Source organism: Dasypus novemcinctus, chromosome 25 (assembly GCF_030445035.2).
Source record: "Dasypus novemcinctus isolate mDasNov1 chromosome 25, mDasNov1.1.hap2, whole genome shotgun sequence".
Classification (NCBI taxonomy): Eukaryota; Metazoa; Chordata; class Mammalia; order Cingulata; family Dasypodidae; genus Dasypus; species Dasypus novemcinctus.
Genome location: NC_080697.1, coordinates 56,834,731 through 56,906,819, shown reverse-complemented (window position 1 = coordinate 56,906,819; position 72,089 = coordinate 56,834,731). Strand labels below are relative to the sequence as shown.

The 72,089-nt window shown below is 40.6% G+C and overlaps 2 long non-coding RNA genes across 2 annotated transcripts; one reads left to right on the top strand and one right to left on the bottom strand.

Moving 5' to 3' along the window:
* Positions 1-18,854: 18,854 nt before the first annotated feature.
* Positions 18,855-25,769, bottom strand: LOC139437577 (uncharacterized). The gene is made up of 2 exons (XR_011647411.1): positions 25,507-25,769; positions 18,855-21,426 (listed from the first exon to the last, which is right to left on the bottom strand). It is a non-coding gene; the product is annotated as an uncharacterized lncRNA (long non-coding RNA).
* Positions 21,347-46,193, top strand: LOC131276017 (uncharacterized). Its single transcript, XR_009183493.1, has 4 exons — positions 21,347-21,458; positions 28,792-28,921; positions 44,409-44,447; positions 45,575-46,193. It is a non-coding gene; the product is annotated as an uncharacterized lncRNA (long non-coding RNA).
* The last annotated feature ends 25,896 nt before the right edge of the window (positions 46,194-72,089 follow it).

Sequence of the window (72,089 nt, the reverse complement as noted above, 5' to 3'; positions counted from 1 at the left end):
TAGACATGTTAAAATCCTGGTAAACTTCATTTTCTAAATAGTTAATAAACATGTCTATACAATAGAATAGCCATCTTAGCTAAAAACAATGGGGCCTACAACACTTTTAATCTAAAGTCCACCAAACAAACTTAAGGGCAATTTCTCACAATCTTCACCCCAAATTGGGTAAAGAATGTGCTTAGGCCAGGGGCCACTAGAGGCTTGCAGGTAACTGGTTAATTACTACCAGACTCAGCCACCATACTAACCTACTATACTCTACTGTGTAGCAAAACAAGGCTTACTTACTAGCAGTGCGCCACCTATTAAACAGGCAAAATTACCAGGAATTATTCAACTAAAACCAAAACATGAAAAAAAAAACCCACTCTATTATGTAGTTCTGATTACTCCCACAGCTAAAAGATATTCCAACTTTGTGCACTAATTCTGAATGAAACCAACTGCCCAAGAAGGTGCCAGTTCACCAGAAGCACCTGATGAAGCATATGAGTGCCAATCATTGAACAGTCTGAAATGTGTCTTCAAAACAAAGCTAATATCTAATAATGTCATCTATTACAATATCTCTCAGCATAAAATAACTTAAAAAATATATACATATATACACACATATATATGTATGTATGTATGTACTGTTCCCCACCAACTTTTAAAAGAAGTACCATCTTTGCAGGCATGTGTCTCTATAATCCAGTGTCCTCTTTTAAAAAACAGGTATTCCAAAATTCTAATTAAATTTGTTTCTTTCAGAATGGACATCTTATTAGCCATATGAAAACTTCATCCAACGTCATACAGAATACCAGATCCATCTTCCTCCAGTCAAAATAAAATAACAAGGAGATGGGGCAAGATGGCATCTGAATGAGTGCACTTCATAATCATTCCCACAAAGGACTGGCTGAGTAGAGTTGGAAACATGCTGGAGTGGGCTGTTTTGGGGGCTTGCAAGGCAAGAGGTGTTTGGACAGTGATTTGGAGAGGCTGTTACAGAAATAGTGCTTGCTAAAGGTAGAATTGTGGATTTCTAGCACAGAGATAAGAAGTTGTGGGGAGGCAGGACCCTCTCCCCTAGCCTGGCAGCCTCAGCATCCCCTGAACCATTGGTAGTGCAGTCATGTTCCCAAGCCTTGTGTTGCTCAGAAGCATGGTCCCCAGGAACATGATCCCTAAGCTCCTGTAGCCCACGTCCCACAGGCCCACAAACCCCAAGTCCACAATATCCCTGACTTCCCTGTCCCAAATCCAGCCCTCCCTGAGGTATGGGATTACCCTATCCCTCCAGTTTTGAACTGAATCTGTAAGTTGGAGGGTTTTGGTGGGAGGTGCAGAGGGACCAGACAAGTGCAGGTTCAATTTTCTGCCCCCCCTTATTATTATTATTTTTTTACTTGGAGGAACATACCAGCTGGCTTGGGGAGAGCCTGGGAAGAAAGGAGAGGCAAACCTGCTGAGAAAGCCCAATTACCTAAATGTCCTGGGATAGGAAAATTGGTCTGGGAGACACTGAAGTCAGAAAATCAACTAGCCCTCCTGTAGCACACCTGAGGGAGAGGGACTGTAGGACATGTTTTCAAGGCTTCCAATAGCATATTTGGGGTTCCTGGTGAGGTGTGGGTGCTCTGTCTTTGGAAATTAAGAGTCATTGCTTTCTCTGGTGATTTGGTCCACCAAGGACCCACTTGAATCTCCTACTGGACACCTCACACAGCTTTTCTGCTGCCCTGGGAGAGAGAGAAGTAAGAAATGTAAAAAGGGGGAAGGTCAAACTCCTAAACATTTTATTTAACTGCAAAGAGGATTACTTATTTGAAATGTTTATGGTCTTTTTGTTGGTTTGTTTTCTTGTTTTTCCTACCTCTTTATCCCTCCATGGCCCTTTCTTATTTTTTTTTTCTTTTTCTTGCTAACTTTCCACCCTCCCACCCTTTTTATCCTTTTTTCTTTCTTTCTTTCTCTTCTTTATATTTTTTGTATTAGGTGATGCAGGGAGCACTTCACATTGACTGTGTTTCCTCAACCTCAATTTCCTCTTCTCTGTGTGTACTGATTTAAGCTACCAATGCTATCCCCTTTCCTCTACATCTTTCTATCCTCCATCATTTATTGTTTTGCTTACATGCCACCTCTCTTTGTTGCCCCCCAATTTTTCTGATTTTTTATTTCTAATACCTTTGTACTGTATTATGTCTTTTATTCACTTTCTATATTACTGTCCTTTCTTTTCTCTTTCCTTCTATCCTGATCACATTGTCTTTTAATTCATACTATATTCCTCTTCATATTCAGTTTACTATCTCATTATAGTTACTCCACTTTACTTACTGTTATAACTCTACACAATTCACATGAGATTAATATCCATTCTCCTAGATCTCACATGGTTCTTCTGTTAACATTTACTATCAAAACAACTATTATCCTTTTTCATTTCTGACTTCTTTTGCTTTCTCATGCCCTAATATTTCTTTCAAGTGAACTTAGCGAACAAGGATATAGAATAAGAAGAACAAAGTGACAAAGAGAAGATTTAACACACACACACAAAAACATCAAATAATTAAACCTCGAGAATAGACAGAGAAATTAATCAACTGAATAAACCAATCAAGATAAAATGATGATGAGACAGCAATAAAAAAAAAAAATACAAACCAAAACAATAATCAAGAAAACATCACTGAATCCAATGAAGAAACTGAAAACCAGGAAGAAGAGCAGAATATGGAACAAGTAATTAAAGCTCACAAATCATATATTAGGGACCAATTTAATGAAGTGAAAGAAGAGATTAAGAATAGGAAGAAAATACGTGGAGAGAATACAGAAGAAGTTTCAAGCATGCACAAAAAGATAATAGATATAATGGGGATGAATAGCACAACCCAAGAAATCAAAAATAGACTCTCAGCTAATAACAACATATTTGAAGAAGGAAAGAATTAGTGATGTGGAAGACAATACATCTGAAATCAAACATATACTAGAGCTGTTAGATAAAAAGATAGAAAAAATCTGGCAGGGACTTAGAGACCTGAATGACAATGCAAAGCATGCAAACATATGCATTATAGGGATCCCAGAAGGAGAAGAGTAGGGAAAGGGAACAGAAGGGGTGTTGGAGGAAATAATGGTTGAAAATTTCTGAAACCTATTGAAGGAGATGGATGTCCTTGTCCTGGAAGCACAAAAACCCCAAATAGCATAAATCCCAACAGATCCACCCCAAGACATATACTTGTCAAATTATCCAAAGCTCAAGACAAAGAGAAAATACTAAAAGCAGCAAGAGAAAAGAGAACCATCACATACAAAGGAGACTCAATAAGATTGATTGATGATATCTCATCTGAAACTATGGAGGCAAGAAGGCAGTGGTATGACATAGTCAAGGTACTAAAAGAAATGTTTCAAACCAAGAATACTTTATCCAGCTAAACTAGCATTCAAAAATGATGGAGAGTTCAAAATATTCACAGATAAACAGAAACTAAGAGAGTATGCCAACAAGAATCCTGCCATTCAAGAAATACTAAAGGGAGTTTTGCAGGAAAAAAGAAAAAAAACAGGAGAGACAGAGTTAGAGGAGAGTGTAAGAACAACTAAAAACAAAAAAGAAAAAAAAATTAAACAAAATATGACAAACACAAATCCAAAGAAAATATGAGTAATATAAGTAATTCCTTGAAAGTAGTAACACTGAATGTCAATTGATTAAACTTGCCTATCAAGAGACTCAGACTGGAAGATTGGATAAGGAAATATGATCCATCTATATGCTGTCTATAAGAAACACATCTTAGATCCAGGGATTCAAGGAGGTTGAAAGTGAATGGCTGGAAAACAATCTTATAGGCAAATAACCAAAAAAAGGACAGGAGTAGCTATGTTAATATCAGAAAAAATAGACTTTAAATGCAAAACAATTGTGAGAGACAAACATGGAAACTACATATTAGTGAAAGGGATAATCCTTCAAGAAGAAAGAACAATCATAAACATTTATGCTCCTAACAAAGGCTCCTATAAATACATGAGGCAAACATTGGAAAAACTAATTGAAGTTATAGATGACTCTACAATTATAGTGAGGGACTGTATAGTGACACCACTGTCAACTTTGGACAGAACATCTTAAAAGAGAATCAATAAAGAAACAAAGACTCTGAACAATATATTAGAGGAACTGAACCTAATAGAAATATACAGAACATTACACCCAAATACAGCAGAATATGCATTCTTCTCAAGTGCACATGGATTACTCTCCAAGATAGACCACATGCTAGGCCACAGATAAAGTCTCAATGAATTCAGAAAGATAAAAATCATACCAAATAATTTCTCTGACCACAGTGGAATGAAGCTGGAAATCTGCAAGGGCCAGAGACCCAGATTTAGCCACAAGATATGGAGGTTAAATAACACGCTCTTAGAAAAATGTTGAATCAGTGAGGAAATCTTGAAAGAAATCAATAACTACCTTGAAATGAATGCAAACATATTTCAAAAATATCAAAATTTATGGGGTACAAATCAGTACTGAGAGGGACATTTATAGCCATAAATGCATACATCAAAAAAGAAGAGATAAAATTGAAGAAATAATGGCACACTTGGAGGAATTAGTAAAAAAACAACAAAATAAACCCAAAGGAAGAAGTAAAGAAATAACAAAGATCAGAGCAGAACTAAATGAAATAGAAAATAAGAAAGCACTTGAAAAAAAACAAAGCAAGCACTGGTTCTTTGAGAAGATCAATAAAATTGACCAACCCTTAGGTAGACTAACAAAGAAAAAAAGAGAGAAGATACACATACACAAAATAATAAATGAGAAAGGTAATATCACCACTCACTCCACAGAAATAAAGACTATCATAAGAGGAAACTTTGAAAAACTATATTCCAACAAGAAGGACAATTTAGAGGCAATGGACAAATTCCTAGAAACACATAAGCAACCTATATTGACAAAAGAAGAAACTGACAACCTCAACAAACCAATCACAAGTAAAGAGATAGAATCGTTCATTAACAACCTCGCAACTAAGAAGAGCCCTGGGCCAGATGGCTTCACAGGTGAATTCCACAAAATATTCTGGGAAGGACAAATGTCAATCTTGCTGAAACTCTTCCAAAAATTTGAAACAGAAGTAATATTGCTAACTAATTCTATGATGCCAACATTACCCTAATACCAAATCCAAACAAAGACACCACAAGAAAGGAAAATTAAAGACCAATCTCTCCAATGGACCTAGACGTGAAAATCTCAACAAAATACTTGCTAATTGTATTCAACAACACACTAAATGAATTATACACCATGACCAAGTGGGAATCATTCCTGTTATGCAAGGATGGTTCAACATAAGAAAATCAATTAATGTAATACACCACATAAAGAGATTGAAGGAAAAAAATTACATGATCATATCTATAGATGCAGAAAAAGCATTTGACAAAATACAGCACCCTTTCTTGATAAAAACACTGCAAAAGATAGGAATAAAAGGAAACTTTCTGAATTTGATAAGAGTATATATGAAAAACCCACAGCTAACATCATTTACAATGGTGAAATTCTAAATTCTTTCCCTCTAAGATCAGGAACAAGACAAGGATGCTCACTATCACTCCTTCTATTTAACATAGTGTAAGAAGTACTTGCTTGAACACTGAGACAAGAACCAGTAATAAAATGCATCCAAACTGGAAAGGAAGAAGTCAAAATTTCACTATTTGCAGATGATATGATCCTATACATAGAAAACCCTGAGAAGTCTACAATAAAGCTTCTAGAACTTATAAATCTGTTCAGTAAAGTCGCAGGTTATAAGATCAATGTACAAAAATCAGTAAAGTTTCTGTACACCAATAATGAGCAATCTGAGGAGGAAATCAAGAAACAAATACCATTTACAATAGTAAATTAAAAAATCAAATACTTAGGAATAAATTTAACTGAAGCTATAAAATTTTATACATAGAAAACTACACATCACTGTTCAAGGAAATCAAAGAAGACTGAATAAACGGAAGAATATTCTCTGTTCATGGAAAGGAAGACTAAATATTATTAAGATGTCTATCCTATGAAAAATGATCTACAGATTCAATGCAATCCCAATAAAAGTCAACACAGCATTCTTTAATGAACTAGAAAAACTAACTATGAATTTTATTTGGAAAGGAAAGAGGCCCAGAATAGCCAAAGACATTTTTAAAAATAAAAATGTAATTGGAGAAATCACACTACCTGACTTCAAAACATACTACAAAGGAACTGTAGTGAAAAGGACATGGTATTGGCACAAGGACAGACACACTGACCAATGGAAACAAATTGAAAGTTTGGATATAAATCCTCATATATACCATCATGTGATATTTGACAAGGCCACCAAACCCACTCAACTGAGAGAACGGCTTCTTCAACAATGGTGCCTGTGGAATTGGATATCCATATGTAAAAGAATGAAAGGATTACCAGCTCACACCTTACAGAAGAATCAACTCATGATGGATAAAAGACCTAAATATAAGAGCCAAGACCATAAAGACCTTAGAAAGCAATGTAGGGAAACATCTACAGGACCTTATAATAGGAAATGACTTAATTTCACACCCAAAGCACAAGCAACAAAAGGACAAATAGGTACATGGGGCTTCTTCAGAATTAAAGCCTTTTGCACCTCAAAGGAGTTTGTCAAGAAAGTGAAAAGAGAACCTACCCAATGGAAGAAAATATTTGGTAACCATAGATCTGACAGGAAACTTATGTCCTGAATATATAAAGAACTCCTATATTTTGAAAATAAAAAGACAACCCATTTAAAAATGGGCAAGAGACTTAAACAGACATTTCTCCAAAGAAGGAATACAAGTGGCTGAAAAGTACATGAAAAAAGGCTCCAAATCACTAGCTATTAGGGAAATGTAAATCAAAACTACAATGAGATACCATCTTACTCCCACGAGAATGACAGCTATCAAAAAAAGCAGAAGACTACATGTGCTGGATAGGATGTGAAGGAATGGGAGCACTCATTCACTGCAGGTGGGATTGCAGAAGGATCCAGTCATTTTGGAGGTCAGTTTGTTGTTTTCTCAAAAAACTAGCTATAGATTTGCCATATAACCCAGTAATTCAAAAATTCTGTGTATACACCCAGTAGAACTGGAAACAAGGACACAAGCAGCATAATTCACTATTGCCAAAACTTGGAAACAACCCAAATACCCATCAAAAGATGAATGGCTAAATAAAATGTGGTATATACGTACAATGGAATATTACTCAACTATAAGAAGGAATACATTACAAACACATGTGATAACATGGATGAATCTTGAGAACCTTATATTGAGTGAAGCAAGCCAGGTATTGAAGGACAAACACTGCATGATGTCTCTGATATGGAATAAGTAAACCAAGCTGTCTCAGAGAGCTAGAGACTGGATAATAGGCTTAAAGGAAGTTGGGGGAAGAGGAAGAATGTGAGCTGACACATGCGTGAATTCTATGATCAGCTGGGAGTAAGTATTTGTAGAGAATAGATAAAATGGGGGCATAGGGATAACTTTGGTTGGAGCTTTGAGAGCTTGAGGGGAGCTAGGGATGGGAGGATAAGTCAGATGGCCCAAGAAATTGGAGGGAGGGTAGGGGTATATTTGAACATAGGAGATTGTCAGGTTTATGGTTGAAATTACAATGTTGAGAAAACTCATTAGAAAATATAATAAGGATTTTTACCTGTTTAAGATGCTTAAGTGGGGACATCTGACACAGGGCAGGCTTCAAAGGTATGTGTGAGTGCTCATTTTTTCATAGTGGGTTATATCACTGGGTGGAGACACATACAATGAGTATGAAGGTATACCCCCATTCTGGGGATGACTGATGTTCACAAACAGAAGGAATTGTGTCTCTCCAGAGAATTTGTGGCTCCCAATGGGTTAGGGCAGTTGAGTATGTCAAGGCCTCAACATTGTTGCAAGTATCTGTGAATATGATCCTTCAGTTATTGAAGATCGACTGTCACAGTGGGTGCTGTGGGGAGGGGGAGAGAAGTATTGAATAGATGGAATCAGGGTAACTGTGGGGCAATGGAAGTGTTCCACAAGATCATGCAATGAAGGATATAGGATAGGTTAAATTACATAGAAAATGTATAAAGTTCTATAGGCTAAAATGTAAACCATAATGTAAAACAGAAGATAACTAAAAATTTAGAAAACTGTATAGTCTAAAATATAAACCATAATGTAAACCAAAATGGAGCTCTGGTTGAAAACTATGTTTAAATATCTGAACATCAGCTGCAGCAAATATAATATGAACATGTAAAAATGTCATTGCTGGGGAAGGGACAAAGTATTTGATGCTAGATATATGGGAGTACCCTATATTAAATATGTGAATTACTGTGATCTAAAACTTTTTTGAAGACATAACTAATAATCAGAAAAAAAAAGAAAAGATGCACTGAGGAAGAAATGAAAGAAATTGCCTTGTCACTGTACATTCATGGCAACACCTAATGCAGTGATAAAAAGCAAAATGTCAAAAGGAAAGATTTTTCACATTTTCATTTTTTCATACCCCAGTTTATTTTTACATTATTTAATTTTTCTAAATTAGTATGTATTCTATATCTAACCTTTAAACCCATCACTATATTCCATTTTACTATTAACAGAACCTGGCAATACATTAGGCTTCATTTTTGAAGAAGTTTTAGACTACAAAGAGGTTGAACAATGGCAGGGGAGGTACACTGGTGTAGGGTGTTATTGATGGGGGCCACATGGTTGGTAGGGAGTTCTCCAGGGCATGTATATAGGGGACATAAAAATGTTTGGATATTTTCACAGTGGTTAAACTTAAAAATAATAACTAAGGGATTGCTGAGTTCCTAAACAGGGGAGCTCTATCACATTCCCAAGTGGAACAGCAACAATCCCCCAAGTGCAAAGGCAAAAATCAATAAAGAAGGATGGTCCAACAATGAGCCTGTGATACTGATGACTATGCTTATGGGCCTGTGTGCCTGAAATATGAACTAGGCCTAGAGCTGCAGGGTGCCCAAGAGCTATATCCTGAGAGACTCCATGTTGCTCAAATGTGTCCATTCTCTAAGCCAAACTCAGCATGTAAATGCATTACCTTTCCCCCAGCATGTGGCATGAATCCTGGGGATGAGCCTCCCTGGCACTGAGGGATTACTAACAAGCACTGGCTGATGATGTAACTAGAAAAAGACCTTGAATAAAAGGGTCAACTCAGACCAGCTGAATATCTCAGCCTACATGTAATATCAGGTGTTAAAAATTTTTACCTTGAATAAAAGGGGAAAACTGAAAGGACAAATGAGTTTATATAGCTATGAGTCTCCAAAAAAGAGTCAGGAGGTCATCAGAGGGGTCACACTTATCCATGTCTCAGCAGGGTCCCAGAGACAGCCAAAGTAGATAGAAGCCAAGGTACTGGTTCTCCTGAGGGCTACAGAGACCCACAGGTTCTATGATCATGGCAGATGTCTCTGGAGTTCAGTGCCATGTCAGTTGGTCCTCTTTGGAGTTTGTGTTTCTGAGTGGAATGGATTTGGACTCAGATGTGACCTTTCTACACATGCCTCTTCTGTCCCTTTCACTGGACCTGTGGTTGGTGCTGGGGTTGGTGTATACACAGGAGACCTGAATCTCTGGACTGTTCAAGTGACAGCCAGGCCCTGGGCCTCCGCAGACTTGCCATTCCAACCCTCTGTTTTATTGGACTTACCTTAGCCAGTGAACAGGGAGTTGAAGAAGTTCAACCACCACACCAGAGAGCAGTGAGTACCTACAACTGCAAGTAGGAGAATTGCATCCAGCATCCTTGTGGAATCTAAGCCCCCTTTGATGTAGAGGTGGAGTGGTCATAACCATCCCAGGGTCCATGGGATGGAGGAATAGAGCATGGGTTAGAGTGAGCTTACTGATATTCTACTATGGAACTATTGTGATTAATAATGGAAGAAATAATAGCATTTATGTGGAGAAAGTGACCATATTCACTGCTGAGGTAAGGGAGAGGGAAGAAGAGATATGATGTGGGGCATTTTCAGGGCTTGGAGTTGTCCTGGGTGGTGCTGCAGGGACAGATGCTGGACTTTGTATATTCTGCCATAGCCCATTGGATGGACTGGGGGAGAGTGTAAACTGCAATGTAAACCATTATCCATGTGGTGAAGCAGTGCTCCAAAATGTATTCACCAAGTGCAATGCATGTCCCATGATGATGAAAGAAGTTGTTTGTTTGGGAGGATTGGGGTGAGAGGGGTGGGATATATGTGGACCTCATATTTTTTGAATGTAACATTTTTAAAAAAGAGAGGGGAAAGAAAGAAAGAAAGAAAGAAAGAAAGAAAGAAAGAAAGAAAGAAAGAAAGAAAGAAAGAAAGAAAGAAAGAAAGAAAGAAAGAAAGAAAGAAAGAAAGAAAGAAAGAACATAAGAATAAATAAAATAAAACAACATAGTTTTATACCTTGATAGGTAGGGACTACAACGCATGGCCAGCAGGAAGTAGCTACAGAAAAAAGATCACCCCCCTTCAGCACCATTTTAATATTAAAGGTTTAAACTCTCTAAGGGTAAAATAAAATTAGTAGATGGATTTGGAGCCTGGCAAGAAATCCACATAAACACAAGTAAACACCAGGATGACTGTGTGGGGTCCCCACTCCTAGGATTCTGATGTCCAAAATGAGAACTTCTTCTGGGAACAGGAAAAGTCCTGGATGTTACCAAGAGACTTTGTCTTTAGGCCTTCACTGAGAAATTGATAAGTGGAGTAATCAATCCAAACAACAAACAACCACCCACCTCATAACTCCAACAATAATTATGCCAAAGTTTATCAAGTTAAGCTTGCCTAAAGGGGGGAAATGATGTAGGATATGGGTGAGAGGCTGTGCATCTCTTCATAGATAACCTAAGCTGTGTGTATCTGTCAGTGGGAGCTACAGCTCAGTCCTGCTCTTCATAACCATGGCAACTACTCCAGTCCTGAATGGGAAAAAAAAAAAAAAACAATTAAATAATGTAAGCTCTATAAACTTTAAGTATTCAGGGAAGATGCAAAGCAAATATGTTAAAAGTTTACTTGGAATGTATAAGGTTCATGTTAAAAGCTTACTGAGAATGTGGGGGATAAGTGTTAATTTAAAATTATTGAGCAGTGAAACAAAGAACAATTTAACTCTTCCTCTGTATAAAAAGAACTAGAATATCTTATTCAGGGCTCAGATTTTGGACAGAAAGCTCCTAAGCCTGGCTGGTCATAAATAAATTCTTTTTTTTTTTCCTTCCCAAAATTATTACTGGGTCCAAACTTTTCCATACACAATAATTGTACCTCTCTTGACATCTACAACAAATACTCAACATTCATGATTCTCAACTTCTCAGCCATTCTGGGTCTACTTGATCATTATGTACTTCCTGGCTTCTGTTCCAAAACAAATGATGACGTTCTTTGGGTTTATTGAGGCAAACTACCCCCAAAAGATGCTTTTTTTCCCTCAACTCAGTGCTACCTGATATAATTACTACCATCTGGCAAAATTTTGTGTTTTATCAGCTCAAATATAAATAACCAGTCAACCAATAGATGCCGTTAGGAAAAGGCTTTTCCTATTGCAGACATTGTAACAAGGGAGGTAGGACCACAGCACTCTGAGTAGGTAAACTGAGTTAAATACTCAGAGAAGCAAAGGCTCTAGAGGATTCCCATAACTAGGAAGAACAGCTATCAAATAGCTTGCTTGATGGTTCTTGAGAGGTTCAAGTAAATAGATCATAATAAAATATTTTCTCCTGGATCTTTGTGCAATCTCAGGCTGATTTGCCCTTCACTTAATTCCACTTTAACTCCAGACTGTGCTTCCTTTCACTTGAGGCATGAAAATGATATTGATCTGATCCCTATGCTCAATCATGAGTATGCCCTCCCATCACCTTGTAAAACATAGGGATCACCCCTTTCTATGATCCTAACAGTACCTTGGAGTTTCATCACTTTAGAAAAGGGGGTTTTGCCCAAGGTCTCAGATATTTAAGTAATTGCAGAGGGAGAAGGGCTATCATTTATTGTTATCATCACTAAATCAACAATAAATGCAGATATCAGGCAGATAGAAATATGTGACAAATGGAGCTGTTAGACCAGAGAGGCATTAAAGTGACACTGAAGACAACAAATCATTGAGGCTTCTGAGTGTTTTCTACACCTGTATTCTGACTCCATAGGTGGCTTATTCTCCTAACAGACCAATATAAACATGGACATTAGATGCTTCCATTTTTCAGAGAGAGAGCTAGGCATCCACTACTTCCCAACCTGTGCTTTGCCATTTTGCAAACTCAGAACTTCCATGTTTTTCCTTCAGTTACTGGAGACCCTAACTGTTCTCAATACATCTTTGCTCTGAATTTTAGTTTCTACCTTAGTGACTTCTCTGCTTTTATTCTGCCTTCTGATCTCTTCCCTTGCAAACAACTACTGATTCTTCCTGTACAGTTCAAGTGAAAAGTACCCACAGAAGTGGATTTCATGTATTTATCCAATCAACATATGCTATTTTCTGCCCTATTGGATAAAAATTGTTTATCATGTCACCTTCTATGTAATTGGTAGACCACTGACACAAATAGCTATTTGAACAAAAACACCAATCCCTGTTGCAGACAATGTGACCAAGGAAATAAGGGAAAATATTTCTGAATAGTTAAACTGAGATGGGGCTCTCCACAGAGGAGCTGTGCTCAATGAAGGCATGCTGAGCTCACCTGCAAGTGGGAATCAAACCTTTCAAATATCTTATGGGATGGTTCTGATATGGGCTATGGGTGGGAGGCTGTTCATCTCTTTGTAGATAACCTCAGCTGTATGTGTCCTGACCTGTGGTTGTGGGACAGTAAGGGGCTGCAGCCCTGCCCTTGGTGACCATGGCAACAACTCCAGACCCAGAGATACAGTTTATCAATGCAAAATCTATAAACTTTAAATATTCAGGTAAAATGCAAACCAAATGCACTAAAAGCTTACCTAGAATGTATGGAGTCCATGCTAAAAGCTTACCGAGGATGTGGAAGATATATGCTAATTCAAGCCTATTGAGCACTGAAACAAAAGAACCATTTGGCCTTCCTGTTTGTATAAAAGGAACTCAAAGATCTTGTTCAGGGCTCAGATTAGAAAGGGAAAGCTCCTGAGTCTGGCAGGCCATCAATAAATCATTTTTTCTTTCTCAAAACCATTCCTGAATCCTGGCCTTTCCATACACAAATAATTGAAGCCCTCTCATCTTCTACAACATTTTCATTTCCACTCATATAAATTGTGATATGATAAAGTGGTTTTACCTTTGATCTATGGTTTTACCCTGATTGTCACATAACCACAAATCAGGATTAATTTTTAAAATGTGTGTCATTGTTCCTATATCTTTAGATTGAGAAAGAATCTCCTATTCACATCAACTGGAGTGTGAATTCTAAGGGGCTGACACCTCCACCAAATCAAGGTTTCATATTCTTGGAGGAGATTTGGAACAGAGAATAATTTCAGAGTATAACGGTTGCATCCTAAGCAAGCAGAGGTTTTAGTGTTCCTGACAGTTCTGTATGGAAACAATGGTTTCTTGTTGGGGTGGAGGGAGAAGGAGAGTGCAACAGATATTCAGGCAGATGAGAATGAGAGGGGTTCTAGTTTCCACTAGTGCAGACACCAAGCAAATAGACCCATGTAGTAAGTAGACGCACTAGGTCAGAGAACTATGAAAGATACTGCCCATGAAAGGAGAAAGATTTCACATGGTTTAGCTCACCCACCCCATCCTGCCTCTTTTCCAGGTAATTATAGGATGTACAATGACAGGTTATCTAATTGATATTTCATTAGTCTATCTGCAAATAAACATATTAAAAATAGGGATCCCTTCATGCCTAAGAGATATATTGGTTGCTATGGCCCCTCAGGGACTCTTATCTCCAGAGGTCTCACAGCCATGCAGATCTTCATCATCCTCAATGAAAATGGATTAAGCTTCCCAGATAAAAGGCAGAGATGTGAGAATGGATAAAGAAACATGACCAAATTTTATACAGCTTATAAGAGACTAATCACATAATGTAAGACACAAGCAGGTTGAAAGTGAAGAGTTGCAAAAAAAAAAAAACAAAAAAAAAAACTCCACAAAAAATCCCTGCAAATAGTAACTAACAGAGTGCTGTGTAGTTATACTAAAATCAAATAGACTTTGCATTTAAAAAATTGTTATGTGAGACAAAGATCAGTACTAACTGATGGAAGTGATGTGACATCATAATTACAAATATATATGCACCTAGTGGCAGAACTCCAAAATATTTGAAGCAAATTTGGCAGATTTGAAGGGAGAAATAGTTTGTTCTACATTAATAGTAGTAGATTTCAATAAACCACTTTCTGTAATGGATAGAACATTTACACAGGAAATCAATAAGGAAATAGAAGAGTTCAATGATATGTTAAATCAACTAGAACTAAAAGACATATATAGAACACTTCACTCAAAAGCAGCAGAATAGAGCCTCTTTAGAAAGTCTGTCTCCAGATTAGACATGTTTGGTCACAAAACAAGTCTCAATAAAATTAAATATACAGAATCATACCATACACCATAGATCTTCCTGACCACAATGTAATGAAGCAAAAAATCAAGGGTGTGTTATTCAGCCTCCACACATTTGTGAATTTACTTTTTCCCATCTATTATTGATTTCCAGCTTCATTCCATTATGATCTGAGAAGGTACTTTGTATAATTCCAATATTTTTATGTTCATTGAGAGCTGCATTGTACCTTAACATGTGGCCTACCCTGGAGAAAGATCCATGGGTCCTTGAGAAAAATGTATAACCTGCTGAATTTGGATGCAGTGTTCTGTAATGTCTGTTAGGTCTAAGTCATTTATCATGTTGTTTAAGTTCTCTGTATCCTTGTTGATCTTCTGTCTAGTTTTTCTACCTAATGATGTGATTGGGGTGCTGAAGCCTCCAATGATTATTGTAGAGATGTCTATTTCTCCTTTCAGTTTTGCCAGAATTTGTCTCATGTACTTTGGGACACCTTTGTTAGGTGCATAGATATTTATGACTGCTATATCTTCCTGGAGTGTTGTACCTTTTATTAATATATAATGTCCTTCTGTAACTCTTATAACTTTTTTTTTGCATTTAAAGACTATTTTGTCTGATATTAGTATTTCTACCCCTGCTCATCTTTTGTTACTATTTGCATGGAGTATCCTCTTCCAACCTTTCAATATAAGGCAGTTTGTTTCTGTGGGTCTAAGGTGAGTTTCTGGTAAGCAGCAAGTGGATGGCTCACTTTTTTTTTTTATCCTTTCTCACTGTCTTTATTTTCTGATTGGGGAGTTTAATCCATTCACATACAATGAAATTACTGTTGATGCATTATTTACCTCCACCATTTTATTCTTTTGTTTTCTTATGTTGTACCATATTTTTGTATGTCTTTTTACTCTTTTGGTTATTCATTCTCTATTCTTTCTTCTATACTCACCTCTAGGTCTCTCTCAGCTGTCTTTGTATGTGATGGTTTGCTGCTTCCTTTCTGCTCTAAGAATTTTTTTTTGACAGTTCACAATTTGAGTGGTATGTCTTGGAGTAGGTCTATTTTGATTTATCCTGATTGGTGTATGGTGCACTTCTTGGACATGAGACTTGGGAAATTTTCAGCTATTATTTCCTCAAATACTCTTTCTGCCCCCTCTCCATTCTCTTCTAATACTGGAAATCCCATGACAGGTATCTTTTTGCATTTCATGTTGTCATTCTACTCTCTGAGCTCCTGCTCGATTTTTTCCTTTCTTTTCTCTCTTTGTTCCTTTCTATCTTAAACTTTATCTGTTCTGTCTTTGGTATCATTTATTCCTTCCTCTATCACTTTGAATCTGCTGTTGTATGCCTCAAATGTGTTTTTATTCTCACCTATAGTGTCTTTCATTCCCATGAGCTCGGTTATTTTACTGTTCATGATTTCAAATTCTTTTGTTCATTCAATGTCTTATGATTCCATTTATTTCTTTAGTCATATTGTCTTCCAACTCATTAATCTCATTTTGGAAATTTGCGTGCATTTTGCTAATTACTTCTCTTAAATCCTGTGTCTCTTCTGGGGCTTTGATATATTCCTCGTCTTGGGCCATGCCTTCTATTTTCTTTTATGACTCATATTTATTTGCTGATGTCTGGATATCTGATTAGGATATAGTAATAGTTTCCTTAGATGCTCCATTGTTTTCTCTTTTATAGGGATTTAGTAGGGAGAGTCAGTGTGTTACCACTGCTCTTTGATTCTTGGGTTGAACTAGATTGTCAGAATTGTCCCTGCTAATTGCTCAAAACTAGGCTCCTGACCCAGTAATTGGTTGCAAACAAGCCTTGGAGAGGGGGCTATAGATGCTGGAAAAGACCTCTGTTAATTATTTTTAGTTTTCTCACATGCATTTCTTTGTCTGCCAACAAGTGTTACTCCTTGGCTTCTCATTGTTCAATGCCTGGTCTGAATGTATTTGTTGCAACACAGACAGGATCAATGTGATAGGGCTTCCTGTCTGGAGGCTGAGCCTTGAGATTCAAACTTTCTCAGTGACAGTTCTCTAGCCATTTCTGGCAGCCCCCTCCTTTGTCTGGAGTTGGAAATATTTGTCCTCCCCTCTGAATTCTCAATACTCAGTCCCTATAGTAGAGGAGGAGATTGGGAGGATTGTATGTCTTTAGCCCCTTGCAGGCTCTAAGGCAAAAAATATGGTGTGCCCCCACCTACCTGGAAGGCTCCTGGGGCACAGCAGTCCAAATTTGTAGGTCAGAAGGTGAGTCAGCCTTTGGCTGTGTCTCTCTCTTATCTGGGGTGGTGGTCCCTGGAGTTACCTTTGTCTGTAGTCAACTTGGATAACATAACTTTAAAGTAAAACCCATATGCATACACCCAGAGAGACAAACTAGGATTGAAAATTAAGCAGGGTATGGGAAATTTTCTGTTTATATATCAGAAAGTGGTCAATGTCAACTGTCTTCATAAAAGTTAGAAACTGCATATTGAGAAAAATCAGAAGGAAGAGGATGTGGCTCAAGTGATGGAGCTTTTGTCTACCATGTGGAGGACTTGGGTTTGATCCCTGGTGCCTCTGGTGAAAAAGAAGAAAAAGTGTGCCCATGTGGTGATCCAGTGTTCACATGAATGCCCATGCAGTGAGCCAGTGCCCATGCAAGTGAGTCACACAGAAATTAGATTTCACATCAAGGCAGAGACAAGGGGAGAGTCAAGGTGAAGTGCAGCAGAAACTGCACACGGAGGTGGCAGAGTTGACAGGCAACCTCTCTCCCCATCAGAGGTCTCTAGGATCAAATCCTGGTGAATCCTTGAGGAGAGAAAATGAGAAGACAGCACAGATAGCAAAAACATCAGGGCAGGAGGAGGGGAAGGGTGGGAAATTAAAAAAATCAATAAATCTTAAAAAACGAAAAAGAAAGAAAAAGGCAGAGATTCCCAAAATGGACAAAGAAAGGGTTAGGTAATACACAATAGACTACTGTGAAATCATAGATTTCAGCCTGATCTCCTTCCCTTTGCTCTCTAACCCTCATGAAGAAGACAAATCAGACAGTTCCAGGAAAATACCAGGTATGAAGGGACAAAATTACGACTGTGCCTTGCAGAAATCTATCAGTTATTTTAGGACTTTTTTACAGTTCAGATCTTGCTCATGAAGTAGCCTTTGAAAGCCTCCTTGGACAGGTGCCTTCTACTCATGGCCAGAGAGCAGTGTCCAGCATTCTACTTGCTGTGGGACCTTAATCCAGCCACATAGGGTCAAGATTTTAGCCTCCACCTCTGCACAATGGGGTGATCTCTGCTTCAGTGCTCTGAATGATTAAGTTAAGTAAAGGTGTGGCAGAACTTTGCAGAACCTCCAGGTATTACACAGGGAATTTGGTGCTGATGGCTTGGAGCAGCACAACTGCATGAGCATGGAGCTGAGGAGCTCCTGGAAATTCCTTAGAATTCCTTTGGTCTGTCCAGGTCTTATAAAGGGCCTTGGTGATTTTTCCAAGCTGCATGTTAATCTTCTCACATAAGATTTTAAGTAACAGGTTTAAGAAGATTTTAAGCTATTCTACCTGAGGCAAGTGAAGTTTAGAAATTGGGTCCCTAAAAAAAAAAAAAAGAAAAAAAGAAATTGGGTCCCTGTTGAAGGACATCGAAAAAAAAATGCAGAATAGACGTAAGAACTCAAAAAGGCAAATATTGTGAGACTATCATAGGGACAAATGCCCCTGTATCAGCAGAACAATAATATGTAATTAAAATTAATATTTTAGTTGTGCAGGAAAAAGTTGAATTAAGATGCAATGGGGGAAATTGATGTGGCTTATGGAATTGTGCTCCATACCATATAAGAGGTCCATGGTTTGATTCCCACAGACTCCCCATAAAGGCAAGCTGGCCCATGTTGAGATTTGGTCCATGAGTAGTGCTGGTGCAGCAAGATGAAGCAACCAAGAGAGACAGAGGAGAGATAATAAGAGGGAGCAGACCAGGAAGCTGAAGTGGTGCAAGAGATTTAGCACCTCTCTTGCGGCTGGGGTTTGTTTAACCCCGACGCTGACGGGGGTGTCTGGAGGGGTCAGGCTAGACCGCAGCGGCGTCTGAGGCTGCGGCAGACAGCCTCAGAGGGGCTCTCAGGTGTGGAGGACGCACGGCAAGGGGAGGAAGAAAGCCGCGGAGACCAGGTCTGTGCGCAAGTCTGGTTTATTGCGGAAGGGGACACAGCTTTATAGGGTTAGGGACTGCGTGGAGGGATTTGATAGGTGCGGGTGGGTACTGCTTCCTGATAGGTGATTGTAAGTGGTTGCTAGGCAGAGGGCTGGCTGAGAGGTTTGGAATAGGGGAGGGGAAAGGGGGAGTGAGAGCTGGCCGGATGTTGGGCTAGGCAGGAGATAGAAAGGGGGAGGGCAGCGCCGGCCAGCCGCTAGCAGCAAAGGCCTAGTCAGGTGTGGTCACCTTATCTAGGCCCAGTGGGCAGAGGCGGTATCACCTCTTGCCGCACTGTTTGCTACTGTGGCAAGCCGGGCGCCCTTCCTCCCACATCTCCCCCTTTGTTTTTAATATGGCGGGGCTCTCAATGCTGGGGGGGGCAATGGGCTTGGGGTTCTTGGGGTTTTTGTGGCAGGCGTGGCAGCTGTTTGCACCGGCAGGGGCTCTTGGTGGGACTTGGAGGGGAATGTGGCAGATGGGGGGCTTTTTGGGCTTCTGTGGCTGACGAGGTTGTCGGCTGCGCTGGCAGGGTCTTGGCTCAGTGGTGTCGGTTGTAGGGAGTTGCTGGTATTGGACCTGCAGAGTTAGGCTGGTGACAGAGTTAATCTGGACTTTTACGAGCTGGACAATTCGCCTGATGATCCAGGGTCCTAGGGCTAATAGGAGGATAAGGGTGAGGAGCGGGCCTAGAAAGGGGAGAAAGTAAGAAAGGATTCCATTGGGCAGCCCCCAAGAGAAAGACCATCCGGCTTCACGTTCTTGGCTTTCTCTTGCGGAGGCCCTCTCTAACTTATGCGAGGTTATCTCGAATGAGGCCACAGTGGTTAGCTAGAAGCAGCATTCTTTTCCTAACGCTGTGCAGAGCCCCCCTTCTTTTAGGAGGAGGAGGTCTAGGCCCCTGTGGTTTTGGGGAACGACCTCAGACAGGGAGTTGAGAGATGTTTCAAGGTGGGCCATGGAAGTCTCAAGGCGGGCGATGACTGCATCGACAGCTTGCCTAAGGGTTGAAAGGGAATTATCTTGGAGGCTGAGAGCTGCAGCTCCAGTGGCTGTGCCGGCAAGACCTAAAAGGGTGGCAATTGTGATGGCAGTGAAGACTTCCCATTTCTGCTCATGCTGCGGGGAGCTGAAGTGCTGCCAGGACTTGGTTATCAGTATGAAAGAGAATGCGGGGGGCAATGAGTATGAGCACACAGGTGTCACTGGTGGAGTTAAGGGTTTGAACATTGAGACATGGAGTGAGGCCGGAGGGAGAACATAGCCATTTGGTATTATTAGGGGGAATTAGGAACTTAGTGGCTGCATTAGGGGTGTGAGTTAGGTTGCAGAGGGACTGCATGGAGGGGAGAACTTTGCCGCCGATTTTTATTATATAGAGTCCAGTCTGTGAAACTGATTGGAGGGTGAGTCCTCTTTTTGTTTGGTTCCAATTGCAAGAGGTACCGGTGGAGTCTGGGGAGGTGCGATAGGCGCCGTTGGTAGCTATGGCTTCATAGAAGGGAGCCGTGGCGGAGAAGCAGAGCCAGCAACGTTGGGTAAGGTTGGGCTGGGATAAGTTTAAGGAGATAAATGATGCGTTGAGGAGGGCTACAAGAGGGTTGGGGGGTGGCAGGGTTTGGCAGTGGGGAGGATACATAGCGATGGAAGGATTTAGGGTGGTAGCGGGAGAAGGAGAAACAGAGGGAGGAGGGGGAGGCCGTGTGTGTGGAGGATTGAGAACTTGATTTGGGCCCACAGCGGCGGATTGTGTGCGGATTGAATTTTTCTTTATAATGAAAAAGGCACCGTAATCATAGCTGCTCATGTAAAGTCGGGCTCCCCAGGTGCGGCCCTGTAGCTAGCCTGCATTTTTAGGGTTTTTGACAGTGAGTGTAATCCTGCTCCAGTAGGGCTTAATGCTGCTCCTGTGACTTTTATCCTTAAAAGAAAGGAAGATGTAGGGGTCCCTATTGGGAGCTCCCGACCACCCGTGGGCCATGGTTTCGCACCCCCAGGAGGGGCAGTAATATTGCGCTGGGTCATGGCAGCCTCTGGCCATGGAAGGGCAGATATAGAAGCCTGAGACTTCATGATTATAGGGGCTATTAAGGCCTGTAAGTGAGCTGTACCAACTCTGATGAGTGTTGTGTGTAATGTCTCGAAGGGAACTGATGACAGGAAGGTTGGCAAGATTACATATGTGCACTGTGAAGGAGGGAGCACCCGCAGTAATGTTATTAGCGAGGAGCTTTTCCTGCTGCTAAAGAGAGAGTGTCCAGTTAAAGGGCCGATGGCTTATACTAGCCTGGTCTGTAGTGGAGGGGAGCAGAGCCAACATGAAAAGCAGAAGAGAGTGTAGATTTTTAGGTTTTTTGTTTGAAGCTAAGGCGCGGACAGCAAGCTGTACTAGCTGTCCAAGGAGGAGGGTGTCATGAGCTGGATCCGCAGCCATATTTAGCCTCTCCATCCGATGGGCAAGTGCTCTCATCATCCGTCATTGGAACCTGCTGCTGGCCGGTGGCAGGTTTGACGTTTCTCCCAGGGATCCAGAGCGGCTGGGAGGCATTTTCTGGAAAGACACAAGCAAACCCTCTGCCTTGGGTGAGAAGGGGACTGGGTCCCTGCCAATTGTTTGTTTCTGGGTCCTTCCAAAACACCATCAGGGCAACTGTTGGTGCGTAGGAGGGGCCCCAATGCTTATGGAGAGGGGAAATACCATTTTTATCAAAGGAGAGGAGGTTTATGTGAATGAGGCAAGCAGTGATAATGTCGCCTGGTTGACTATGTGGGCGTAGATCCTTCTCTTATTGAATTTGCACTTTGAGCTGGCGGTGGATGCGTTCTACTATAGCCTGCCCCTGGGGGTTGTATGGAATGCCGAAGTGGTGAGTAATGTTGTAGAGCTGGAGAAATGCAGCGAATGAGGAGCTGCGATACTCAGGCCCATTATCGGTTTTTAAATCCCATGGGACTCCCATGAATAAGATGGCTTGCCGCAATGCTTTAATGCAATGCTTGGCTGTTTCCCCCGGTAAGGGGACAGCGTAGCAAAGGTGAGAAAAGGTGTTGACTGTGACATGGACATACTTGAGGCGCCCAAATGACGGCACATGGGTGACGTCTATTTGCCATCGGGAGTTTGACTTGAGGCCGTGGGGGTTGACCCCTTGTGGCTGCAATGGTCCAAGCGGCAAGAAGGGGGCGCATGTTTTACAGGCGCGCACCAAATGCTTGCAAGTTTCCTTGGGGAGGCCCGGCAAAAGACGTTGAAAAGTGGAACTTAGAATGGAGAAGTTTGGCTTGATTGACCAAGTCTCTGACAGTGGCTATTGTATGGGTGGAGATGGCTTGGTCGGCAGCAGAGTTACCTGTGGCTAGAGGCCCCGGCAGCCTTGAATGGCTGCGAATATGAGAAATGTACCATGGCTGTGTGCGGAGCTCGAGCTCTCGCTGCAAGGCACGGAGTGCCTGATCAATGGGCATGTCACGTGGAAAGAAAACAGCGTGGGCAATAACTGAACAAACTTGCAGGGCGTACTGACTATCAGTGAAGATGTTGACGGGCTCATTGCCGTGGTGTTGGAAGGCAGTGAGGATGGCTAGTAGCTCGCCCACCTGAACCCATCCGGGATGGGTTTGGCAGTAGACGGTTGGCAAGTCACGGCTGGGAGAGTAGGCAATATAAGCAAACTTGGTCTTAGAGGCGTCTGTGAAGACAGTAGTGGAGTTGGAGACAGGCTTGGAGCCAGGGAAAGGGTGGTATAGTGGGGAGAGGGGGAGCTTTGTGAGGCCCTGGAGCAACTTGTGGGGGGGGGTAATGGCAGTCAAAGGTCTCATGGAAGATTTCTAGAAGAATTTGAGCACGGGGGTTTTCGGAGAAAAGGGCAGTGGTGTGCTTGGCAGTAAGGCACACATATTCAGAATCAGAGACAATATTCAAGGGCTCTTAAAACATTTGTAAAACTTTAATAATGGCTCAAAGCTCTGTGCATTGAGCAGATGAATAAGGAGTTGGCCAAACCTGTTCTTTTTGAAAAGTAACATATGCTGCTTTTCCATTACTATTACTATCAGTAAATACTGTACAGGATGGTTGGGCTATGCACATAGCCTTGAAAAGCACTGCAAAAGTTTATTGTTGGGTTCTTACAGATAAAGGAATGCAGCTGGCTTGATTTGTCTAAGAAGACATTAAAGAAAGTCTTAGGAAGTTTTAAAACAAAGTGATAGCCATGTAACTGGACTTTAACTTTTTGCAACAAACTAGCAGTATTTGGGATTGCTGCATACTAGTGTTGTTACTTTAATCTATGGTAAGGGGTTGTTTTTGTGACATACATTCTTTTATAATAATTAAAACTATAATTAACCACATTGTACTTTAATATTATGCTGAAATATTGGTAACTTTATACACTTTTAAGCATTCATAGAAACCTTTTATCCATACGACTTTAATTAATAGAGGGTTTAAGGGAAGAAAAAGTTGTTAATTTTATAACACTGTAAAACACCTTTATTTAGCTTATAACATATTAAATGAACTTAATTATTACTTTAATTTTTCTTTCAAGGTAAAAGAACAAATTTCATAATTAGTTTGGAATAAAAGGCTACTGTTCAGGATTAGGTTTTGAGAAAGCAGTTTTGAACGTTATGTTCCTTTAAGAGATAAAGCTTTCCTTCTTGGAACACCGAGGAAACAATAAGCACAAGAAACACAAGACAGACTCTCTTTGTATACTGACTGAGAATAAGAACTTTTATCAAAACAGATTAATGATGAGAGGCCTTGAGAAAGAACAAAAAAAATTAACTTTGCATCAGCATACTACTCGAAGACTCATTAAATTTTATTTAACTTTAACTGTAAAAATTCCTTTTCCACCAACTTTCTGCGGTTTCAGCATTCACTCAGGTTCCGTCTTATACTCTACTCTTTCCAATAGTCAATTATTTTATTTCAGGACAAAATTATTTTCTGTTTCTTTAATAATAAAAACAAATTCCATATAGCCTACATACAAAGTTATTAAGCAAACTTCTTATAACAGTACTGTGAACATTAAACAAGCTTGTTAAAATAATGAACTTTTCTTTAAATACTTAGTAGCATGCAATATTAGAAACAGTTTCCTAGAAGTAAGTTGGCAGGGGAGGCTGGTTGCTGCCAATCTTTCCTGTTATAAAATTACCTTTTATTATTATCATCATCAATTCAGTTTTATATATATTTAGAATGACCTTTTGGAATTAGCCATTTAATACTTTAATGTAAACAATGCTTTATTAAACCTTTTATTTATAACCATATAGACTATTGAAGACAAATTTTATGTTTATAGAACACGTTCCCTTACTTAAAGTTATCACAATACCTTTTACAGCTTGCCATCTGCAAATTAAGTTTCAAGAGTTCATGAAAAATTAGCCATCCTACTTTAGGACAAAATACGCCTTTTTGCAAAACTTATTACATTTCAGTTAGCATTTTCACAAACTTTTAACCTTTTTTAATATTCATATAAATTTTACATTCTTTATATTATCCTGTGAAGAGAAATAAGTTATTCATTTTAATCTGGGCAAGAACAACCTTTTATGAAGACGTACAGTTAATCTTGTCAATCAAGACTTACAATTTCTATTATTGTAGATATCTTATTAACATTTAAGCTCATGTATTGATATAATAAACTTAAGTATTAATATAAGTGCTTATTTAATTTTTGGCCATTTGTATAGAGCTCTTTTATAAATTTTTATTAATTTATATTCACCATCCGGAGGTATCAAAATATACACTGACATTGAAAGAACAAACACAGAACAATCACAACACAGTAACAGAAACATACAGTTTACAATTAACTCAAAATTTTTAGTTTCTTAGTATAGCTGCTTTTAAATCCTCTGTTATATAGCACATTTTAGATTGTACCTTTCAAGATTTTCTCTGGAATCCATGCTGCCTGCAACATGAAAGCCTGTGCTTGAAAACATTCCTATCAGTTATTAGCAATCAGCTAAAATAACCCGAGCAGCAGTTAGGCAGACCATTAGCACACATTTTTGGATAATTACTGTAAGACTATACTGAGACTTGAAGTTCAGGAGTAAACTATTGATTTAAAACTGAAAATTTATTTTTAAACCTTGATAAACATTTTGTACTAATTTTAATATCTTGGTTAAAGAAGTCCAATTAGAATTAGCATGGAAATAAAACAGAACACCAATGTTGCCATGTTTTTCTCTCATACCAGTGGATTAACTATTTTTAGCCTTTACTAGCCCAGAGCTACATTGTCATGTAGATAGTAGGGAGCTTGAGGAGTTGTGAAAAGGGGTGGGCGTTTGCTGGAACAGAGTTGATTGGCTTATAATCTTGTGTGGATTTTCGGGCTTGTGGCTGGCCTTGTTGATAGGCGGGGCCAATTTCAGATAGGTATCAGGGTCCAAGAGATTGGCAGTGGAAAGCTAGGGGTTGAAGGGGACCAGTAGATCCCAGTAAGCCTGGAGTTGCCTGCCCGAAACTTCACATTGGTGGCAGGCTAGTAGGCCAGCAAGCGCTCTGACTTGCGGCGCTTGGCGGGAAGATAGACGCCCGCCCATTTTTCTGTGGGGGGCCGATAACGGGGGTCCTTACCTTGAGAGCGCAGCGGAGGGGTGGGAGCGAGATCCCACGGGGGTGAGGCAGTGGTCACGCCGGACCGGACTTGAACTGCTACCACGTTGGGCGCCAGTTGCGGCTGGGGTTTGTTTAACCCCGACGCTGACGGGGGTGTCTGGAGGGGTCAGGCTAGACTGCAGCGGCATCTGAGGCTGCGGCAGACAGCCTCAGAGGGGCTCTCAGGTGTGGAGGACGCACGGCAAGGGGAGGAAGAAAGCCGTGGAGACCAGGTCTGTGCGCAAGTCTGGTTTATTGCGGAAGGGGACACAGCTTTATAGGGTTAGGGACTGCGTGGAGGGATTTGATAGGTGCAGGCGGGTACTGCTTCCTGATAGGTGATTGTAAGTGGTTGCTAGGCAGAGGGCTGACTGAGAGGTTTGGAATAGGGGAGGGGAAAGGGGGAGTGAGAGCTGGCTGGATGTTGGGCTAGGAGGGAGATAGAAAGGGGGAGGGCAGCGCCGGCCAGTCGCTAGCAGCAAAGGCCTAGTCAGGTGTGGTCACCTTATCTAGGCCCAGTGGGCAGAGGCAGTATCACCTCTTGCCGCACTGTTTGCTACTGTGGCAAGCCGGGCGCCCTTCCTCCCACACTCTCTCCCCCTCCAGAAGGTCACAGAATCAGTTTGCCACCCTTACCTCCCTGTTAGCTGACCTGGGTAAGTCCAATGAGCCAGAGAGAAGGTGTTGCAACTCTCTGAGGCTCAGGGCCCAGTTGGAACATAGACAGTCCAAAGATTCAAGTCTTCTGAGCATACACCAACCCCAGCACAAACCACAGTTTCAGTAAAAGTTACAGAAGAGGCAAGCATAGAGAGGTCACATCTGAGTTCAAATCCATCACACCCATGACAACGAATTCCAAAGTAGGGCCCCTTGGCAAGGCACTGAACTCCAGAGCCATCTATCATGACTGAAGTGCCTGGGTGTCTCTGTAGCCCTAAGGAGCATCTGTACCTGGTATTGTACCTACTTTCACTGTCTCTGGGGTCCTGCTGAGATGTGCATTAGTGCAAATGCCTCTGATGACCTCCCAACTCATTTTGAAGTCTCTTAGCCATATAAACTCATTTGTCTTTACCATTTCCCCCTTTCATTCAAGGTCTTTTCTTTTTTTTATCCCTGCCCCTTATGGCTTTTTGCATGCTGTCTGCTGCCTTTGTCCATTCACTGTATACTCTTCTGTGTCTGATTTATTTAATTTCCTCTCCCCCTGGCAGCATACTTGATGTCTGCTCTCAGTGTCCATTTGCTGTTCACTCTTCTATGTTCTTGCTTGTTTCCCTTCTTTTCACTGCATCACCTTGCTGAGTTTGCTATCCACGGTGCCTGTGAACTCAGCAGTGTTCTGTGGTGTCTGTGGGTTGAACAGCTGTGTGGGCAAGTCTATGTTCACAAGGAGGCCCTGGGAGTGAACCGAGGGCTTCCCATAAGGTAGATGCAAACTCAAGTGATTGAGCCACAGCCTCTTCTCCCAAAGTCTTTTCCTATTTGCATTGCCAGCTAATGCTTGGTAGTAATCCTTTGGCCCCACAGAGCCTCAGCCCCGGGAGTCATGTCCCACATTGGGGGGAAGGTAATGCATTTTCATGCTGAATTTGGCTTAGAGACTGGCCACAATTGAGCAACATGGAGGCTCTCAGGAGGTAACTCTTAGGCACCCTGCAGCTCCAGGCCTAGTAGAAATTTCTAGAATACTGGTTCATAAGATAGTCATCAGTGTCAAGGACCAAACTGGACCTTCCTTCTTTACTGGTTTTTGCCCCTGTACTTGGGGGATTGTTGCTGCTCCATTGGGCAGTGAGACAGAGTTTCCCAGAATGGGAACTCAGCACTCAGTTTTTGTGTGAAACTCTACCTCCTATGTCAATACCCCAATGAATATATGAACATATCTATGTACCCTATATGCCTTGAAGAACTCTCTCCCACCCATGCATCCCTCATCAATGATACCCTACATTAGTGCTTCTGCCCTGCCATAGCTGAACCTGTGATCCAAAACTTCTTCAAAAAGGAAGTCTAATATATTCCCAAATTCAATTAATAGGAAAAGGAAATGTAATGATAGGTTTTAAAGATTAGAAATGGAATGTATAATAATTTAAAAAACTAAAATAAAGTAAAAAATAAATTGGGGTATTGAAACATGAAAAATATCATAAGAAAATTTTTTTGTTGTTTTACCTTTCATCACTGTAATAGGTGTTGCCCTCTATGTACAGTGGCAAGGCAATCTCTTGCATTTCTTCTTCAGGGTCTACATCCTTTTTTTTTTATCTTATGTCTTCAAAAAATTTTTGGTCACAGTAATGGCACAATATCATATAGGGTACTCCCATATACTCAACATCAAACCCTTTCCCCCTTTCCTAGTAATGATCTTTTTAAATGTGGATGTTCCATTTGTTTCATCTGATGTACAGGTATTAAAACATAGCTACCAATCATGGTCCCTTTATGTTTACATTTTAGACTGTACAGTTTTATAAAATTGTTGGTTACATTATGCTTTACATTGTGGTTTACATTTTAGACTATACACCTCTACAAATTTTTGGTGATATTTAACACGACCTGTATCCATCATTGCAGGATCATGCAGAACACTTCCATTGCCTCCCAGTTAACCTCTCCCAACTATTTGACTCCTTTCTTCCCCTCCCCATGGGCCCCACAGTGTCAACCAAGCTTCACTGCTTAAAGGTACTTGCAACAATGCTGAGAGCTTGGCAAACTAGTCTGTCCTCCCCAACTGGGAGCCACCCACACTCTTGAGATAAACCCTCCCCTATGTTTCAGAATACCAGGCCTCCCCAGGATGAAGGGATACCTTCCTACTCATTGTATGGGTCTCTCTCTACCCAATGATACAACACACTATGATGAGCTCTCACACACTTCCTAGAAGCCTGCCCCAGGTACACCCTATACCAGATGGTGAAGGAAGTAATGACTTTTTGGCTGAAGAAAATAAGACATGATGTAAACTATGACCTAGAACAAGAAAAGAATGTTCTTTGTTGAGACTCCCTTGGTCAACATGCCAGTTTAGTAGAAAGAAAAAACTCACTTTGAATAGTTAAAAGATAAATGTCCTATCCCAGTTTCTAATGATAAGGTAACAACAATAAATCTGCATGGGCTTTCAGCATGCAAATTTGCTCTCTAAATAGGTATCTGAATAGAAATAAACTTGTCTGTAGGCATTGACTTGCAGATCCCATGATCCCTTCTCTCTTGCCTTTCATTCCTGATACCCTTCAGGTTGGTTGCAACATCTGGCACCCAGTGTGCCGCGTGAAGAAATCTTCTCTGCAGTATCGAGGAACCAGCAGAAAGGACTCTGGTGAGGGTCACGAGCATTGTCCACTAAGTTTTTGACTTGAGTCTTATGGTAAGTAACATTTCCATGGATCATCAGGGTAATGGTAATCAAACAGGATGACTGGAAGAATATTCTCAGGTTTTGAAAACCTTATTGAAAACCACTGGGGTGTTTGTTAAAACTTCAGAGTTGCTTGAGCTTTTTGCCTTAGTTCAAAACATTTTTATTGGTTTCAACCACAGGGATAAAATATCTTAAATTTGAAACAATGGAAATTAGTTATGAAGGCACTTTGCCAAGTTTATAAGAAAGGCAAGACTGTTCCCTTATCTGTCCCTTTGGGCTTTATGTCATCAGATTGCTGCCACACTAGATCCTTTGCAATCAGAAGAGGGAGATGATGATAAGATTACTATATTTTCTAAAGTTGCTGTTAAGCAGGAGTCTTGTGATAACAAAAACTCAGATATGAATAGGAAGAATGAAAATGACCCTGATTGTCATGTGCCTTCCCAAAATACTACCCTTTTTTGGGTGAAAATGTTGCCATTAATCCTAGTGAAATTCCCAGACTTTATGTTTCATGTTCCACTCTATATTGGAATTAGGTCTGGAAGCACATGTTTTTCCTGTTCAATCTACTGCTCCTTTAGGTCCTCAGTTAATTTCTTCAGTTCCTCCTCCAAAAATATGTCCTACTGTGAATGATCCCTTTGGATTTTTTTCTGACACTTCTGATGCATTGCCTTACATTTACAAGGTTGTGGTGCCTAATCTGACATGGCAAATGCCAGTGATGCATTGTCTATTGCAGGGCTCACACCAAGGGGATCCTGAAGCAATACAGTTCTTATCTGCTTTTCCTGTTACACTTAAACCCATTCCATTTGATTTAAATAACCCTCAAGGTAGAATAGAGTTTCATCCTGAACCAATTCCTTTTAAATTATTATGAGACTTGAAACAAGCATGCACACAATATGGGGTTAATTCTCCTTATACTTTTGGATTAGTTCAAGACATTGCTCAGATTGATAGGCTAATACCATGGGATAGGGGAAAGTTAGCTCAGATGGTATTAAACCCAGTTGAATTTTTACAGTTTAAAACATGGTGAACTGATGAGACTAATCAGACCGCTCATCAGAATGCTACTCTCCAACCTCCTGTTCTTATTACAACCTAGCAGCTATTGGGCATAGGACAATAGGCAGGGGTAGCCATATGATGATACCGGCTATAGTCCAGCTGCAATTGGCATGCTTAGCTGCAAGGGGAAAAATCTCTCCACCAGGGCAGCCTACTCAATCTTTTTCAAAAGTGAATCAGGGTGTCAATGAGCCATAAGTTGAATTAATAGCTTGTTTATCCAACATTGTGAAAAAAACTGTTGACATTCCTGAAGCAGGAGATTTGATCCTCTTAACATTGGCCTTTGATAATGAAATTAATGAATGCAAAAAAGGCTATTAGACCACTTAAAGCAGCAGGAGGATCAGTGCAAGATTATATCAAAGCTTGTCAGGACATAGGTTCCACTACACACCAGATGGTGGTATTAGCTGTGGCAATGAGAGGTAATCAGAGACTGCAAGCTAAAAAGGGAAATTGCTTAAAATGTGAGAAATCTGGTCATTTTCAAAAGGATTGCAGAGCATATTTTGCTCAACTGCAAAAGAGAGGTGGGAGAAAAACCCCCTCCAAAGTATGTGCTGTGTGTCAGAAAGGTTTTCATTGGGCTAATGAATGTAAATCTAAATTTCATAAAAACATCTCTCCCATTTTGTAATCAGGAAACTGCTTTGTGGGTCTAGCTCTATGCCTTCAGACAAAGAATATGTGCCTACAGGAAAAATACCCAGTCAGCAATGGCCAGCAGCAAGCATCCCAGTTTCCAAACTAAGAGTAGCTACTCAAGGGAGCACGGCCATTGATTTACCTTCTACAGAAACTAAACTTATTACTCCTGCTATGGGTATGCAAACTATACTTATGGGCATAAAAACCCCATTACCTCCTGAAACTGGTGGCTTAATTGTAGGTAGGAGTAGTTTAACTATGAAAGGATTGCTAGTACAAATTGGCATTATAGATAGTGAATATAAGGAGGAAATTAAGGTTGTGGCGCAAGCTGTTAGTCAAGTACAAGTTACTTTGGGGCAATGCATAGCTCAATTACTACTCCTACCCTATCACAAATGATTAACTCTTCCTTTTGATAGAAATGGGGGATTTGGGTCTAAGGAGAGTAAAATTTATTGGCAGGCTTTTGTAGGCAGTGATTGGCCTGAAGTTACTATTACTATTAATGGAAAAGTGTTTTTGGGACTAATAGACACAGGAGCTGATGTGTCCTTCATTGCTAAATGATATTCACCTCAATCATGGACATTACAAAAGGTGCCAACAGTCTTTACTGGCACTGGGATTATGACAGATATCTATCAAAGCACCTCTGTTTTTGATGTATTAGGACCTGATGGACAAAAATCTACACTACAACCTTATGTGGCTGATGTAGGACTTAATTGGGGGGGGGAGGCAGGATTTGCTTAGTCAATGGGGAGCATTTTTACATATCCCTATGCTTTCAGAGCAAGCTAAAACTACTTACATGGATATGAAGTATAACAATCTCAGAAAGAAAAATGAACATCAAGGATTAATTTTCCAAAACCCTTCTGAATCCATAAGGACAAATAGAACATAGGGGCCATTGTAACAAAGGGCATTACTATCCCCATAACTTGGCTTATGAATATACCAGTTTAGGTTGATCAGTGGCCCCTTCCTTTTGAAAAACTTAATGCCCTTCACACACTTGTTCAAGAGCAATTATCCCAAGGGCATACTGAACCATCACAAAGCCCTTAGAATTCACCAGTATTTATAATAAAAAAAGAAATTTGGTAAATGGAGGATGCTCACAGATCTTAGAGGTGTTAATAAGGTTATGAGCCCTATGGGGGGCACTACAACCAGGGTTTCCACAGCCTTCGATGATTCCTAAGAATTGGTCTTTGATTATTATAGATTTGAAAAATTGCTTGTTTACTATTCCTCTGCACCCTTCTGATAAAGAGAAATTCACTTTTTCTTTTCCTGCTATAAATAATCAATCCCCTATACAGAGATATCAGTAGTATGTGTTGTCTCAAGGCATGATGAATAGTACTACCATGTGTTAACTATTCATTCATCAACTTCTACAGGTGCTCAGAGAAAAGTTTCCAAAAGCTGTGATTATCCATTATATGGATGATATATTATTTGCACATTCTTCAGATGACAAGTTACAGCAATTGTTTCAGTATGCTGAAAAAGTGCTTCCTGAGTATGGGTTACAGATTGCCCCTGAGAAAGTTCAGCAGAATGCCCCTTATTGCTATCTAAGTATGCAATTGGCAAATGGACATATACACCCACAAAAGATAATAGACGTGTACACCCACAAAAGATACAACTAAGAAGAGATAAATTAAATACTATAAATGATTTTCAAAAACTTTTAGGGGACACTAACTGGATTCGATCTACTCTGGGAATCCCTAACTATATGTTGCAGCATTTATTTCAGACTTTGGAAGGGGACTTCAACCTCTTGAACCCAAAGAAATTGTCCTTAGAGTTGGAGGAGAAATTAGCTCTCGTTGAAGAGTGAGTTTCTCAAGGAAAATTAACTCAGATAGATCCTGATAAAACTATAGATTTGGTTATCTTTTTGACCCTACAATCTCCAACTGTCTTATTTTGGCAAGATGGCATTTTAGAATGGATATTTATTCCTAATAATAACACAAAAAAGATTGCAAACATATTTACAAAAACTTATTTCTATCATTGCTAAAAGTTGATTACGGCTCATGTAGCTTAAAGGGACTGATCCTGTTTGGATAATATGCAGCCTCTCTACTGATGAAATTAAACATCTTTATGCTACAAATACACAATAGCAAATTGCTATTAGCAATTTCAGGGAGTTATTGATAACCATTATCCCACCTCTAAGCTATTAACATTTTTACAAAGAACAACTTGGATTTTACCAAAAATAGTTTAATCCTTTCCAATAGAAAATGCACTTTCACAGACAGTAGTAGCAATGGTAAAGCAGCTTTTATCACTCCCCTTACAGAAAAGGTTTGGCAAACACTGCATACTTCTTCACAACAAACAGAATTATCAGTTGTTCTTATGGTCCTACAAACTATTAAAGCACCTCTTAATATTATTTCTGATTCTGAATATGATTATTTAACAGTTACTCAAATTGAAACTGGTAATATCTCTGTAACCAATGAACTTTCTCAAATGTTCCTGCAACTGCAGGCACTCATTCATCAATGAGTAAATTCTCTGCATATTACCTGTATTGATCACATTCTGCTTTATCCAGACCCTTGTCCGCATGTAATGTGCAGGCTGATATTCTGGTAGGGTCTGTTCAAGATGCTGCTAAATATCATGCTCTTACTCATGTCAACACTAAGGAATTGTGACATAAATTTCCATCTTTAACAAAACTGCAAACACAGGATATAGTAAGGCATTGTTCTACCTGTCGCCCTCTCATGTCAGCACCATTTGATGAAGGCACTAATCCCCAAGGGCTGGCTCCGAATCAGATCTGGCAGATGGATATTATGCATGTCCTATCTTTTGGTAAATTGCAATATGGTCATGTTTGTATTGATACTTATTCTCATTTTTTCTAGGCAACAGCCCATAGTGGGGAAAGATTTTGTCATGTTCATTCACATTTGTGGTCTACCTTTGCAGTCATAGGATACCTTGTACAAATTAAAACTGATAATAATCCAGCATATTCTGGTAAACAATTTGCAAAATTTCATTCTCAATATTCCATTGTTCATATCACAGGAATCCCTTATAATCCTATAAGCCAAGCCATAGTTGAATGGTCACATCATACCCTTAAACAAATGCTGTTAAAACAAAAAGGGGGAGATGATGGTATCATAGTACCAAAGGACCAACTGACAAAGGCTTTATTTACTTTAAATTTTCTTAATGTATATGATTCTATTACACCAGCTGAATGGCATTATGCTTTAAATAGAGAAAAGATTTTGTTTGGCCAAGCTGACTGAGGGCACACGGCGGTGCGGACACCCGATCGGCAGCTGACTATCAGTCACTGTACTGGAAAGATGTTTTGCCCAATACTTGGCATGAAGGGAAAGTTAAAGTACAGGGGTGAGGATATGCTCTTGTAATTACAGGAGACAAAGAACAAATTTGGTTACTGGCATGGTGGATTAAACCGTGGACAGTGAATGAGACATCCTCCTTCACCTCTTCCTGATAACAGTAATGATTCTAGGAAATGTAGCTGAAAACCATACTTATTGGGCTTATGTACCTAATCTGCCATTGTTGAGAGCTTTAACATGGGCAGATTCCTCATTTCCAGTGTTTTAAAATAAAACTTATATGTTCCCCAGACCTATAAATCATCAATTGCCTTTGAAACCTGAGGAAGAAGGAAGAATTATAGTAAACTTAACACTTCCTTTTGATGATTGTCCTCTATGTATAGGAAAAGAGCTTCTTTGTATAAGAATACAAAATTGCACTATGATCATTACTAAAGCCAATGGTACCAAATTGTTTATTACTGTATTTCCATCCTCTAATAGTACTGTGGCCATGTTACAAAATTATAGTTGTCCACCACAAGAACAAGGTGATAAAGAAAGATGGCAAGATTGCCATAAGGGAAAAGGAGTTGTTGCTTTTAATGATTCCTATAGAATGGTATGGGACAGTGACCCTATAGGATATTCCACTAATAATAGCAGCAGCTTTACATGGTATGGAATGAACAACAGTCAGATTAGCGCTAATGGACAACATTTTTTTCCATGGTCTACAAATGAAAAAACTATATTTAAGAATAGTTTAATTATTTTGAAAAATAAAGGAAGGTGGTTACGTTCCCCATGGACTAATAGTACACAAATTGTTCAAAGAAATTTATGGAAAGTATTTCTTGGACTGGCCCCGACTTATATATGGTTCAGGAATAAGAACACCACCAGCCAATACCTTTATTTCAATCAAACATATCATTTTAAGACATGTATTTGAGATCCCTACATTTTTGTGACAGGAAAATTAGAAATTAGAACTCACACCCTGTTTTGTAAAAATTGTATACTATACACTTGTATTTCTGAGAATATTTTACAGAAAGATGAAACCCTCATGGCAAATGGAGAAAAAAAGGAGTATGGGTTCCAGTGTGGATGACCAGGATGTGGCTGTCATCACCTGAAAGTCAATCGCTGTTGCATCTTGCACAAACATATATAAAATGAACAAAGTGACTAATAAAACTAATTATTGCTGGAATATTGGAACTAATTGGAATAATTGCCGCCACTGCCAAGCTGCCATTGCATTGCATGAAATAGTTCAGGCACAGCAATATGTGCAAGACTATAAAAAAAATGCCAGTGGCTTATGGCATAGTCAAGAGCATATTGATGAGCAGCTCAATAATAGAGTTAATGATTTAGAATCTGCTCTATTGCATATTGGAGATCAATTGCATAATCAAAACTTATTGAGAGGACTTAAGCATGATTGGAATGAAAGTAACTTCTGTATTACACCGCTCATATATAATTCCTCAGAGATAGAATGGAAAAGATAAAAAATCATTTATTGGGCCACAAAATGAATATTTCATTAGAAATTGTTAAATTGCAAAAGAAATTAGTAGAATTGTCTCAAAATCAAATACATATAGCGGCTGATAAAGATGTTTTTTCTGATTTAATTTCTCATGTTACATAGCTTAAATCCTGTAAATTGGTAGAAATCACAGCATTTTGTGTCACCCTTAGGAATAGGGATGGCTGTTTTAGTAATACGGCTTACTACAATAGCCTGTTTTAAACGATATCTTACACAGCAATTACAGAGCACTGACCAGCTAGGATGAGCCAACAACCTTGTTCTTGAACAAGCATTGCAAAATGCCCTTTAAATATTATGCCAGAAGAGCTTGGCTGGTAGTCAATGATGGGTAAGACCCTTAAATCACAATAAGAGTGACCTAAGACAGGCACAGTCACCCTGGCACTGAAACAAAAAGGGGGAAATGAAGGAAGAAATGACTTGTTGGCTGAAGAAAATAAGATGTGATGTAACCTAGGAAAAAGAACAAGAAAAGAATGTTCTTTGTTGAGACTCCCTTGGTCAACAGGCCAGTTTAGTAGAAAGAAAAAAGTCACTTTGAAAAGTTAAAAGATAAACAGCCTATCCCTGTTTCTAACAATAAGATAACAACAATAAATCTACATGGACTTTTAGCATGGGCATTTGCTCTATAAATAAGTAGCTGAATAGAAATAAACTTGTCTGTACATTGACTTGCAGATCCCCTGATCCCTTCTCTCTGACATTTCATTCTCATGCCCTTAGGGTTGGCTGCCACAAGATGGCCCTGTCAAACACCTTAAACCAGTAAACCTTCCTCACTGTATTTTCTAAAGAGTTTTCTCAACATTATAGTTTCAACCACATATCTGACAATCTCCCATGTTCACTTTCTGCCTCCCAGCCCTCCCCCCAATTCCTTGGACCATCTGACCCATCCTCCCAACCCTAGCCCCCCTCAAGCATGCAAAGCCCCACACAGTAGTAACCTATCTTATCCCTTCACTGCACAACTACTTAAAAAAGATGCAATAGTATCTGTATAGGAAGAAATTGAAATGAAATTTGTAATCTAACCAGGAAAGCACTTTGCATGCAAAAATGCTTCAAATACATTTTAAACTTTCATATTTGTAGAAAGACTCATTTATCCCAAAAACATTGACATGCTGAATGATTTATTTCCTCAGGTTTTTTGGAAATCAGAAGCAAAGACAATATATTCTTTTTCTAATGTAACATTCTTAGTGCAACTCAGAATCCTCATATTACAATATATATTTGTTGAAGTTACACAAATTCTATTGAACCTACTTAGCCTCAAATCAATACCATGCATTCAAGTCTTCCTTCCACTGCTTGTGGGCATGTTGTGGAGTAAAGTAGCAAGTAACAGGCCATTGACCTAACACGGAATAGCAGCATCAGTCCAGCCTGTTGCGTGGCCTATAGACAGGACACAGCACTGCACACCTCCAGAGAGTCCTGCTTTTAGGTATTTGGAGCTAGCTTGGCCCTTCTATCCAGGGGACAGTGAACAGGGTGCTACACACAGCAGTGCCACAGAAGGCTTGGAAAGCTGCTTTAAAATGGTAACTAGCCCTCCATGACTGCCACCCTGTGCCAGGAGCTGTGACAAGAATTTCACCACAATTCTCCCTTAATCCTCAAACAAATCCTGTGAGGTACGTACTATTAGTATATAACTACTAGCATGACAATTATTTTGTGAAATTGGAAACAGAGGCCCAGGGACCTTAGGTGTTTGAAAGAGCTTGAGTTCACAGGCAGGCAGTGTTGATTCTTTTTTTAAAATATACTTTTATAATTTAATTTTTTAAAAAAAGAAACTTAGGTTACATAAAAGTTATTCAATAATATAAAGAGGGACGTGGACTTGGCCCAATGGATAGGGTGTCCGCCTACCACATGGGAGGTCTGCGGTTCAAACCCAGGGCCTCCTTGACCCATGTGGAGCAGGCTCATGCACAGTGCTGATGTACGCAAGGAGTGCCATGCCCTGCCACACAGAGGTGTCCCCCACATAGGGGAGCCCCACGCACAAGGCGTGTGCCCTGTAAGGAGAGCTGCCCAGCATGAAAGAAAGTGCCTGCCCAGGAATGGCACTGCACACACAGAGGGCTGACACAACAAGATGACACAACAAAAGAAACACAGATTCTCAGTGCCACTGATAAGGATAGAAGTGGTCAGAAAAGAACACACAGCAAATGGACACAGAGAGCAGAGAACTGGGAGGGAGGGGAAGGGGAGAGAATAAATAATAAATCTTAAAAAATAATAATAATAAAAAGAATTCCCATATGCCCCACTTTTCCCTCCCACACTGAGTAAAATAGATATTTTCTAAAGAAAGAGATGTAGGACCAGGTAAAATTGTGAACAGCTATTGCAAGGGATCAATCTCTTCTTAATAATCAAAGTTGAATGACTACCCCCTCCAAATCCCATAGGAGAAGCAGTAATATGCCCTGATTATCTCCAAAGAATCAGTGCATTTGTACACAGTACAAATGTAATGTGCACAGTACATTTCTCCAAATTTAATCACTGTGTAAGTTTTTGCTTTACTGAGCCACTCTTCACCTTGCTATCTGCCACAGCTGCTCTTCTCCAACATTGTTTGACTCACTCACCACATTGCTCTTATATTCTCCCCCTCCACCTTCCAAAGAAAACAAGTAACTCAGAGCAGTTGTGTCTAATAGATCTTTTAAACTGAAGCTTTTATATACTATGTGGGAATTACAGAGCACCATAAAAGAGATGACAAAATACAAGTCTGTTTGATTCTATCATTTGATAAAACTTCATCAGCATTTCTAGCCTGGGATATTGCTCTCTGTCATGGCCAGTCTAGGCCTAAAATTACAACCATTCCCTCTCCTCTAGTGGTCACCTTACTACCCTCAAGTTCTTCCTAAGAGTAAGTTATGTCCCAATCCTTCCTAAGCTATTTTGAGATGGTACTTCTAGTAGTTAATGATGGGCCTCTGAACTAGAAAAGTTGCCCTGCTTTTCATTGAAAATACATATGAGAACATGCCACTTCCAATTTAGGATATGAGGACGTGGAAGAACTTTTCCTCAGGTAGCACCATGAAAGTTCAGATAACATAAAATCACATGTATCTACTGAATTACTGAACAGTGGTGGACACTACAGGGCCTTGGTTAAGTGGTTTCCTGAGAAAGGTGCCCTTCCCAGTAAGAAGCAAGCTGCACTGGCATCCAAAGGTCTCTGAGTACAGATGGACAGAAGAGGAGGTGACTGAAATGTCAGAAACTCGACCTGGTCAAGGGAAGCCAGCAAGGCTGTCCTTAGGGTGCTGTCATATGGGATTGACCAGAGTCTAGAGAACTCCCAGGTGAAATAATTTGTTTCGGGTAACAATTCTCCCCTACCTACCCTTCCCCAGTGAGGATGAGAAAACCTTTTGCTGGGTCAACAGGATATTTATCTAAAAAAAAAAAAAAGTGCATATAATGAACATCACCTACTAGCACACACCATACATAAAAATTACACCTGATGTAGAGTATACTCCTAAGTGTAAAAGTTTTAATCAGCAAAATTGTCATGGTTTTTATTCAAGGTACTGAGATGGTTTTAAAAAAAAAAAGCCCAGGTGATAACACAGGAGAAAAATCTTCACAACCTCAGAAAGTCAAATATTTCTTAGTAGGAACAAAAAAAATAATAATATGAAAAAAAAAGTCATGATCTTCATCAAAATTTAAGACCTCTGCTCCTCAAAATAAAAGGCAAACTATGGAATGAGAGAAAGTATTCTTAGTACAGGTATCAGACATGATTTGTACCGAGAATATATATTATATAATGAACTAATCAAAGAAAAAAGACTTGGACTTCTAAATTTTAAAAAAGGCAAAAAATTTAGACATTAACAAAAGAGGATATATTAATATAAATATATATTAATAACAAATATATCCTGATATATTATATAATATATATTTTCTCCTGTATTATCACCTGGGCATTGAAAGTGTAACAATATCGAGCATGGGGAAGGAGAGACACACAGAATGGACCTCTTTCTCCACTGGTGGAAGTGGCACAACAAGTGCATTAGACCTGGACAGCAGAGAATTAATTTCCTGAGTCAGCTTGGCTGGGCTATGGTGGCCAGTTGTGTGGTCAAGCAAGCCATGACTGGGTAGTTACTGTGAGAATTTAACAGATGGATTTCAGTCATTGATCAGTTGATTGCATCTGTGGCTGATTACATCTACCATTGAAAAAGGAGTTAGAGACCTTAAAGGATTTCAGCAGTGAGAAAGGAGACTCTTTATCTCTACTTCAGACAGACAGCTTCTCCTGGGGAATCCAACATCATCTTCATCAAATTTCCAATTTGCAACCTGCCCTACAGATTCAGATTCATCAAACCCCTTCGATGCATGAACCAATTCAACTAAATCTAAATAGATACCTACCTTATATCCAGTAATTCCAATGCTGGCTATTTCTCCAAAATAGTGACAACATATATCCACAGAAATACACATGCAAGGAAGTTCCTTACAGCTCCAACAGGGGTGGAGGCACTCTCACAAAGGCTCTGCAGCATGGGTTTTGGAATCACAGGGCCTCAGACAAAACCCCTAGGCTTCCTCTAAGCAGGCAGACTCTAAGCAAAATCCTTGACCATCCTGTGCTCCATTTCCTTCATTTGTAAGATAACTAATAGACTTACTTCAGCAGGTAGTTGTGAGATTGAGTGATGCTCAGAAATAGGTGCTGGAAAGTGGAGATGCTTAAAAAGCTTTAGTCATATGATGATGGTGGTGGTGAGGGACACCAGCTCAGGGTGATGTAAGTGTGTGGGGAGGAGGCTGGGCAGTGGGAAAGTCTCACCCATCACTGTTTACAAGTGTCCCCAACATCACCAACACTGCTGTTCCTTAATTCATGCTGACATCTCCTACCATCTAAAAGGCACATCATGGCATTTCCTACTTTTGCTCAGACAAAACATCAAGCTCCCACAGGGAGTCTTCACCCTGCTCCCTCTTTCTTGTAGCTGCACGCAGAATAAGTGAGGACACTGCTGTCCATGCACCAACACTGGGCTGTAGGTGAGCATCATCAGGGGTCAAGCAATATCATGGATGATACAGCATTGGCTTCACTCTATCAATGGCTGGAACAATATAAACTTACCATGTCATGGAAAAACTAATTTTTAAAAGATCCACACACACTTATAGCTAAGGCTCGATTCGAGAGAAAAAGACACAAAGTAAAACTGCTATTTGCACACCTTCTGGTGGAATTTTGCATTGCTTTGGTTCTCAGCTGGCAGAGCTCAGAGCAGCATAGTCTTCAGGGGCCACTCCCTGAGTCATGGGCTCAGGCCATTGCACCTTCAGGGTCCACAGTGGCAGGAGGGTCTCTCCTGAAGGCCTAGGTAAGAAGGGGCATGTCAGGTGTACCACGGACCCTGGGGAGAAGGGCAAGTGGGATAGGTCATTGGGAAGGAGCAGCCCAGGGAATGAATTTCTGCCTCCAGGACACATGGGCCATGGGTCCTATTAGGGCAGGAAGAGGACACTTAACTGGCCATGGGCCAGTCACTCAGGATGTGGGTCTTTTCTTGTTTGGGTCATCATCAGTTTCCTGTAATACCAACACAAACTCACTCAGAAATACACATATGTGTAAACACAACAGCCTAAGGTTTCCACCTTACCAACACCAGCTCCTCCTTTCACACTTATAAACACACACAGATGAGTGTGCACACAGCACACAGCACATTCAAACATGGACACCCTGCAATGCTAACCCCAGTGCCCATGAGCTCCTCCACTAGACTTGCCTCATTCTCTGCACTGCAGCTGCTGAGCTTCACGTGCACAGCCCAGAGCCAGCGCCTTTAGAAACCCAAGGGCTGCTGGAAACCTATGCTCCAAGGGACTCAGTTTACAGAAAAGAGTAGAGGCTGTAGGTACCGGTCAATTGCTCATGGTGCCATGGCTTATTAAGGGCACATCTGGGCCTGGAACCCCCCACACAGGGTCTCGTCCCTCCCCAGAAGCCTCCAGACCTGAGGAACTGCCACACTGTGCCCTCTGTCCCAAGCCCCTCTTAGGGAGAACCTCAGCTTTCTCTCTGCTGGTTCAGCTGGCCTCAGGGCCACAGGAGAATTGGGGAGAGAGTGAAGGTCCTTGTGGCTGTGGGCCACCTGGACATCAGTGTCCTGGATGGAGAGCAGGAGTCAAGCAGATATCAGCTCTGCCTTTATACAGGTCAGAGCAGAGAAGGATCAAAGGGGAATGAACTCCTGAGAAGGGTCTGCCCTCAGGATGTTTGATGTGCACATTGTTGAGGGTGAAGGAACATATGGGGTTGGGTGGCTCAAACATCCAGTGCTCCTCTGGTCTAGGAATAGCAGCTCCACATACACACCTGCTGTTCCTGTTTGCTAAAGGCCCATAAACTCTCCTCCCCCATGTGCTTGACCATGAGCATCTCAAGGGGCACAGCTGAGCATTGTTTATCTCCTAGAGTAGCCTAGAATACAGACTTCTCCAAAAGCACCTTTTATAGCTGTCTAATCTCTCCTTTCACATGATGTTCCTTTCACTTACGTTTTAGCACAGCAATGTTCATTTTCTTCCAGAATTCCTAAGTCACAGGTCTTGGGAATTCATGCCACCTATAAATAGGTTTCCAGATGGGGGCGAGTGTGCTGCTTCTGTCCTGGCATTGGTTCAGGAGAGGCAAGAGTAGGTCAAAGTGAAGGGCCAGAAGCGTGAGTCACCAGGCTTTCTTTTATTTATTTTTATTTTTTATTTTGTCTTTATTTATTTTTTTAATATTACATTAAAAAAGTATGAGGTCTCCATAAACCCCCACACCCCTCACCCCACTCCTCCCCCATAACAACAACCTCCTCCATCATCATGAGACATTCATTGCATTTGGTGAATACATTTCTGAGTACTGCTGCACCTCATCGTCAGTGGTCCACATCATAGCCCACACTCTCCCATAGTCCACCCAGTGGGCCATGGGAGGACATACAATGTCTGGAAACTGTCTCTGCAGCACCACCCAGGACAACTCCAAGTCCTGAAAATGCCCCCACATCTCATCTCTTCCTCCCACTCCTTACCTTCAGCAGCCACCATGGCCACTTTCTCCACACCAATGCCACATTTTCTTCCATTACTAATCACAATAGTTGATGAATAGAATATCAGTAAGTCCACTCTAATCCATATTCTATTCCTCCATCCTGTGGACATTGAAATGGTTGTGTCCACACCACATCTATATCAAGAGGGGGCTTAGATTCCACATGAATGCTGGATGAAATTCTCCTGCTTTTAATTGTAGGCACTCTTGGCTCCCTGGTGTGGTGGTTGACCTTCATCACCTCCATGTTAGCTGAGTGGGGTAAGCCCAGTAAACCAGAGTGTAGGAACTGAAGTCTGTTGAGGCTCAGGGCCTGGCTATCACATGGACAGTCCAGAGATTTAGGTCCCGTGGGTATACATTAAACCCCAGCACCAACTACAATTCTGGTAAAAGTAACAGGAGAGGCTTGTGAACAAAGATCACATCTGAGTCCAGCTCCATCATACAGAAACACAAACTCCAAAGTGGGACCAATTGACATGGCACTGAACTCCATCTGCCATGACCATAGAACCTGTAGGTCTCTGTAGTCCTCAGAAGAACCAATACCTGGGGTTGTATCTACTTTATCTGTCTCTGGGACTCTGCTGAGGTGTGCATAAGGGCAACCCTTCTGATAACCTCCTGGCTCTTTTTGGAGACTCATAGCCATATAAACTCATTTGTCCTTTCCATTTCCCCTTTTATTCAGGTCAAAAAGCATTTTTAAATCCTGGTATTATATGTAGACTGAGATATTCTGCTGGTCCAAGTTGACCCTTTTATTCAGGGTCATTTTCTAGTTACAGCATCAGCTGGTACTTGGTAGTAATCCCTCAGCACCAGGGAGGCTCATCCCTGGAAGTCATGTCCCATGCTGAGGGGAAGGCAAAGCATTTACATGCTGAGTTTGACTTAGAGACTGGCCACATTTGAGCAACACAGAGGCTCTCAGGAGGGAACTCTTAGGCTCCCTGCAGCTCTAGGCCTTGTTCTTTTTCAGGTGCACAGGCTCACAAGCATAGTCATTAGTATCAAGGGTTCATTGTTGGACCTTCATTCTTTTTTGGTCTTTGCCATTGCACTTGGGGGATTGTTGCTGTTCCTTTAGGTACTGTGATAGAGCTCCCCTGGCTAGGAATTCAGCACTCCCTCAGTTGTCTTTAATTGTAACCACTATGAAAATATCCAAACATTTTTATGTACCCTGGATATATGCCCTGTAGAACTCCCTGACAACCATGTGTCCCCTGTCAATAACATCCCACATCAGTATTCCTCCCCTACCATTGTTTAACTTCTCTGGATCCAAAACTTCTTCAAAAATGAAGCCCAATATATTGCCAGGTTCCATTAATGGTAAAATGGAATATAGTGATGAGTTTAAAAGTTAGATATAGAATACATATTTATTTAGAAAAATTAAGGTAAAAATAAATTGGGGTATCAAAAAGTTAAAAAAAAAATGCAAAAGCTTTTTTTTGATGTTTTGCCTTCCATCCCTGCAATAAGTGTTGCCCTGTATACAAATTGGCAAGGCAACTACATCTGTCTTTTCCTCGGTGTCTGCATCCTATCTTTTTCTTTTCTTTTTTCTAATTATTAAGCTTATCTTCACAAAAGTTTTAGATCATAGTAATTCATATATACAATATATGGTGCACCCACGTATCCAACATAAAACCCTTTTCCCTTCAGGTTTGACATCGCCTCGGAAGCCTTGTTGCAAGAAGAAAGGTATTTTATAGTTAATTATTGCTCATAAGCATGTTAAAACACTAAACTTTTTTTCAAAATGCCTCTAGAGAGCCCAGAAAGAAGCTGAGGAGAGGGAGGTTTCAAGGCAGTGCTGTGTTTAATGCTGAAAGGTGAGCTGAGAGCATCCTGATCCTAAACACACAGGTTCACAGGCACATTCTGATTTGTGTGAATCATAGATTTTACCTGTTAAAAACCTGGAAATTAAAAATTTTAAGCCATCCATTTTTTGATTGTGATTTTAGACTTACCCAAATAAATTGGGGACCAGGGAAGGATGAATAAAGGCTGAGGTAAAATTTCACCTATAAAAGAATAATCTCGGTGATCAATACACACATTGTGGAAAACATAGAGTATGGTCATAACTGAAATAAACTCCCATTATGTCTATTCTTCCCCACCCCACCTCAGCTCTACTTGTGAAGACTCAGAAAATGGCAAAGAGATGCAGCTTGGGGCACAATATTAGCTGTATACACAGAGCTCATGAATGGTGAAAAAGGAAAGGGAAGGCATGGTGGATTGAAACGTACAAACTAGGTGTTCACAGACAACAGAATAGGATGAGGACCACACAACCAGTCAGTGAAAGCTGAGATTACAGGCATTGGACCACAGTTGTTGCTGTCCACTTGCCAGTTCAAATGCATATTACAGGCATGGTTGTACCTCTTCCTTAGTGCCAACCACTACCTTAGTGTTTACATTTCAGCAGCTGATGCTGATGATGACAAAAACAATAACTACAACAATAATATATTTTGAGTTCTCAGGTACTTCTACAAACACTTTACATGTTTTTTATTTTTTAATGCTTGTGGGAAAAAGTTTAAATTGTATTTTAACTTTGTAGGACCTGTTCCTTATTGTAGATGTTGCAGTTGCTCTTTATTGATGTTGCCAGTGTTCCTTAATATTGTAGATGACGTTACAGTTCTGATAGCAAAAAGCTGCTCGGTAGTTTCCAATAACTACCATGTGGAAACTAGGGTCAAGGCCCTCAGTTCCAAAACCTGTGAGTCCCCTGGTTCCATCTTTTTCTCTTCTCTTATGTCTTTCTCTCTGTCCTTTATTTCATAAAGTGCTGTATTGCCTTCCTTCAGGTCAACTGATCACTAAATTCATCTCAGCAAAAGCTTGCAACAACAAAATGAAGATGAAGATAAGAATAAAAAGAAAACTGAGGGGCAGAGCAGTACCTTCCCAAACTCACACAGACAAGGCACAAAGATCTCAAAAGACAAGGTCCCTGCCCTCCTGGAACTTTCAATCCAGTGAGGAGAAAGGGAATCACATAAGCAGGTGAATGTGTGAACGGCCTTGCTGGCATGTTTTCGCATTTTCTATTATAATTTCTGACTTTTTCTTTCTTATTTAAGGAGAATGAGTTGATTTTCTTTTCCCTTCCTTCTTATCCTTTCTTACTTCCACTGCACCTGATTGTTTATTATTTCCTAGTTATACACATGTCCACATTACACCTTTTAACAGATATTTGAGGACCTTCATATTGAGCTCATCATTATCCATAATCCCCACTTTCTCTTCTTTCTTAGTAATTCCCATTTTTGGTTGAAATTTTTGGGGAATTCTAATTCCAAATGTCAATTGATATATTGTTTTATTTTGGTCTACTTAGTTTAATGTTTTTTAACAACAGTATTAAAATGTACAACCTTATTATCAACAATTAATGAAAAAATAATCTAAACCAAATATAAACAGTGTTAATGAGTATTTTTTGAAATCTCTGTTTTTATTCCTATGTCTTCTTCTTACTTGGGTTCTTCTTTATTTCATTGGAGTATATCATTTTCAAAAATATTAGTGTACTGTACATTTCCTGTAGTGTGAATGTCCAGAAAAAAAAAAAAGACCATTTGCTCCCATAAATAGGAATGATATATTGTCTCAGCATACAATTCTCCATTCAAGTAGTTTTTCCTAAAATATAAAAAATGACACCTAGTAACCAGTGTAGCAAGGGAAATATCCAATGCCAGTTTGACCTCTGCCCCTTTGTAGCCATTTTCTCTTTTCCTAGACCATTTTATAGCATACATGCAAATATTTTTACTTGTAAATATTCAAACAGATGAGCAGCAAGGCGGCTTATCAAGCTCCTAACAAGCATCATCACCTGTGAAAAACAAACATGGACCCCAAGCAAATAGATACATATTGTAAGTAGAGGGAGAAGCCAGATCAAAGGAACATCAAAGTGACTCTGGTGACAGGAGGACCTTGGGCTGGCCACCCCTCCCTTGGGTTTTCAAACATTTAGGTGCTCACACAACTATAAATGCTGGACTGAACCTCTTCCCTCTCCACCACACTCAGCCTCCTTTTCTCCTGTCCAGGGCTGACCCCCAGGCAACTCTCAGCCATGAGAGCCTTTGCTGTCCTCTCTGCTGTTCTCCTGTTGGCCTTCCTGACCCACGCTGAGTCCCTCAGAGAAAGCACTGAGGAGCAGCCTGAGGCCCAGGACCAAGATATGGCCATCTTCTTTGTGGGGGATGAAAGGGCCACTCAAGAGCCTTCAGATGAGGGACCTGTGGTGCCACCAAGTTGCAAAAGAATTAGGAAGTGAGGACCTCCAAGCTAAAGACTCTTCTAGGATTCTTGGAATGCCAGAGGATTGGATTCCAGGAGATGAGTGGGATGAGAGGTGGGTCCTGAGTTTGGGAGCTGTGTCACAGGGGGAGTGATAAGCCTGTAAATGATAGACTAGAATATTCAAAGATCAAGATCCTTCATGGGCAACTCAGAGTAAGATTTCTTTTGCTTTATGACAAACACATGAATTCTCTCCATCCTTTTATGATTAGTGTATATTGGTTGATTAGTGGCAGACACATCACTTCTTAGAATAGCTCCCTGGTCTGGCTCTGCCTCTCCCATTCCCTCCTTTCCCGCTTTGCCTCATATGCCCTTCTTTTCCCAGGCCCTCAGCAGAAAACCACCTGCTATTGCAGGTCCAGCTTCTGCAAATTTGGTGAGCTCCCCTCTGGGACCTGTACTCTCAATGGCATTCGTTACAGGTTTTGCTGTAGCTGAGCTGTGTCAACCCAGATGAAAAGTAGTTGAAGATCCAATCTGAAGATCTTGAAAAGAACAATTTTACTTTGTATACTTTTTGCTTTTTCTTACTTCTCTATTTAAAAAAAAGTTAAAGCATTAGCCTCAGTGTGTTTGGCCTTTGCTTATTTGTTTGTTTGAGTTCGCATATGGTTTATTTGTGCTGTCCAATTTTATTGTGACTTATGTCCTGAATGGTTTCCATTAAGAGGTATCTGCCTTTGCTTCCCAATGATCCATAATTTGAGCATCAGACACTGACTGTAAAAAAAAAAACAGCAAAAAGAAAACAATTGGTTAATTGGTCAGTTTGAATCTAAAGAACTCTCTACATATGCATAATGCTTTTTAAAAGAGGGACATCAATATAAAATTTATGAAAAGGTGGTTGTTGATTCAAGGGAAAGGTAGATACAGCAGACTGCTACTTTTCATTAATTTAATTAGTGGGAAGTCAATGATATATATCAATATTTTTCTTATTTTAAGCAAATTTGTTTGGAATATATAATTTTTCCAATTATGTATAAATGGGATACAGCAAACTAAAGCTTAAGTGAATCACAGGCAAAGAAAAAATGAGAAGCATTCTAAGTAAGAATGGCTCACCAGCCTAATGGTTTCAATTAATAAGCAGAGAGGAGAGCTGAGAAACTGGTCAATGTGCTGGTAACAATAACTAGTGAAACTAGACACAAAAATATAAATGGTGAGTCCTGGAAAAGATCTGGTCTCAACCCTAAATTCTTTAGAAGATATTAATTCTATTAATTATAATAATCCCTCCTAATTTTAATAAAATGCAAGCAGGAAATACATATGTATTTATAATGCCAATGAACTAAGTCAACATATCATAATGACAAGACAATTACTTATAAACCGACCGCCAATTAAAACTTAAAGAACACCTTATTTGTGGAAAGGCACATTTTCAATATTAAAATTTCAATAAAAGGCAGTGATTTAAAGAGTGCCATGACATGACAAAGGAAAACATTTTTGTTATTGAAAATAATCTGTCCTTGGGGCTTGAATCATCTTAGAAACTCCAAGCCCAAGAGTCAGCTGTTTGACACCAAAAACTGCAACCTCATATAGCCTGCTCTTGGATTTAATAAGATTACAAAACCCTAGAAAGCAGGAAATTCAGGAAAAATGAGGAAAATGTTAAGTTCACTTTTGTACCGTTTTGATATAATGGTATTAATGAATTTGTTATTATTCTTGAGTATGTTTTCCTGCTATTTAAGGTGCTAGAAGTTTTCAAAACAAATTAGGCATACTAAATTTATTATCTAATATGAGTTGTTTAAGAGACTTTAAATATCAAATTTGTATCAATATTTAATTCCCAAAATAAATACTTTTGGTCTTCAAAAGTATTGAGTGAGCATTAAACAGTGCGAATAGTGGTGAGTTTTCTTCAGTGTGTACTAAAGTCCTTCCAAGATGTTAAAGAGTCTACAGTGAATTCCCACCTGGTCTTTCTGCTTTCAACAGAAACTCCTTGAGCAGAGCTCCCTTCTGCGCCAGAAGCCTAGTTCTCTGCCCTTACATACCAATATTCTAAGTGTCCCAGTGTTCCTAAGTGACCTTTTTCCCATTCTTCGAAGAGGTTATAATCATGCCCCAGTTCCTCCATTCTATACCACATTTACCACATTATATTTTCTAAAATTCTACATGCATCTTTTATCTATGTTCAAATGCAATGTGATAGTTGTTTTGCTTTGTTCTATTTTGTTCAATTTCTATAATTGCATAATACCAATTTGGGAACAAGGAAACAGATGACAGTGAAAATCCATTAATCACCTATGTCACGTCAGGCATCGCACTGTCTTACAGCTGCCTACACTGCCACTCCATGTGGTAGGAAGAATGGTTCTCTGGATTTGGGAGGTGAGGAAATGGAGATGGGGTAAGATCTGGGCTTTCACCCTTAGGTCCTTCTGCCTTCACAGCCAACGGTCTCAGGATCTACCCACCACCACCTCCAAACCACTTTAAAACTTCTCTATTCTTCTTGCACATTCTATCTTTCTTTTTTTAAATGGAGGTACCAGGGATTGAATCCAGGACCTTTTACATGGGAAGCAGATGCTCAAACACTTGAGCTACATGTACCCCCTATATTCTACTTCTTTACCTTGCACCTCACTTTTGACTGATGATCTTGCCATCTAAGACAGAGAAAAGAAAATTCATCAGAGGGGAACTTCACAGACATCAGGCTGAGAAACCAAGTAAACATATCCCTATTTGCCACTTTGTTCCTTCCTGGAAAGTCATATTCTTCTTCTCAAAGGTGGATACCACAATCCCCCCTCTGTGCTTCAGGCCACATGCCTTAACACTGCTCCAGGAACCTCTGCAATCCACTGATTATCCTTTTATCTCCTGTATTTTCAAACCCTCCCATCTCCTTCTCGTAACTTTTTAATTCATAAATCTTTTTTTCAATATATGTTTTCTTTGATATCTCACTACCTGCAGCTCTTACCCCCTTCATAGCTATTCTCTTCATAGGTAAAGGAAACGTCTTGGAAGAGCTGCCTATATTCATTAATTCATTTTAGTTCCCATTTACTCCCTGACCCTTTGTAATGTGGCTACTACCTCAAGGTCTCCATCAAAACTGCTTGTGCCAGAGTCCCTGTGGCAGACACTTGTTTGCTGTCCAATAGCTGTTCTGTCCCTTACTAGAGGTTCAGAGGGCCATGCCCCTGATTTTCTGGCCTTCTTTGCAATGAGGGCATGTGTCTGTGATCCACTTCTAGGCAATTGGAGCAGAGAAGTCTGCTGGTGGGTGACTAGGAGAAGACTCTTGCCTCTGACAAAAATGCAGACAAATCCAAGGAACATACATGATGTGGTTCTGACCTAGTGGGAGGGGGGAGGTGCAATGGGTGGAGCTGCCACCAAGCATCCCATGCATACATCACTTTGGAGGGCAGAGGACTAAATTGTTCCAGGTGGAGATGGGGATACGACTGGTCCTGTGGGTTCCCATGGTGGTGCTGAGGGGTGGGAGTGAGGCTTCTATCCTCCACCCATGGGCTTGCCTCCCCTCTCTGCTTTCAGACTCTGTGTCAGCTCCTCTTACTATCCTTCCTTCTTTCTCACCAGCCCAGCTTTGGAATATATATTTCCTGCTGTCTTTAGCTACCTGAGGATACTCCAGACAATTTGATGTTATTTGGGAAGCTGGACATGGAGCTCCCCAAAGGCTGTATTCTGCCTAAGGGATGCCACTAAAGCACTGGGGTATTTGGGGTATCATAATGGGCAGAAAGATCAAATTTCTGCAGACACTTCACTTTGGGGACAGTACCTAAATTGCTTTGTAAACTGATGTCACAAACAGGTTACTGTTCCTTTTCCACAGTTCTTGAAATATAGTCACCTTTGGTGTAGGATGTTGTGGGGAAAAAACACCAAAGAAACAGGTGTTTTTGTTGTTATCATTTCTGCCTGTGACACTCCCTAATTATTAGATGCAGAAATCCTTTTTTTCTCTCCTTGGCCATCCCCATTTCCTACTTTGGTGGAACTCTTTTGTGACTTACAGGCAGGTGATGAGGGCCTGTGACAACCAGCATTACTAGAGAAGTAAAATGGTTTGGTTGCCTATCAGATGATAAGAGTGCTTTGAGATCCTACACCATTGTCTGTCAAGATTAGATTGTCCTAAAGATTGCTTCTGTTTTGAATGGGGAAATATTGTTAGCATCTAAACTAGTGATGGAAGCCCTAAAATATATACTGTTTTGCTTTTGATTTTTAAAGCCCTCTTTGCTAAAAGTGTCCTAACTGGGAAGTACTTTCTCTTGCTAGATTCAAGTTGGTAGGGATTGAGATGCAAGGGTCATTTCAACCAAGCATCTAGGAAGCTAATTGTTCTGTTAGAGATGGTGAGCCTTATCAACTGCAGTTCAGCTTCAGAGTTTTTGAAATATTTCTTAAATTAGAACGTAAGCTCCCTGAGGGCAGCAACCAAGTCATATTGCTTTTGTATTTCCTGAAGTGCTGGGGACATAGTAGTATTCAACAAATACTTGTTATTTATTTATTTTTCAGTAAAAACAAAACAAAACTGTAAAGTTGGCCATAAAGGAACCTATCTTCTCCCTAGTTTTATTGTGTGGCATAAATGGTGAAGATCCACAAATTGCTGTATAGAGTCCTGGTGAATAGAAGGAATGCCATTGTTGTTAGGATGCTTTCAGCTGAAAGTAGCAGAGCAGCTGGACACCCGCCGTGGGTCACTTGAGCTACAAGGTTGGAGGAGGTTGGAGGTGGCTGAGGAGGTGACTTTGCTTCCTTGTTGGCTGACTCAGGGGCTCTGCAGTCCACTCTACATGCCCAGTGACCTGGCCTCTGTCCTCAGCTTCAGGCCATGCGTCCTCACACAGCTGGAGGCAAGTCAAGAAGGGAAGAGATGAGGAAGGCAGAGCTGGCCTAACGCATGTTTGGAGAAGCACCCAGCACCTCCTTGGTAGTCCTCATGGTCAGAAAGAGAAGAGTTTTCTGAACAATCAAAGGAGACAAGTAAGAGCTGAAACTGTGTGGTGGACTCAGGTTCCAGCTGTGGGAGCCAATTCAAGACATTTCTGGATATGAAGTATCTACCTCATAGGAGCATTGTGTGCAATGACTTTTTTTTTCATTCTTTGTAATTCTTTTATTTCAAATATTTCTCCAAAAGTGTTAATGCGATTATTCATTTAAAAATAGGAATGCAGGAGCCTATCAATGGGGCACCAGGCTAGGGTGAAGCTCTGGACAGGATGGGATCCTCACTGCTCACCCAGGTTCAGCCCAGACAGTGCAAATCCACATGCAGAGCTGCACGGACAGGTCAACGAGAAGGTCGTGAGGGGCCTTCACTGTCAGCCCATCAGGGACAACCCGTGTGAAGCCGGGTCGGTGCTGCCCCTCCTCAGAGAGCTTGGGGCCCTGCATTGTGCCCCTCACATCCACGGCCCTGGATTTCCCCCTGCAGGAGGGCAGCTGCCTTCTCTCTGCTCTGACCTGTCTCAGCACAAGGCCATGGCTCCAGGGACCCAGGCCAAGGCACAGAGACGCACCTCAGTGTGGGGGAATACAATGACTGCTTATCTGAGCACTAATTTAAACAGAAACCTGACCTATAAAGCCTTACCTGTTTGCTTACACCACAATGTTTAGCTTCCCAAAAGGTTAACAAAGGCATCAAAAAGGAAGCAAGTGCCTTTTAGTGCTAGCTACTTTTTAAGTTTTGTTTTTATTGTTAAATTGACTTTCATAGTATTAGCCTATAGTAAATTACAAAATGTACTCCCTTTTTAATGGAATATGTGCTTGGTTCCCTTTTATGACTTCAGTTATTTCAGAGAAATATTTTCTCCTCTCAAAGTGAGCACTACTGTTCTGTCTCCACAGTGCTCTTACCAGCTTATCTTTGTGGACTGGGAACCTGTGAGCAGCTTGGGGTCAGGCATGGCCTCCCTGCTGCTGCGCTTTCCACCAAAGAGCCCCGCAAGCCCAGGTTCCTCCAGTGAGCCTTGAGCACAGGGAATACCAACCACAACTCAGGGCAGGAAGAGAATCCACCGACTTTCAACAAGTGCGTGAGCAGAATTCTTCAAGTTCTCCCGCTAATGGGTCTTTCTGTATGAAAAGCACAGCTGCTCTCACCTGTTGAAGTTACTGCACGCTGGGCACCACCAGGCACAGAGCTTCTATGCCCTTCTCGTCCCTCCTCAGGTCAACCAGTAAGAGCCTGTGCGAGTCTCTGCAAACCACGGCCTGTGCTGAGCCTGTGCCCCCCGCCCCTGTCAGAAAAGATGAGGAAGGGGCTCGAGAGGCCATGTGGCTGCAGAGGAGGCAGCGGGGCAGGTGGGGGGAGGCCCTGGGAACTCCCTGCCGTCCAGCCAGGTCTGCTCACTTCCTTCCCCACTCCCAGTGCAGCCACAACCCCTTCCTAAGAGGCTGAGGACACCCCATTCCCATGAGGAACTTCTGAGTAACGTTCAGAGGGGTGTGTTAGTCAGGGTTCTCTAGGGAAACAACCAACAGGGGAATCTGCCGATAGTAAGAGATTTATCAGAGTCTCTCACATGGCCGTGGGACACACAAGTTCAGGCTCCGCAGGCAGGCTGCAGGCAGGGCCTCCAATGAAGAGCCAGTGAAGTTTCCTGATGAGTTCTGGGAGACGTTGGCTGTCCAGAGATGAGCTGGGAAATTCTCTCTCAATCCCCTCTAAAGGGATTCAGCTGATTGGGCTAAGCGTCCTCACAGCTGATGGCAATCGCCCTGACTGATGTAATTGTAAACCGCTATCTATGACTTACCACCGTAGTAAAGTCAGTGGTGAGTAAAGTCCCTAAATGTCCTTGGATTACAGTTATCCCAGTGCTTGCTTGACCAAAAAACTGTGCACAGTTACCTGGACTGACCTTCTCAGGGGCTCTGTTTTCTCTTTTCATGGTAATGGATTTCTCTAGCTTGCATGGGAATGTCTGCTGGCCTCTCTTGTATAAGGCCACTCCAGAATGCTCCTTTAATGGCACAGCTGACTCCCTTGTTTTTTGTTTTTATTTTATTTATTTTAAAAACTTGTTTCTCTCCCTTCTGTCCCCAGTTGTTTGTTCTCTTTGTCCATTTGTTCTGTGTTCTTCTGTGTCAACTCACATTCTTGTCAGTGGCACCAGGAATCTGTGTTTCTTTTTGTTGCAGCATCTTGCTGTGTCAACTCTCCATGTGTGCAGCACCACTCCTGGGCAGGCTGCACTTTTTTCAAGCTGGGCAGGTCTCCTTTCAGGGTGCAATCCTTGTGAGTGGGCTTCCCCTACCCAGGGGACACTCCGCATGGCATGACACTCCTTCTGCTCATCAGCACTGCATGTGGGCCAGCTCACCACATGGGTCAGGAGGCCCTGGGTTTGAACCCTGGACTTCCATGTGGTAGATGGATACTCTATCAGTTGAACCAAATCTGCTTCCTGGACTGTCTTGTTTAGGCCTGCTCCAGAATGCTCCTCTGACAGCAGGACTGAGTGCCACCGTTTTTTAATGCCCATCACCACTTAAAATCAAATAAACTAAGGCCCACCATGGAATTGAACCCTCTGAAACCCAGTGAAGGAGGACATGGGGCAGGGCATCCTCATCCTTTTAAAACCCTTCTACTTCAGTTTTCATCCTTGCTGTATGTGCTCCTCAAATTGTGTGCATTGCTTCAGCAGCCCTGACCTCCCCCAGGAGCTGGTTCAGATTTCAATATGAAGAGGTTCTGGTTTGGGTTCTTGTACTGTATGGTTGGGAAAATTAAAAAACAGAATTACAACTTAAGAAGGACAAGGATAAATATCTAATAAAGTGGACTTTTAGCTCAATTTCAGGAGGGAAGGAGTATAATACAAGTTCTGGGCCTGCACAGGGAGGGCGTTCCAGTGAGGACACGCTCAAGCATGTGCACTCACCAAACCTGGGTCCCTCTTATCCAGGCTGTACCCCAACAGCTCCCTTCTTCAAGTCTCTCTGTTCAGAGCTCTGCCCTCCCTGGAACGTTCTCTTCCCCAAATGCAGACTCATATCCTGAGCTATGCACTGGCTCTGGTGCAGGTGCATGTATAAAGCTGAATGTGCACCTTTCAAGTAGACTTTCCTTTTCTAGATTTCCACCAGAGAGATCTATAGGCCAGTTCATTCCTTTGTCTATTGTCAATTAAAGCAGACACAATTAAAGTAGACACACTTCCAACAAACAAATACTAATTTTTCTTAGAGATAATTCAGACAAAATTCATGGAGAAAAGACCAGTTCCTTATTCCTCAATGCTCTGGGCTGTCTTTATAAACACGGGGTCCCCGTGTCTTTGCTGAAGAGCTGATGGTCTTCCTTTGGTGTCCCAGCTTTTGCTAACATCAAGACGTGGGAAAAGCCATTCTTTACTATCCAGCTGCCCTCTCCATTACAAGGGCAAATGTAGGCATATGGGGAAATCTTTCAGCCCAGCAGCCCTCACCTTTTTGGGGGAGGGAAGGGATTGCATTTCCTCAGGAATTTCACCTGGTTTGGTCTTTTGTCACTTTTGTTGGCTGAGGTTCTTGTTCAGGCCATAGCAACCTGCTCCCTACAAACAGGGGAAACCTCTCCTCTCTCCTAGTCCTGATTATTCCCAATGTTAAGTCCACATTCTTTCCTTGCTTCATACCTTAATATTTCCTGAACACTTGGGGTGGTGATCATCTCAAAACCCATTCAACTTATTAAATGCCATAATTAAAATCATTGTAAACCTCCTTGGTACACCTCTTATTTGTTATCTGCTGTTTAGACTAAACTTCCTAATGTTATAAGCCCTTTGGAGGGTTTGGATTCAGGAGACATGAGCTTCAGTGCTATATCCAGCACACAATAGACACATGCCTTTGAGTAAATACACTTTCTCACACATAAAATAACTGTGCTTCAGCACTGTTGTTATATTTTGTGTGGTGTTGAAAAACACAAAACTACTGTTCTTGACATAGAAAAATCAAATGAATTATATATTGTTTCTTACCACGTACTAAGAACATTATACTTATTATTCTAACTAAAGCATGTAGTAATCCTTGAAATATTATTCACATTTCATGAAGAAGCATTTTGAGCCTGAGAACAGATGTGCACTTTCCAAAGTTCAGCATCTGGAATCAGCAGAGGCCTCTTAGTTCACCTAAGTGCTGAAGGGCTCTGATAACTCAACTCTGGCCTTCCTGCTGTTCAGTAGACTTTTGTGAATGGCTCACCTCAAGTATCAGTTATGGAATCTCCTTGGTTTTTCCTTAGTAGCACCTGATTTGGAACTAATGCTGTAGTGTTGGCCCAGGAAGTGCAAGGACAAGAGTTTGATGAGGAAGCACCACTTCTCAGGGAAGCCCAGGGCTGTCCCTCTTGAATAAACTTTCCTAAGGGCAAGACTGCCCTCTGCTGGCCGGAAGGGGGTACTGGAAGGCTGTCCTCCCATTTTCTCTCAGGGCAGGATCCACTTTACTGGGGATATATGTGGTCACTAGGTCACTGTCTCATTACTGCGGACATTGCAACTTGGAAACATTCTATGACAACTTCTAAAAAGAAAAGAGAGCCAGCCCTTGGCCTAGACAGATTGTCTTCTGAGATGCTTGGCTGGGGCAGGGGCTTAGATATGGAGGGTGAAGGCAGCTGGCAGAGGTCAAGTCCCAATCCCAGGTCTCCAGGGGTCAGCACTTATGGCAGAGCTAATTCTTCTTGGAATGTCTGGTAAAATTCACTGGTGATACCATCTGAATTGGGTTTTTCTTTCTTTTTGGGGGATAGGTAGTGGGTGAGTTCCACACCTTCATTTTATTCTCTCTCCCTCTTTTTTTTTTTTTTTTTTTTTTGAGGTACCAGGGGCCAAGGAATGAATTGGAACCTCGTGTGTGGGAAGCCAGCGTTCAGGACATTCTGGGAGCTGAACCAAGTGCCTCCCATGTGAGAGGCAGGCACTCAAACACTCAAGCCACATCCATTCCCCAGGCCCTTCTGTCTTACCTGATTTTTCATTACTGGTTCAATGCCTTTACTTGTTATTTGTCTGTTGAGATCTATTTCTTCTTGAGTCGATGCACGTTGTTGGGTGTTTCTAAGCATTTGCCCATTTCAACTAAGTTTTCTAATTTGTTGGCATACAGTAATTCATAGTGTCCTCTTATAATCCTTTTTCTTTCTTTGAGGCTGGCAGTAGTGTTCTATCCATTTTCTAATTTTAAAATTTGTTACCACTCTTTTTTCTGCTTTTTTCAGGCTACTTAAATGTTACTCAATTTTATTGATGTTTTCTGAGGACCAACTTGTTTTGTGGTTTCTTCATTTTTTTACTTCTATTTCCTATTCCTCCAATAGAGTCATCTATTTCTTCTTTCTAATCTGTGAATATTTCCTTCATATTTGGGCCTTTACAATTATGTGCATATATATATATATATATATATATATATATAGAGAGAGAGAGAGAGAGAGAGAGAGAGAGAGAGAGAGGAAGTGGTATCTCTTGTTGAAATAACCACTTCTTTACCAGTTTATAATGTCCACTTTGGCTTCTTGTCTCAGTTTTCTACTGAAAGTCTATTTTATATGGTGATAGTATAGCCACACCAGCGGTCCTTTGATTACAATATGCATGGAATATTTCTTTCCATCCTTTCAATCTCAACATACTTGTGTCTTTGAATTTAGGGTGATTCACTTATAAGCAACTTACAGTTGGTTCATGCCTTTTTATCCATTCTACCAGTCACTGCTTTTTTTACCCAAGTGTTTAAACCATTTACATTTAAAATGACTAATAATAATGTATAACTTTCTTCTGACTTTTCTAATGGGATTTCATAAGTTATACCATTTTTGTCCCTCAATTTTCCCATTTTAGCCACTTTTGTATCTGTTTGATCTTTTTTAGTGAGTTGTGTTAGGTCCCTTTTCATTTCCTTCTGTGCATATATTTCAAATATTTTCTTTATGGCTATGAAGAGGCCTAAATAGTATTCTCTATTTATTGCAATATCATTTGATTTGATACAAAGTTAAAACAATATGATACACAAACCTTGTTCTTATACCCATCTGTTTCTCACATTTCTTGTTCTTATCACATATTACATCTTTAAATATTGCATTAACAAAACCATAAGTTTATCAACACTTTTAATATATTAGCATTTTAGAATGTGCAAGAAGTGAAAAATGGAGTTATATACCCAAAAATACAAAAGAAATTATACTGGCATTTATAATTATTCATATGATCACCTTCACAAGAGGTCTTTATTTTTTGTTGTTATTGTTGTTGTTTAACTTCCATATCATTTTTGTCTTTATTTATTTTTAATATTACATTAAAAAAAATGATGTCCCATATACCCCCACTGTCTAATGATAGAACAGTAATGTCATATGAGTTTTCATAGGAAATTGTGTCTAAAGCATATTACTCTTTGAAATTCTGATTATTTGAAGCCAGTATTTTGTTTCAGAGAGTATCACTAAGGTTTCTGGTACTTGCATTCTAATACATTTATGAGTTCCAGACTAAGACATGTATAGGTTTCAAAAAAAAAAAAACAACCACACACACACAAAAATAAAATTTGCTGCAGGTACTTTATTTGGAATAGGGAAAGGAACAGGACAAGGTGCAAATCACAACAATTCCTCTCTATCTTGTTGAGGGAAATTTGAACTCTTCTCTCTCTAATGAAGCAAAGTTTGTAGCTGAATATAAAATGTTTGCAGAACCCAGAGATACGTTCTACCAAACCACAGGAAAAAATTCTGCAACTGCAGATGGGGACCTTCTTGATACCTGAAGAAATGAAGGGACATAGGGCATTGAGCCCTGGGTCATGGTGGGGTAAACAGAAACCCTAGAGAAGTCACAGGCAGCCTTGAATGCTGTGCCATGCTAGTGAATTAGAACCTGCAGCAATAACTGTTTCCAAGAACAAGAATGACTACAAAGAGCAAGTGGTGGTCATCCAGGATTGGACACACCTCTGGGTTTTCTGTATTTTTATGTGCTCCTACCCCCATCCCACACCATTGTAATACAACCTTCAGGTCTGTCTCCAGTTTCTGAAGGACCCTCTGATGGACAGAGCAAAGCTGTCTTCAAAGAACTTAGTCTATCTATTTTGATCCAGAGGGACATCTCAACATGCTTCACCATGTCTTAAACACAGTGATTTGCAGAGACTTGTCTTGGAACCCAGAATTTGGGAGAAAGAAGATCCCTTAGCTATTACCTGACTCTCTCTGCTGAATGTGTAGATGAGAACGTCAAGGCATAGAGAGGCTAACGAAAGTCACCTAAAGTGACCCAGGCTGCTCCAGACCTGATTCTGGAGCCCATCTCTGGTCATTCCTTTCTAGATTTCTCTCTCTAGTGTGGACATCTCTCACCTTTGGCCTTCTGAGCAGGGTTTTCATGATCTGCAGAGGAGATGGCCCAGCTCTGAGCATTTGCCCCTTGCTGATCCTGGGCTGAATCCTCACCAGCTCATTCAATGAGGGTCTCAGCCTGGGTCTGGAGTACCACCAGGAGGATGGCAGCCAGAAGGACAAGGAGCCTCATGGTTGTGAGTCACCCAAGGTCAGTGTCCCATTGGGAGAGGAGCCTGAGTATGCTAGGGAAGGGAGAGGGACAGTGCGCTCTTTATATCATATTAGGAGGTGGCTCACGTCAGCAGTCCTGTGAGAGAAGGCTTGTAGTCACCTCACCTGGGGCTTGAGGGTGCCACACCCCCCAAAGCCCTTTGATGTTCCTCTGTGCAAGCAGCTTCAGGCACACAAGTAGCATCTACAGGGTGAGTCTCTACTTGTTTGAAGTTGATAATGGTGATTAGGAACCTGATAGTTTCCTGGTCCGCATCTGCTTGAATATTTGCCCTTTATATTGAAAAAAAGAAATAAACAGAGCTTTCACTCAATAGATTCAGGGAAAAACTGCCTTTTATATTCTCAAAAATACACAGCTAATCTCTGAGAGTCTAGACCTCTGTGCAGCCTTGAACCCAATGGCATGGTGCCACTTCCTTACAGGATTCAGGAGTTATTCCCATCTCATGAAGGAGGCTTTGGAGGCAAGGGGAGGTTGGGCTCCTTCCAGGGTCAGTTGGAGAGGACAGTAGCCTGAGCAGACTTCTGGTGAAATGGACTCAGCTAAGGGCCAATAGGATGTTAGCAAAGCACTGGTCAGACTAAGGCCAAAAGATGAAATTTATTTCAAGAAGCCAATACGGACTGGGCACATCATGTGAAAGGCTGACCACTATCATCTTTCCACTTAGAGAATTATCAGAATTACTGGCATACCCCAGCTAAGATCTGTGATTTTTTATATTAAAAATAAAATGAATTTGTGGACAGGGAACAAAATTCCAAAGGTAGAAAGATTAAGGAGTAAATTTCACCATTCCCTCTATCCCTGCCACCAGCCCTTCACGCTCCTCCAAGAAACATCCATTATCAACAGTCATGATGTTTTTTGCACATTGCCTCATTCACCTATTCACCAAACGTGTGCACCTCTGTATATCAATGTTCATGGAGCTGTCTCATTCTTTTCAAGACACTTATAGTATTCCAGTTTTGTATGCCATCACTTAACTGCTTTGTACAGACTTTATTTACATATTTCTTCTTGATAAAATATTCTTATATTGATATAATTTAGTTACTTCTAAACTTTTGCAGTTATAAGCAAAACTAACATGGATACCTTTTCATGTAAGTGACTATACACTTGGACTACATTCCTAGAAGTAGAATTCCTGGGCTGAAGAGCATGCCTTGCACATTTCATAGCTCCTACTGCCTTATCATCCATAGAGGTGCCCCAAAGGCACTCTCTAAATTATAGAAGCCCCCAGTCCTCCCCCACAGTCCCTGCCCCCCATGAAGATGTCCAGAAGGCCCTGCCTTTACCCAGCTCCCACCCTCCTTTCTTCTGGTCACCAGCAACATGAGTCACTTGGATACCTGCTCCCAACCCTCCTGCCTGGAGCTTAGTGTGACCAGGAAACAGCACTCTGAACAGGAAAATGGGATCACTAGGGATGGTAGCCTTTTTAAATAATGATAATAATATGCATTTTTGTTATTCTCTTGCCTTGCTTTTTGTTATGTATTGCTTTGCAGTTTCCTCCTTATTTCTGGTGGATCCTGGGAGCAGTGGGATCTGCAGCAGCTGTCTCTTGTCCATGGGGAAGACAGCTCCTCAGGATGGATGTTGCAGCAGGAAGATACAAGATTGTGGTTCCCTGAGCAGCTGTTGAGCCTCTTCACTCATCATCTGGATCACCCAGAGCGGGATTTCTTTGACAAGGAAAAATCAGCTACTTACTTTTTAAGTCAATGTTTGCTGGGGAATGCCTATGTCATGAAGCTTCTTCATCTTTCCCAATCTGGTAGTAAAAATTGGTATCTCAATGGTATCCCCAAGTGATTTGCATCTCTGTTATGAATGCAATGCGTTTGCACTTATCCTGTCTGAAATAACTTTTGCTTCTATTGTGCTTTTTTTTGAAATGGAATTGTTGGGCATTTTAAAAACTGATTTGGGGAAACAGACTTGGCCCAGTGGTTAGGGAGTCCGTCTACCACATGGGAGGTCCGCAGTTCAAACCCCGGGCCTCCTTGACCCATGTGGAGCTGGCCCATGCACAGTGCTGATGCATGCAACGAGCGCTCTGCCACGCAGGGGTGTCCCCCGCATAGGGGAGCCCCACGCGTAAGGAGTGTGCCCCGTAAGGAGAGCCGCCCAGCGTGAAAGAAAGTGCAGCCTGCCCAGGAATGGTGCCGCCCACACTTCCCGTGCCACTGACAACAACAGAAGTGGACAAAGAAACAAGACGCAGCAAATAGACACAGAGAACAGACAACCGGGAGAGGGAGGGGGAATTAAATAAATAAATAAATCTTTAAAAAATAAAAATAAAAACTGATTTGTAGGAGCTGTTAAGTTCATGGTAACAGCTCTCTGTCTATGTATTGCAAATATTTTTCAGTCCATTGTCTCTTTTTTGACTTTTTAATTTTTGCCATGCAGAAACTTTGGCTTCTACACAGTTTTCAAATTTCTTTTGTGATTTCTGAATTTTGTGTCTTTCACACTTAAATTAGTAAAAATGAGTCATCCATGCTTTTGTGGCATGAAAAGAACTCCCAGGCACTTCATCTGCTAAGTATCAGAACTGTCCATCCCACCTGCTGCCCTCTCTCAGAGGAGTTCATACTTTCCCACCAAAAGCCTTTCCTGTTGAGATGACCCGGTCACAAAGGTGTGATTATACACTGGTAGTATTTAAGGGCGGACCTTTGATCTTAGGGGAAAACTCCCAGGTAGAAGTGTCTAACTTGGGGAAAATGTCCCATTTTGAAGGAAACAGCAGCCACTTCAAACACACCTGCCCTGTGGATGATAAATATTCAGGCAGGTGTGGAGCAGGAGAGTGGAGGAGGACACTTATCACTGTGACCTGGGGACAGAGTGTCCAACACATACAAGACAGGAGCCGAGGAGCCTCAGAGCAACTCTGGGCAATGAGAGACCAGTGTGTCCATCCTCCTCCTCCCATACAGCTGGTGCCTCGATTCCCCAATCCATCAGCTCCCACCTGCATCGCCAGGAACATGGCCATTTCCATTGCCTCTGACCCTGCACCCACCCACCTGCGTGTACAGGCACCAGCCCTCTTTTCTCCTGGGGTGTGTCAGGCTCCTGCGGCCCCACCAGCTGGTCGTAGCTCTGCGGATTCTCCCTTTTCATGACCTCAGACTCCTGGAGACTCTGGTAGCCAGTCCCTCTGGCCACCATTTTGCTAAGTAGCCCATCTCTGGACAGGCTGCCAGTGCCCCCAGCTACCATTACCTGAGGAAAGTAAAAGCTGTGGACCCAAGATATTTCTGACTGTGAATTCTGGCCCCTCACGTTGATGTAGCATTCTTGAATTCAGAAAATTAAGAGCGAGTACAGGGTAGTGGTTGAATATAAGGGATTTGGCATCCGCTCTGTTTCTTAATCTTTTGGGACTTTGAGTAATGTGATAATGTCTCTAAAGTTTTTTTGTAATGTTTTTTTCCCATCTGCAAAGAAATGGTTAATGATAATATTTGCTTACCAGAGTTATTGTGAGAATTAATTATAAACATGGATGGAGGGTAAATGGTAATCAATAAATAACAGCCATTATAGGTAAAGTAAATGTTTCCATATATCCTGGGAACACTACTTGGTGTATACTAGTTACACAATTGTTAGCACTTTTATGAAGTCATACAGGCTATTTTCATCCCATATTACATTTTACATATAAGAGATATCAATGCACATAAAATTGAATGTGTATACAATGGAAAATGGTAAGCATTTAATAGAGCATATCTAAAACCCAGGTTTCTTTTTTTAGCTCCAAGCAGTTCACAACATTGATAAATTCAGTATTGATAAAATGTTGCAACAACAAATGTTCCAAGTTACTTCATGGCTTACATAAAATGATACCTTTGGTATAGGGAAGGCTTCAACTCAGATGCAGAGCAAGAGTTTGAGGAAGGAATAGGATTTGGACAAGAAAATAGGCAAAAGGGCAACTATGGAAAATGCTGTGAAGAAGCAAAATATAAGGAACATTCAAAATGTCAATGTGTATATTGTGCTGACAGGAGGAGAAGGTTTGTCAGAATGGCAAATGAAGTTAGATTGTATAATAGGGCTGGGACTCTTCTAAAGATTTTGTGAGCACACCTACTCATTTCAAAGAGGAGGACCTAAGAAAGGGAGATTAAGTAGAAATCAGAACTGTCACGTGAACTTAGGGCTTCTGAACCAAACCCAAAGTTTATGTTCTTTCCTTCACAATCCCTTTCTCTACAAGGAATCTGAGCTATAGCAGTTACCTTAAATGACAGTGCAGTAGAGTTTGGAAGTATGAATTAGCAAACATTAAAGAGGTTATAGGTTTACAAGAAAATCATGCAAAAAGTTCAGAAACCTCCCTCCAAACACAATATTCCTTGTTATTAATGCTGAATAGTGTGGTGCTTTTGTGGTGATTATAGAAACAGTGTAACTATAATTATACCATTCACTGTAGCCCATAGTTTACATTAGGGTTCACTGAGTTGTATAGTTCTTTAATTTTTTTATGCTCATAACAAATATACATGAAGATTTCCCATTTTAATCACTTTCAGACATACTTTCAGTGGTGTTAACTACATTCATACAGTTGTACTGCTTTCACCACCATTCATTACCAAAACTTTCCAATCACCCCAAACTGAAACACTGTACCAATTAAGCATGAACTCTCCATTCCCTACCCCCACCCTGGCCCCTGGTAACCTATATTCTAGTTTCTGGTTTTATAATTTGCATACTCTCAATTCATATCATTAAGAACATCCAATATTTGTCATCTTATGTCTGGCATATGTCACTCAACATGATGTCTTCAAGAGTCTTCAGAAGGTCATTCTTTTTACAGCTGTATAATATTCATTATATATATGTATGACATTTTGTTTAGTAATTGATCTGTTCATGGACAGATGAGTTGCTGCTATCGTTTGGAATTTGTTTTCCTGATTTCCTCCTGAGATTGTTCATTACTGCTGTTTAGAAACTGTACTGATTTTTGCATGTTGATTTTGTACGTCGCCACTTGGCTGAATTAGTTGATTTCTCTAGTAGCTTTGTTGTGGATTTCTCAGAATTTTCTACACATAGGATCATGTCACCTGCAAAGAGGGAGTGACTTACTTTATCCTTTACAATTTGAATTCCACTTATTAATTTTTCTCACCTAATTGCTATGGCTAGAACCTCTAGTACAATGTTAAATAATGTTAAATGTGACAGTGGGCATCTTGCCTTGTTCTTGATCTTGGAGAGAACACTTCATTCTTTCACCATACTTCATTTGAAAATGGAACAAATTGGCATGAATGTCACTATGAGCTCTTTTCCATAGACTTTGATTTCATAACACATGGAATACTCTCTGTAGCTTGAAAGGAGCTGTGGACTATATGTACTTAATAAGTATGGGTGTATTCCAATAGCCACCATTCTACCAGACTTAGCCAACAGGCTGTAGTTTTTTGAACCCTAAACAACACCTCTGTTTTATTCATGTTTCTTTTTCCATTCTGGCAATCTCTGCCTCTTAACTGGGAAGTTTAATCCATTTACATTGAGGATGAGGAGGATCTTCATGGCCATGAGGCTGCTGGAGATGAAGATCCTTGAAGGGACCACAAGAACTGCTGTATCTCTTAGGAGTGAAGGGATCCCTATTCTTAATATGACTATTTGAAGATAGACCAATGAAATATCAATCATTTGATATATTGTCATTGTATATCCTGTAAGTATCTGGAACAGAGGCATGATGGGATGGATGAGCTGAGCCATATGAAATCTTCCTGCAGCTTCATAGACAGTAGCTGTGATAGCTGTCTGATCTAGTGAGTCTACTTATTACATGGGTCTATAGGCCTGGTGTCTGCACTAGTGGAAACTAGAACCTCTCTTATTCCCACCTCCCTGAATATCTGTTGCACTCTCATTCTCCCACCACCCCTACAAGAAACCATTGGTTCCATACAGAACTGTCAGGAACACTAAAACCTCTGCTTGCTTGGGATGCAACCATTACTGTCTGAAATTATTCCCTGGCCCAGGTCTTCCTCAAGCAGATGAAACCTTGGTTTAGTGGAGGTGTCATCCCCTTGGAATTGGCACACTAGGTGATGGGAATAGGAGGTAGTTATTTCATCTAAAGATGCGAGAACAATGACACACATCCTCACAATGATCCAGATTTGGGGTTAGGTGAGAATCAGACTAAGGCTGAACAAAGATAAAACCCTTTTAACATATCACAATTTATATGAGTTGTACTGGAGCCATCCCATAAGATATTTGATAGGTCTAATTCCTGCTGGCAGGTGAGCTCAGCATGCCTTCCTTGAGCACAGCTCCTCTGCAGAGAGCTCCAGCTCAGTTTACCTGTTCAGAACTATTTTCACTTATCTCCTTGGTCACATTGTCTGCAGCAGGGATTGGCCTTTCTGTCCAGATAGCCATCTTTTCATTGGTCTACCAGTTGGATAGAAGGTGACAGGATGCAAAATTTTTATCCAATAGGGCAGAAAGTAGCATATGTTGATGGGATGAAGATATGAAATTCACTTCTGCTGGTACTTTTCAACTGAGCAGGACAGGAAGAATCATCAGTTGTTTGCAAGGGCAGGGATTAAAAGGCAAAAAGAAACCAGAGAAGACAGTAAGGGAGAAACTGAAATACAGAGCAAAGAAATACTGAGAACACTTAGGGTCTCTGGTAACTGAAGGAAAAATGTGGAAATGCCCAGTGTGCAAGATGGTAAAGCCTCAGATTGGAAAGCAAGGGATGCCTAGCACTGTCTCTGGAGAATGGAAGTATCATATGTCTATGTTTATACTGGTTTGTTTGGAGAATTAACCAACCTGTGGAGTCAGAACACAGGCGTAGTGTGCTCTGGGAAGACTGATTCATTTGTTGCCTTCAGTGTCACTTTGATGGTTCTTTGGTCCAACAGCTCAATTTATCACACATCTCTATCACCTGATATCTGCATTTATTGTTGAGTTAGTGATGGTAACAATAAGTGATGATAGCCCTTCTTCCTCTGCAATTATTTGAATATCTGAGTCCTGGGCTACCACCTCTTCCCTGAAAAATGAAACTCAAATGTATTGTTAGGTCATAGAAAGGAGTGATCAACATGTTTTACAAGGCAATGGGATGGCACACACATGACTGAGCATAGGGATTAGAACAATATCATTTTCATGCCTCAAGTGAAATGAAGCATAATCTGGAGTTAAAGAGGAATTAAGTGAAGGGCAAATCAGCCTGAGGTTGAGCAAAGATCAGGGAGAAAATATTTTGTTATACCTATTTACTTGAACTTCTGAAGACCCACTAAGCAAGCTATGTGGTAGCTGTTCTTCCTATTTCTGGGAATCCTCTGGAGCCTTTGATTCTCTGAGCAGAGTCTTTAGTTTGGTTTACCTGATCAGTGTGCTGTGGCCCTACCTCCCTTGGTACATTGTCTTCAATACGTGCAACCTTTTCCTAAGGGCAAACTGTTGGTTGACTGGTTGGTTATATATGAACTGACAAAACACAAAATTTTGCCCGATGGTAGCAATTGTATCAGCTAGCAGTGAGTTGAGTAAAAGACATCTCTTTTGGGGAGAGTTTGCCTCAATAAACCCAAAGTCGATTATCATTTGTTTTGGAGCAAAAGCCAGAGGACACCAGCAATAAGTGTTCAGGAAGGGCAGAATGATCAATTACACTCAATATAGCTGAGAAGTTGAGAGAGATGAATGTTGAGTACCGACATTAGAATTCAGTGATATGGAGTTGTTGATTTTACCAGAGCTCTCTCAGGGCTTGGAGCAGACAGAAGCCTGAAAGCAGTAGGCAGAGGAGAGAAGGAGCAGTGAGGTAGGGGGTAAAGACAGGACAGACAGTCTGTTGTCTGGGAAGTTGTGCTGTTATTGTAGTTGCATGTAAGAAGCCATTTACTAGAGCATATTTTGATGCTGGCAAGAGCAGGTATGTGGAGAGGAAACTGATGGTGATAAAAGAGAGATAATGATTGCAGGAACAAACTCCAGAGCAGATGAGAGTAGGAGAAACCCACAGCATCAACTGAAGGGATGGCTTTTCAACAGCTTCACTCCACTTTTGGGTACAATGATCCAGTGGACAGTTCCTTGGGATAAGCGTCATTGATTGTGTGTTCACAAATCTAACTTTCATATATCGCTATGCTACTTCAGGATATGTGTTTTCTCAGATTTGGTAAGATGTATGGTTCCTGTACCCACATGCTCCCATTTTCAAAATCCAAATGAAGGCTTATTTACCCTTTTACTTAGGATGTTATTTGGAACTGTAATATTTGTTACTATTTTCATCCCAAATTTAACACTTCATGAAATACTTATGCATTTATATTCCAGTTTTTGGGCTTTGAGGATATATCACAAAGTAGAAGTAACCAAGAAACAAACTGATTCAACAGATATATTTAATACCATCAAGGTGATTTGAGTATGCATTAGAAATAACAGAAACCATATTGTGTTTTATTGTATTGCAGTATTTCTGAATGCAATTCTTGTGAGGTAGCCAGATTTCTATGGAGATCTAATTGGTCTGATATTTCTAATATAATTGAGATCAAAGTTATTTCAACACACTTTCCTTTGAACCTGACAAAATGCTCAGCCCACTTGAACTCCTCACTATGGACTCCCCATAAGCTGAGAAACCCTGGCATCATCTGAGGGCATGTATTTTGGAGACAGAGCGACATTGCCAATTCTTAACTGCCAGCTTCCATATTGCAGACTGGTCGAGGATTGGAGCTCCAAAGAAACACATCAGGAGGAAATAGAGCTCTGCTGTTCAGTATCAGACACAAGGTAATTATAGCCCCAGGATGAGATGCTCCCATGAGAGTCCTTTGACCTTTTTCAGGTTTTTGAGATGGCTGTGTCATGCCAAGCATCACATTGTCCCATAACTGCAAACATGTATTTTAAGTGGGATTGTCTGCATTTCTATCATAAATGAAAATCTTCTCCAAGTCACCCACCAGGGGCCTTTCTGCTCCACTTGCCTAGAAGTGGAACACAGACACATGCCCTCCTTGTAAAGAAGGGCAGGAAACAGGGTTTACCACTTTGAACATCTTGGTAAGGAATGAAACAGCTATTGGCCAACAAACAAGTGTCTGTCAAGGGACTTTGGCAAGAGCAGTTTCAGGGAAAGCTTGAGGTCGATGCCACATTGCAGAGGGTCAGGGAGAAATGGGAGTTGAAATGAAATATCAGATAGAGGCAACACTTCCAAGAAGTTTCCTTCACCTATGAAGAGGAGGAAAGACAGGTGATAGCTGCAGGTGGCGAGGGACCAAAGAAAACATATACTGAAAAAGATTTATGCATTTAAAAGTTATGAGAAGGAGATGATGGCTTTGAAAATAGAGGAGATAAAGGATTATTAATTGATTCCAGAGATTCCTAGAGCTGTGGTAAGGGACAAGGCCTGAAGTCCAGACGGGGGAGGGTGGTATCTGCCTTTGAGAAGAGGAATATGACTTTCCAGGAAGGAGCAAGGTGGCAAATAAGAATATGTTTAGTTGGTTTCACAGCCTGAAGTCTGTGAAGTTCCCATCTGATGACTTTTATTTTCTCTGAGCCTTAGTTGGCAAGGTCATCAATAGAAAGTGAGTTGGAAGGTGAAGAAGTAGAATGTGGGCACTAGAGGTAGTTCATGTTGTTGAGTTCCTGCTTCCCAAGTACAAGCTGCTGGGTTCAGATCCCAGTACCTCCTTTAAAAAATTATGCAAGAAGAGTTGTTAAGTTTTGATGTGGTTTGGAGTTGGCAGTGGGTAGATCCTGAGAATGTTGGCTATGGAAGCAGATGGACATAAGGATGTAAACCCAGATCTTACCCCATCTCCATCTCCTCAGCTTCCAAACCAAGTTAACCATTTTTCCTACCACATGGTGTGGCATGATAGGCAGCTATAAGACAGTGACATGAAGGACAAAATGTAGGTGATTAAAGGATATTCACTGTATCATCATACTCCCTTGATCCTAAAATGGTATGTATTATGCAAATATAGAAGTTGAATTAAATAAAATGAAGCATAAACACTATCACATTGCATTTGCATGTAGATAGAAGATGCATATAGAATTTCAGAAACATTAAGTGTGGTGAAAGTTGGTATAGAATGGAGGAACTGGGACATGATTATAGCCTCTTAGAAGAATGGGAAAAAGGTACTTAGGGACACTAGGACACTTAGAATATTAGAATGTAAAAGCAGAAAAACAGGCTTCTGGCATGGAAGGGAGCTCTGCTCAAGGGGCTTCTGGTGGGAGCAGAAGGACCAGGCTGGAGTTCATTGTAGATTCTTTAATATCTTGGAAGAACGTCAGTGCACAGCAAAGAAAACTCACCACTATTAGCGTTGTTTAAAGATGAATCAATATTTTTGAAAACCAAAAGTATTTATATTGGGAGTTAAATATTGATACAAATTTGATATTAAATTCTCTTATGTGACTTACATTAGACAATAAATTTAGCATGCCTGATTTGTTTTGAAAACTTCTAACACCTTAAATGGCAGATAAACATACTCAAGAAGAATAACAAACTTATTAATACCGTTATATCAAAACTGTACAAAAATGAACTTAAATTTTTTCTCTTTTGTCCTGATTTTAATATTTTCTAGGATTTTGTAATCTTACCACACCCAATAGGAGGTGAAATGAGGTTGCAGCTTTTGGTGACAAATAGCTGACTCTAGGACTTGGTTGTGCCTCTAAGATGAATCAAACCCCAAGAACAGATTATTATTTTCAAAAACAAAAATGTTTTCTTTTGTCATGCCATGAAACTCTTAAAACACAGCCTTTTATTTAAATTTTAATATTGAAAATGTGCCTTTCCACAAATAAGGTGTTCTTTAAGTTTTGCTTGGCAGTCAGTTTATATGTAATTGTCTTCTCATTCTGATATGCTGACATAGTTCATTGGCATTATAAACACATATATATTTCCTGCCTGCATTTTATTAAACTTAGTAGGGGTTATTATAATTCATAGAATTAAAATCTTCAAAAAGGTGGAGGGTTGAGACCAGGTCCTTTCTAGTACATTGACTCACTCGTTTATCTTTTTTGTGTCTAGGGGGACCCTCTGTTTCACTACTTAGTGGTATCACCACATTGACCAGCTTCTGGGCTCTTCTCTCTGCTTATTAATGAATCCATTAGGCTGGCCAGCTATACCTACTTAGAACCCTACTCATTTTTTCTTGACCTGTGATTCACTTAAGCTTTTGTTTACTCTATGGTATTTATAGAGACTGAAAAAAATTATATATCAAACATATTTGCTTAATGTAAGAAAAATTTCCATATATATCATGACTTCCCACTAATTAAATAATGTAAAGTAGCAGTCTATTGTATCTAACTTTTCTTTGAATCAACAACCACCTTTGCATAAATTTTATAAAGATGTCCCTCTTTTGAAAAGCATTATGAGCTTGTAGAGTTCTTTAGATTTAAACTGACTGATTAACCCATAATTTTCTTTTTGCAATTGATGTCTGATGCTGAAATTGTGGATCATTGGGAAACAGAGGTAGTTTCCTCTTAATGTAAACCATTCAGGACATAAGTCTCAATAAAACTGGGAAGCACAAATAAGCCATACGCCAACTCAAACAAATAAGCAAAGGCCAAAAACACTGAGGCTAATGCTTTAACTTTATTTTGGATAGAGAAGAAGAGAAAGAACAAATTATACAGAATAAAAGTGTTCTTTTCAGGGTCTTCAGATTGGATCTTGCACTGTTTTGCATCTGGGTTGACATAGCTCAGTGGCAACAAAACCTGTGATGGATGCGGTTGAGAATACAGCTCCCCACTAGATGCTCCCCAGATCTGCAGGACTCGGTTCTGCAATAGCAGATGAGTCTCTGCTGAGGGCCTGGGAAGAGAAAGGGCAACTCAGGCACAGTGGAAAGGAGGGAATGGGGAGAGACAGAGGCAGACCAGGGGAGATGCTCTAAGAAGTGATGTGTCAGCCACTAATCAACCAATATACATCAGTCATAAAAAGATGGAGAGAATTCACATGTTTGTTATAAAGCAAAAGAAATCTTACTATGAGTTGCTAATGAAGGATCTCATTCATTGACCTTTCTAGTCTATCATTTACAGGCTTATCACACCCCCTGCAATACAGCTCCCAAATTCAGGAGATACTTGAAGAGGCTGGTCTAGCCTCTGACCCTGAAGCTGCTGAGTCTCCCACTCACACCTCCTGGAACCCAGTCATCTGGTGTTCCAAGAACCCTAGAAGAATCTCCAGCTTGAAGGCCCTCAC